This window comes from Miniopterus schreibersii (genome assembly GCF_964146895.1).
Source record: "Miniopterus schreibersii genome assembly, chromosome: 6".
NCBI classification, from domain to species: Eukaryota; Metazoa; Chordata; class Mammalia; order Chiroptera; family Miniopteridae; genus Miniopterus; species Miniopterus schreibersii.
The window spans coordinates 67,478,687-67,539,168 of NC_138107.1; the positions used below are offsets into that span (position 1 = coordinate 67,478,687).

At 36.8% G+C, this 60,482-nt stretch overlaps 1 protein-coding gene across 1 annotated transcript; it reads right to left on the reverse strand.

Annotated features, from left to right (window-relative positions):
• Positions 1-217: 217 nt before the first annotated feature.
• Positions 218-38,033, reverse strand: LOC308559143 (protein LEG1 homolog; the record flags this gene model as incomplete). The annotated part of the gene is made up of 7 exons (XM_081141429.1): positions 218-318; positions 3,605-3,843; positions 6,844-6,944; positions 7,885-8,069; positions 8,904-8,990; positions 11,614-11,853; positions 37,916-38,033. The coding sequence occupies 7 exons, from the start codon at positions 38,031-38,033 to the stop codon at positions 218-220; spliced, it is 1,071 nt and encodes a 356-aa protein (XP_080997555.1).
• Positions 38,034-60,482: the final 22,449 nt, after the last annotated feature.

Below are 60,482 nucleotides of genomic sequence, written 5' to 3' on the forward strand. Positions count from 1 at the left end.
TATTCAGCTATTCAGACAAATCTGCATTTAACAGTAAACAGTTTACTACCAATGCTAATGCAGTAATTATTAATAAAGCAAATTAACAGCAATATTAATTCAAATTTTAAAAACAAGACAAAATTATGCAAATATGCAAGGATTAATCTTTAAGAACACTTTTCCTCAAGGAATTATCATTGTAGATTTTTATTTTATTATAGGTTTCCAAAAGTACTTAATCAAAAACGTGAAGGATGAATTCCAAAATCTCTAGAAACAGTTTTCTTGCAACTTTGAACTTCATTAAATTTTCCCATACAATGAAAGACAGTGTTCCTAAAAAAAGAGTAAAGATATAAAATTTTAATTTTTATTCCAAATGTTGAAATTATTTTAAACTTTCTATTTAATTACTATGAAATAAGCATGTTTTCTATATACATTAATAAAACATACAATGTTTTGCTCTTTAAAATTATGTTATATCTTCATATTAAAACTTATGATACATAGTAACTAAAGAGATTAATGGACACAAAAATGATTAAAGAATGAAAACTCATGAAAAAGTGAAGTGCCACTTTTTATATGTCACATGGTTGCAAATTAAAAAGTTTGCTGATAGTCATTTTTGGTGTCTATGCAGAGACATGAACTTTAATAAACAATTTGTATCATTTTGTTTTTGTTTTTATTTTGCAAGAATATAATCTATGACACACCTCATAATTGCCATTTAGTACTACCTGATCCATAAATTCGTTCCATGTCATTTAATTTGTCACAATTCCAACAAATTATGTTACTTAAAGTCCACATTGAATGTCATTTTTAAATTGCCTAAAACTGGGGAGAATATTAATCCATTTTGTGAAAAGTTGTGTATTATTTTTAGAGAATGATGTGTATAACTATTTATTGACTTGATAATATCTCAGATATACATGCTTAGTGAAAATGTGTATCAAGAGCAGTGCCATACATATAATCTCATTTATGCAAGCAACAATTTTATCAAATAATTTATTCCTTTATTTATATCAACTAACCTATCAATTTTCTTGTAGGAATGAGCTCAAAAGTTTAAAAAAAAAATCAAGCAAGGAATCAAGGTATGAATGTTAAGAGATGATGATGAAGAGTGTAAGTTTTATTTGCATTTAATAATTTGCATTTCTGTAGCATTTTAATTTTTCATACAAAACATATTGAATGCATTTAAAAAAACAAATATAGGGGGACCACTTTATAAAGTATACGATTGTATAACTACTACGCTGTACACCTGAAAGTAATACACAATAATATTGAATGTAAACTGTAATTGAAAAAAAATACATATAGCTATAAAAATAAAATTCTATTAAGAAGTGGAAGAAGTATTTAGTAATAAAGTAAATTTTGAGTAGAACAAATATGTCAGAATGGATTAATTCGTCAGAATGGATGGATCAGTCAAGGAGCAAGAACAAAAAATACAGTAGTCTTGAGTGCGGAACTAAAGTTTTTTTTATCTCTTTTGACCCATGTTAGGAAAAATCATGTTTATTTCCCATTGATTTATTTCTCAAGCAGCTATTTCCGTTATCATCAGAGACCCTTGGCACACCTTTAATTCCTCTCCATGGAAATCCCTGATTGGTGGTTGACAATTAGTTGTAGCTTATAAATCAAAAGTCTCAAAAGTCAGGAGTCAATTTTCCCCCCACATTACTCCACACTGTCAGTGAGACAGAGCAGCCATACAAGTAAGTGGTCTACTCTGCAGACTAAAATTTCCCCTGCATGGCTTTTCCCAAGTCTGGTTGAAATAAATAAATGTTTTTAAAAATGTCAAATAATGGAGATTTAAAGCCTCAAAATACTAAGGCTAATGTACAAGAAATTCATTCCAGTTTGCAGTGTAAAACAAAATTTAAAAATTTTCTGATTTCAAAAATGTAACTGAATCTTATGTTAAAAAGTTTGTTCAATACATGTTATTGACTATAAACCAGATGCTCAATTGTAAAAAATATATTTATTACTGGTATTCTACTCAATTTTTTCTGTACTTGAATTAATTGAAAAGACCTGCACAGTTTCTGAATTGTGAACAACAGGAGGATGCAATTGCTAGAGAAAGCTAGAAAGCAAGATACCTAGTTTAACTGCACTCCAATTTGTTGGGGTTTTCCCTTCTTTTTTTTATTGTAGCCTATAGAAAAAATTCAAAACTTAAGTCCAAAGCTAATTTTTGTAAAACTGGAGCTTAAAATAAACTAGAAATCTGTTATATACAATGATGAAATACAATCAATTCTACCCATCCCTTCAATTCTCACCCTTTATATACTAGGAAGTTAGAGTCTGTTCATATCATCTGAGCCTAGACTGTACTTTCTATACCTGACAATGTGGCAGAGATGACTGGCAAATCCACAAACTCTGTAATTCTTCTATCAGTGAGGCTCGGACAAGATGTAACTTTCCCAAGTCCCTCCTATCTCCCATCTAGTGGAGCTGTATGACTGTTCTTGCCAAAGGCATGTGATTCAGGGTTATGTGTCACATCTAGTCCTAGGGCTTTACAAGAGGGGCTCCCTTAAGATCTCTGGCTCCGCTGACTTTATAGGAAGTATGCATGGCGAAGCTGGGAAGATTGATGGAGCCGGAGGTGGGGGGACCCAGGTCCCTGGGTTATCATGGAGGGGAGCCTCCTGTCAATTGAGTGAATACAGTGGTGCCTTGGTTTTCGAATGTACTCCGTTCTGGAAGACCGTTCCAGTTCTGAAACCGAGGTGCCACTGTATCCTAAATCACTATGTGAGCCAGAAATAGAATCCTATTGTTTTACCATTATAATTGGAAGGTTTATCTATTAAGGCAAGTGTTACCCTAAGTAATGTATGTACAATTTTTAAAATTTAATATACAACATACATCTTTTAAAATTTTTTATTCATTTCTGAATTTTGTTTTAAGAAAGAGAAATCACACACACGTATACACACAACACAGGGTACGTGTTCCCTGGGAAGTTGAATAATATAGTGATTCTCAAATATACCATTTATGTAATTTCTTCTTTTCTACTCTTAGTAACCTAAGATTTGAAAATTTTAGAGAAATATACCTCCTCCAAAACCGGAATTTGGGGAGGTCAGATTTTTTTCTTTATTCTATAATCTGAAGAACTGGATAGGAAAGGTATATATAACAATTTATTTCATGCTTCTGTTAGTCATGGCAAGTAATTGTTATGTTTATTATGTTTTCCATTTAAAAACAAAACAAAATGAAATAGTAAATCTTATCCAAGACAGAAATAGATATTTCCATGATCTCCTCATCAAACTAACGTGGGCTGATGTTGACCAGCTGTCTTTGTGCAAGGACCCTAGAGGAGAGGACATGCTAAGTAAGAGAGGGTCTACAATACATGCCAACGAAACAAAACCTTCCATAAGCCCACAAGGATAACTGTTAGAACTTCGAAACAGATATCTATTGGAAGTCAACATTTCTTCCTATAGACATCCTGTTGTAATGATTTATAACAATGATTCTAATGATATTCCATTACCTATGAAATCAGCATATGTAGAATTTCCAAAAAGTAAAGTCTCTCTGTGTCTTTTACCTGTATACACATGCACTTTGTGCAAAAGATTTAGAGCAAGCAGGACACTCTTCTGAAAGGCAGTAAAGTCACTGATGAAGGGGACTCGATCCCTACTAAGAAGCACTCGTGTCGGCAGACCTTTCAGGAAGTTGTGGGTTCTAATCAAAGTTGAAGGAAAGAGTGGTGGAGCTAAGTAATCCACAAACAAAGCCCAATTTCTTTCAAAATGTGCTTCTTGTTTAGAATAATACTTTAACCTACAAAGCAAGTGCGGGAAAAGTATGCATTTAGAATTAGTCAACTCAGAATATTGCTAACTGAATTTTCAAAACAATTTTTTCAAAATGACATTATTTTACTTTTCAGAATATAGACTGCAAAAAGTCAGTGTTATTTTAGCCTTTAGATTTGAAAATTTGAAGAGGTTTTATTACAATTTTAAATTTGGAAATTACCATCCCAGAAAATACACTTTTGGTTGAATGTTTTGCCCTTTTCATAAAGATTTCTCCACTTGCATAAATGCTGAAATGTACCAAGTCTCATTATTTTAAAATGTAAAGATAAAAATAAAAGAAGATTAGCAAAATTTCTGCTGAATATCGATATTTCTTAAGGAACACCTGATTTTCATTTCAGGTAACCACTAAACAATGAAATAGTTTACAGGGAATTCTTCTTGCTTTTTAGGTAGTTTGGTACTTTTTTCTTATAATGTGTACAGTAGTCCCCCCCTGATCTGGAGTTTTACTATCTGCAGTTTTTGTTACCTGCGATCCAAAAATATTAAGTGGAAAACTCCAGAAATTAAAAAAAAATTGTTAAGTTTTAAATTGTGTGTCCTGAGTAGCGTGGTGAAATCTCTCCCTGTTCCACTCCAGCTTTCCAGGGACATGGATCATTCTTTTGTGCAGCATGTCTATGCTGTTTACCTCCCTGCAGGTTAGTCACTTCACAGCCCCTGGGTTATTAGAGCGACTGCTGCGGTATCTCAGTGCTTGAATTCCTGTATAAATCCCACCTGGTCATGGTTTAGAATCCTTTTTATATGTAGCTGAATCCTGTTTACCAATATTGTGTTGAGGATTTCTGTGTATGCACCTTTGAACATCAGTTTGCAGGATACATAGTTTTATAAACAGAAGAGCTATAAGGGTAAAAGCATAGTCTTTGGAGTGAGACAACCCTTGACACAAATCTTCTTTCTTCCTGACACTACCAATCAGTGTAACTTCAGAAGAGTTACTATCTATAAAAATTTATTGTTAAAAGAATTGAGTGAGAGATGATAATAAAATCCGTAGCACTTACACAGCTATTAAAAATATTTATATAGGTATAGGTACAGGTTAACACCTATGTAGACAGCCATATAAAAAAGAAGTTCAGAAAATAAAGTAAATGTGTTAGTAGCAAAAATAAATAAGTTTTGTCCTTATGTTTCTACTAAGAAGAGCAAAGGAGGTGTGTGTTTTATTTTATTTTTTGGTGGTGAGTGAAAAAACAGGCACCTACACATTTAAACTTACTCATCAAACAATTCATATTGATGTCATTTTGTTTCAGGTTATTTATAAATTTGATCTATTGAAAAATTAGTCAAATGTTTCCAAGTTAGTTACATTCAATAGTTTGGAATAAATGCAATGAGCATAAAAAACAAAGCAAGCAAATTATAGAAATTAGATCATAAGCAAAAATCTGCAATATCCTTGAACTTTAACCCTTGAAGTATCCTCACACTTGCAAGATTAAAAATAGGCTCTTTCATCACTAGGAGAAGACAAATGCTCTGCAGACATAGTAACAAGTGTTCATCAAACCATTTTTAGACTTCTTCAATCCATTAACAGAAACTTGCGTTAGGAAACAGGGTTTGGCAGGCCTCTAATCAGTGGCATCCTCTCTCTTCTGAAAGTCAGGCGATTAGGAACTGGTTCCCATTGCACCAACACGCTTCTACTGCAAACTGATAGCTGCCATGCCTGAGAGCTCGCTTACACTGGCCGTTCAACCCACTGACAATCCTTAAAGCCCCGAATCTGCATTTCCTAATAACCCCACCACAAGATGAGAAGAGTGTTTTGCTTGGTGAAATGGGCCTGACAGATGTAGTTCTCCCTTCCTAAGGTTGCAATAAATTCAACTTTGTCGATGTATTGCAGATAGTGAGGGCCGATCTCATCATCCTCTGAGTTGCTATTAAAAAAATGCTGTTTTCTAGAGCAATTTCATTTTGCATGTGATTGGGAAAGTCTGCAAATAAAAACCAGTATTTTATAAACTATTTTCTATAAATTATAATGACCTGACCTCAATTCCAATCTTGATGTTGCAGCTCCCTCTCTACTTGCTTGACTAATAATCTCAAGGCTCCTTGGCAGTCATCAGAAATAGGCCAAGGAGCTGAGTCACAGCAGAAAGATGCGATGACGACTGCGATTCCAGGTCATTTCACGGACATGCCGAGAGGATGGACTCTTCTGTTGACCACTATAAAAATCAGCTTGGCAGCAGTACTGAGAGCTAATATATACAAAACAACATGACTCCTAAATCTGTGATTTATCTTCATTAAATATGTGCTCGATGGGAAAGATAAAATGAGGTGGTTAATAAGGAGTCCTCAGACATGTGTGGCCACGTTTATGTGTGCTTTTTAGACCAGTCACCCACTCTTTCCTTTGTTCTACACCAGGTCTCACTCTGGGTGGCAAATACTACCCCTAATCCAGTGTCATTCACTTCCATACCAAGTTGAGCTGCCTCATTCAACCTCATTTGCTATAAAATGGGGAGACTTTTGACATTATTTTAGCTATCCAGCATCATAACCAAGATGCCTCTTGGATACTTCTCTCCAAAGGTGTTAACCAAGCCATTCTCTCTGATTGAAATGATGCAGAGATCACATCCTTATTTGCCATTACATTATTTGGTTTAAAGACACCAGTTTGTGAAAAACAGCCTTTTGTTTGTCTTCTTGTACTTCTGGTTCATTTTGATTTACCGCTTTTTATTTTGTTATACTTTATGATACAAACTTACTTTTCTTCATATTTTTCTTTCCTATTTATAAAATACTTTTGGACTTTATCCAGGAAAACATTTGCTTGCCAGTTTTCTCTTTATCATAATACTCCCCCATAGCTGACATATTGGTAAATAGGTTAATTTAAAAAGACTTCAATGAAAAAGATAATGTAAAATGGAAAGATTATCATATTAAAACAAAATAACTTTAGATCTTTTCTTACCTGTTGTGAAAATTTTTATGAGCAACCTCCAAGGATGAGACATGTGCAGCCCATAAGTACTTCAGCAGGTCATCAAAACTATTAGAATCTGACTTTAAATGCTGTCCAAGAAGAACAATGTTATACTATTTAAGCAATGATAACAATCTCTCTTCCTGAAAATCAATTATCTTTATAAATATAATTTTTCAACTTTTAAAGGAAGGGAGAAGATAGTATTTTTCTAATATTTAAAGTATGAAAGATTCAATGCTTACCAATATGTAAAAGATTAATATTAGTTATATTCATTTCTAGTGATGATGAATCCATTTGAAAGCAATAAATCACATATTTTAGAATTTTATACTGTTTAGAACCAGAGCTTTAGTATTTTATTATATCTTATTTACTTGTTTTTCTCTGGCCCTACAATGAAGTTTCCACAAAATCTTAAGAATTAGAAATGGGGGAAATGGGAGGAGTAAGAGTATTTTGTCTAATCTATGAAATATGAAGATCAAGTTCTGTAAAGGGAAACTTGATTTTTTTGGTAATTTTCTCTTTCACCCAAGACACTTTACTTTGGATATCAATATTGATTCTGATTGTCAAATGATTATTTCAGTCAACTGATATATGTTTGTAAAGATAGATGAAATAATCTGATCAAATTTACCACAACCTATTTTATAATTATATTTCAATATAGGTTTTTGCTCAGTTGGCCTGAAATTGTGAGAAATGAAAACACTTTATGCTCTATTAAACTATACTTATCACATATTTGTGTATACTTTATTTGGTGTGAGAAATGTGCATAGGGCAGCCTCAGTATTCTATGGGTAATGAGGGTGCTAATGTGATATGATGTCATTCAGTAATCAAATCATATTAATATTGCTGTCATCATAATAAATATTTTAATATTAGAAACTTAATTCCTTAAGAAAATATTGTTCCATGTGTAAAGAAATCCCTACATTAAATATATTATTCAAAAATTATCTGGCCACTTCAGAGTATTAATTAAATTACTCAAAAAACAACAACAAAAAAGACCTGGTAAAATTCATTCCACTTTTTCATTGCTTCTGGAAAGGATGAATGACAGCTAGAAACATTATAACAAAAGCTCATCTGATCCTTGTATGGTGGCAGAAATGTGACATTGTCTGAAGGTATCCCAATTATGCCAGAATCAACTGCAGCAAGAAACGGCATTGCAGAGAGATAAAAATTAACGTCTGTGTAAACAAAAAGTTATGATTAGTATTGTCAGCATACAAAAGAAGTTATTTTTGAAGTAAGAAAATTTATCATAAAGGTGAACCCACACATCTAGAAACGTGGTAAAACTTAAGCAGTAGTTCTGGGCACTTAGGAAACCATCAAAAATTTCCTTTATAGTTGTATGCAACTCGAATATGCTTCTCTTAAAAACCCTACTCTCCTAAGGCAGAATGGATTTATGTTGTAGGTTTATTATTTTAAAACATAAGATGACAATAATGGCATTGGAATTTAAAATACTAATTAAATTCTCAAGCACAATAAGTGAAAAAAAAATAAGTAACTTATCTAGAAGATGCTATACTTTTATAAGTTTTTATTCTAAATTTGAAAATCTGATGTATCTATAAAATATTCTAACATATAACTAAATTTTTTTGTTAACAAAATTTTGTTTTTAATATATAAGAAATTCTTACTTATGTCCTATGTATTTTTTTGGATCATATGATATATAGTTTATTATCCTAATTTAAAAATACATGCAATGTTATATTTAAATATATTTTGAAACATGATTTTTGGATTATTTTTGTCCTATGTATTTAAAGCAAGTTTTGAGGTTACTAGTTTCATCTAATTGGTATTTTCATAATTTGATAAACTTGTACATTTTTAAAATATCTACTTAAAAACCCATTTCAAAACATTCAGATTTGGATTGAACTGATTCGCTTTGTAAAAGCAGTAATTCTGGTTTTGGTGTTTGTTTCTCTAATTGGGATTCAAGGTTTGATTCTTTGTGGAAAGGTCATCAATTTGATGTTTGATGGTTACATTATACTCACCTGCCCACCAACTGTCTACAGAGATGCACAGGTGATCCCCAGACTTAAGGCCACAGTCTGTTCTTTGGGTGGGATCAGCTAATCTGCCTGAAAGAGAGGGAATCCAGAGTTGGGTTTATTGGACCATTTCAAAGATGTAGATTAAAAACAAACAACAAGAAAACTTAACTAGATACATTATGTTTACAGGAATGCACAAAATATTTTTTCTGGAAAAAAAAAAAAGTGTCACCCTTCCCATCACTGCCTTTTCTTCATGACATTTTTTCTTTCCATTTCCTATTTATATTTACCTTTTTTTTTTTTACATTCTTACAAGATCTCTCTCAAAGGCCTTATTTTTTTTAACCTCTGTAGTTTGGGTTCTACCCTTTATCTTCAACATATAAGGAGTCAAAACTAAGCTATAATAAACAAGATCTAGCCTCTGTTTGCCTAAAATAAAATTTATTTCCATTGCTTACTCACAGTTTGACCCTGGATAAATAAATTCTACAAGCCTCACTTTTCTAATCTACAACCTAGAGAGACTAACAATAATTACTTCATAGAAGCCTGGGGGTGTTCAATGAAGAGAACATGAAGTGCTCAGCTCGGTAACGTGTGCTCCACAAATACTAGTCCCTACTCTATTTCTACCCCGTTTCTTTTTTTCATCTTTAACTTATCTCCTGCTTCTCAATCTTTCGTTTCTGGTTCTTTCACACTTGTTTTTTTAAAAATCTGTTGTACCTTCTACATACACTCCCTGCATGAGCCTCCAGCTGCCTCTGACTCTACTTCTGTCTCTTCCCCCTTTCAACCATTTCCATTCCTGGCGTATTCTCTCTATGCCTGCTTTCTCTTTTCTCTAGCTGCCCAGACAGTATTTTGCTCCTCCAGCCTCCCTCCTGTCCACTTCTTACAAGTGATCATTCTCTATGGTGATAGATTCAAGGTTATACACATATATCAAACCTATCAAATAATACATTCTTAAAATGTGTATGTAGTTTATTAGACATTAATAAAGCTATTTTAAAAACTCTATTAAACAATTGAGAAGCAAACATTTAGGGTGTTTAAGTATTGTACAAACATCAGGTCCTTATTACTAAACTAAACCAAACCATATTGCTTAAAGGCCCAACTAAAAACGACTCAGTCTGACTTTAAAGACATCTCTTAAACTGGCCCTAATTCATGTCAAATTTCCATCCACTACTCTTTTCACATTCCAATTCTCCTGTGAATGTGGTAGTCTCGCCCCCAACAGAACCTGCCATCATTGCCATCTTCATTTGTGCTCTAGCTATTTTATTCCAGCAATCCCTCCACCATGCTCTTTGGTCCTACCTTCTTTCCATGCTGATCTCAGCCCATGATGGTTATGCTGTTTTCTGAACTACTCTTGTACTTATGGTCCTTATCTTGAAATACTTTTATGGTTTACTTTCAACATTTTAAATATATTTATTTTTTATAGTTATGCCATATAATTTAACTCAATCAAATACTAAATAAAATCACCCACTAAAAAAGAGAAGAATCCGACTTATTATGCTTTTGAATGAAAATAAAATTGAGACGATATCCATTCCAACATTTGACCTTGCCATTTGCTCATTACTGATCCCAGGGTAGAAAATTTTATGGACCTTATGTTTGGGCTCCTCTTCAAATGTGTCTCAGGAGTTCAGATCTTTTTCTTCTCCATGCTAAGGACTGCCTAGCAATAGGAGTTATACTGGGTGTCAGAAGATCACCCTGACAAAATTGCTTATAATGCCAGCTCAGGATGACATTACCGATCAGACATTGCAGAATCTTGTCTTCTATCTTTCCCACAAAACCACCTATTTTCTCATTGATTCCTTTCCTCCATCCAGTACTATTTTCTGGACACTGATGATGAGGGTCCTTATTTCTCAAATGCCATTGTTAGACAGAAGATAGCTTGGTATTTATGATATTTTTGTTCCAAAATAAATCTTTACTTTCATTCATGAGTGTATACACAATTTTCAGGAAGAGAACATATAAGAGAAAGGTTTTTCTAATCCTTTGTCACTCCAGTCTACATGATGACTTAATCACATTTAGAACTGTAGATAATGCAAATTAACTTTATGTACCCTTGTGTAATTAATGTATATTGCCTTAGCTGTTTTGTTTATCGATGCATCCCCAGGGCTTAAAACTAGACTTGGCACCTAGTAGCACCTCAATTAATAGTTGTTGATATTGAATGAACTAGGTCTAACATGCTGTGTCTCAGTGAATGAGGTAACCACTAGCCATTTGTGACTATTTAAATTAATTGAAATTAAATAAAATTAAGAATTCAGGTCTGTGGAAGCATTAGCCATTTCAAGTGCTCAATAGCCATATACAACAACATGTGAGCACAGTAGGTCTCCTGTTCCCCTACTGGACAGTGCAAATACAAAAATTTTCATTATTGCACACAGTTCTAAAGGGCATTGCTGAGTAGAAACACTGTGCACAGGAGGGCATTCCATAAACGCTTGATAAAGAGAGATTAGGAAAGAATGAGGGGAAACAGAGATGAGGAGGAGTGGGAGGAAGAATAGTTGAAGGACTAGGAAGGGAAAAAAGAAAACAGAATAAATTTTCACAAAAGTGGTGTGACATATACAAGGTAGTCCTTCCTAATTAATTTTGAGTTAAATCAAAGGGTCCTTATAATGAAAAAGAGAGTCATTCTTACCTGTATGATATTGCCATCCATGATCAACAGGTAGTCCCCATAAAATATTTTGTTCATTTTCTGGCGCTAATTTTTCAAAATACTTGGCTGTCTCATTCAATAGGATTTTATACGCCCCTTGTCTCTCAAGGTAATGCCAGAAATTAATTATGTATTTTCCATTTTCTACCTTGTAGTCACTAAGCTGACCAGGACAGTCTTTCCACAGAGGGGGATAGGCATCTGAGAGAGGGGATACTCCTGCCAAATGAAGCAAAATACAGCCAATTACCACACAGAGCAGGGAAATGGAAGTCACAGTATTTCATCTGGAGGTTCAAATTGGAAATGGAGGAGAAAGTCATATGATTTTTTTCACGTTTGCCAACCAATCAAAACTCTGTTATCTTTACTGAAAATGGTGAGTGGAGAGAAATAAAGATAAGGAGGTACCTCCCTTGCTAATTACCTCCCAAGTAAATAATGTTGACTATCTATCAGTCTCCAGACTTTTTCGTAAGGCTGGGTTTCTTCCTAAACTTCCTTCTGCCACTGTCTTCTCTCTGTCTGTCTCTCATATTCACTGTAATAATGAATTGTATGTGCTTCCCAGAGGTATTGTATTTTAAAAGATGGCCATTGATTAAACTAGTCTCTGTTTGGGGACATTTAACAACATAAAATTATAAAGTCAATAATTTTATATAGAATTTGAAAGACACTTTAGTGATTTTTTTTTTACTTCACTAGATCATTTTTACATTTCAGCCAAGTGCAAGCCCAGACTTATATGTCTGACCTGTTAGCCCAAATTCCACATTAGCAGGATCTGAGCCCAAGGCTATATGCAGGTAGTTTATTTGGGGATTACAGAATTTAAAAAAAGGAGGGAGAAAATAAGTAAAGGAGGGTAAGCTAATACAGGAAGAGATAGTTGGCTTGCCTCCACTAAGGGTATGGGTGCTTAATGTTGTCTTGGGACTAATGAAGACCATTATTATAAAAGACGCAGTGGCCTTGAAAGATGAAAGCGGAAAGAATTTTGCCTAACCATCCACTGCTGTAGATGACCCAAAGGATAAGGACTCCCTGTCATTCTGGTTGTGCAAGCCTGAGTACCAAACAGGTTCTCACAGGTGTCCCAGGCAGCAGCAGAGGAGAGCAGACCAGGGCAGCAGGGAAAAGGCACAGGGAGTGACTGAAATACAGCTGCCAGGCGCACTTGCACGAAGCAGGTCAAAGCCTGTGTGGAACTGGTTCTAGAGCCAGGGAGTCCAGCAACCTGAAACTGCCAACAGGGTACATCAGAGTCACAAGAAAAGCCTCTCTCTCTGGCCAAACACTTGGGAATGTTCTCTGACCACAGTGAAATCAAGCTGGAAATCAATAGCAGAAAGGCAATAAGAAAATTACCTACAATGCAAGGTGAGCAAACAAAAAACAATAACATGTTTATATATTAACAAGTAGAAACAGAATTGTTTAAGTGCCATTTACAATCACTCCACACAAAATGAAATATTTAAATCTAAGAAAACATGTAAAGAATCTGCATGATGAAAGAAATCAAAGAAGACCTAAATGCTTATAGAGACACACCACATTTGTGGTTTGGAAAATTTAATACGGTAGAGATGTCAATTCTCCCTAAATTTATATATAGGTTTCATATAATTCTTATCAATATCTCAACAAAGTTTATTTTCCCTAAATAAAAGGCATTTTATTCTAGATTTATATGGAAAGGGAAAGACCCTATAATATCTAAAAACCATTTTGAACTATAGAATAAAGTGGGAGGAACCATTTTTCCTGGCTTAATACATAGCCACAGTAATCAAGACAATGTGGTACTGTTGGGGGAATAAGCACATAGGTAATGAAACAGAATATGGAAACTGGACATAAATCTTCACAAGTATGTGTAATGGATTTTTGACAAAGTTGCAAAAGCAATTTAATAAAGGAGGGATAGATTTTTAAATAAATGATGCTAGATCAATTGGACATTCACAGACAAACAAATAAACTTCAAAGTAATTCACACACCTTATACAAAAATTAACTCAAAGTAGATCAGGAACATAAATTTAAAATATACAACTTCTAGAAAAAACATAAGATAAAAATCTTTGAAACCTAGGATTAGGCAAAGAATTCTTAGACTTAACTCCAAAGCACTTAAAAGTAAAAATTCATAAAAGGAAATTTGATCAGTTGGACTCAGCAAAATTTTAAAAATTTGCTGTCTGAAAAATTATTTTAAGAGGATGAAAAGATAAGTCATAAAAAGAAAACATAAATGGGACTGGGGAAAAAAAACCTTTTAACTTTCCCTCTGTGAAAGATCCTATTGTGAAGATAAAAATATAAGTTGTAGACTGAGCAAACGTATTTGCAAACCACATATCTAAAATAGGACTTGTGTCTAGACTATATAAAGAATTCTCACAACTCAACAAGTAATCAAGTTAGAAAATGGGCAAAAGGCGTGAACAGCCATTTTACCAAAGAAGAGATATGGATGTCAAGTAAGCACATGAAAAATGTTTAACATATTCTGCCCATTGGAGAAATGCAAATTAAAACCACAATAAGATATCACTGCATACCTATCAGAATGGCTAAAATAAAAGATAGTGATAACACAAATGCTAGTAAGGATGTAAGAAACTGTATCATTTGTATGTTGCTGGTGGGAATGTTAAATGGTACCACCACTCTAGAAAACAATTTGGCAGTTTCTTTTAAAACTAAAAACGGACTTACAATATGACCCAGCAATTTAACTCTTAGGCATATATCCCAGGGAAATGATAACTTCTGTTCATGCAGAAAATTGTACACAGATATTAACAGCAGCTCCATTTGTAATAGCCAAAGAGTGTAAGAGCCAAAATTCAATGGCTTCAGGGGATGAGTGGATAAACAAACTATATCTATGCCATGGGATATTACTCAGCAATAAATAGGAACAAACTTCTCATACATTGAGCAACGTGAATGAACCTCAGGGATATTATTCTTAATTTTTTAAAAAGACAGTCCCAAAAGGAAACATACTACATGATTCCACTTATATAATATTTGTGAAATAGCATAGGTATAGAGCGAAGAACAGATTAGTCATTGCCAGGGGTCGGGTGGGGGAAGGGATCGGCTAAGTGTGGATATAAAAAGGTAGAATGAAGAAGTCTTGTGGTGATAGTATAATAAATTATCTTGATTGTGGAATCCTCTGCAAATAATGACTTTCCTTTTGAGAAGCAGTTTCTCCCTCATTACTGGCTCTCACATGCCTGACTGTGATCTAACAAGCTACCATGCAACCTGAGTTGCCCATCATGAAAGGTTGTAATCTGACCACCAGGCCCATCACTAAATTGAAGTAGTATATAAAAAAATGAATTTGCCCCCGGCCGGTGTGGTTCAGTGGTTGAGTGTACGCCCATGAACCTGGAGGTCACGGTTCGATTCCTGTTCAGGGCATGTGCCTGGGTTGCAGGCTTGATCCCCAGTAGGGGGTGTGCAAGAGGCAGCCCAATCCAAATACGTTTCCATCTCTCTATCTCTCAGTTCCTTTCTCTAAAATCAATAAAAACATACTAAAAAAAAAAGATTTTGAGTGGGTCCTGTATGCTGCCCGAGAAAGTGGCTCAGATTCCCATGACCCATAAGCCTTCTGCTTGTTCTATCTCGTGCCTTATTTCTGGCTTCACGGCCAGTTCTATATGACCAGCTGGAGAGAAAAAAATAATTGAGTTTGATTTACAGATGCTTCTGTGTGATATATGGGCACCACTTGAAAGTACAGAGCAGAAACAGTCTCATGCTGTGGATTTCACTGGTGTGACCATGTTCCATCATTCTGAAGTAACTGGAAGGATCTTTGGAGAATCAGTTCCATACTTGTGTGGGTGGGGCAATGTCCTCCAGATTTGATATATGCTGGTAATCAAAGACTAATCCATGGTGCTATCCCTTCTATATCCCTGATTTATGGTTTTCAAAATCAAGGAGTGAAAACAAAAGTGTCAGTCCTCACTATTATCCCTAATGATTCACTAATAAACTTTGGCTTCTTGTGCCTTAGGCTTTGGGCTGTTCTGATCTCATGGTCTTAATTTCAAAGGAAGATATTTTCTCTTGGGGGCACAATAATAGTTTCTTCAAATTGGAAGTTGAGACTATAAGCTGGTCACTTTTAGCTCCTCGGATGAGTGAATGTACAAGAGGAGAGGGAGGAAAAGATGATATGAACCTATTTTGTTTCTCTTTTGTCTTCTTGTTTCAGTTCCTCACTTGCTTTTCTTGACCTGCTTACCCCCAAGTGGACAAGAATGAAGATCTGGGTGGTTTTGTTAATGGATGTAAATTTCTCAAATTCATTATCCTTTTTTAAAAACTGGAATAAAATTCAAATCTGTGTAGAGTTTCTCTCCTGGTTTTTGGCATTGTCTCCTTGGGGGGTTGTTTTGAATCCTGCCTCCAAGACTCTCTCTTCTTTTAAAGGGACTCACTGATTCGACCCAAAAGAAGGCCTTGTGCTGCCAACACCCAGATGCTCTGCCCTGAAGCCTCACAGAGCTCTAGCCAGTTCCATTTTTGTCAAATCCCTACGTAGCTTCTCCATCTGTGATCGCAATTCGCTGCAAACTGGACGTGCCTGAGACTGAACCCCTCACCTGCAACACGTCTTCTTGGAGAACCCTCCTTTTCCTGTTGGGAGAATAGGTATTTTCCCGTTTTACCACTCCTTTAGACATTTTTATCCCCTCTTCCCTCCTTCATAGCCAATTCCAGCATTTGGTCTTTTTTTCTCTTTGAAGAACTTTTGCTTTGCCCCCCTTTACCACCCTTTAATCAGTGCTTGTGCCCCACGCCTGGATTAGTTCTAAAGCTTCCAAACCGGTCATGCTGATCTCATCTTCTTCCTTCAGTCAGTCTGACACTTGCTCCCGGTAATCCTGAACAAAAAGCAGTTTCCATCATCTCTCTTCACAAAACAAAGTAATTCTATCCTTCCTATTGTTCCAAAACAGAAACACCTGGCCTTCTTACCCAACATGCAATTAACTTATCCCGAGTACACTATGCATTTCTGCTCTGGCTGGGCCTTTCTTTCCTCTCTTCCTGTTCTTTGGTGTCACTCACACACACATCACACACACACACACACACATCAGAAATCACACATCACATACACATATCACACACACACATACACACACCTCACACACATCAGAAATCATACATCACATATACATATCACACACCACACACACACACACAACTCACACCACACACAGACATACACCACACACACATTATACATCACAATACCGACAAACTCTGGCTTTACTTAATCTCATTATATTCCTTCCTACGTGGATTACTATTCTTTTATTTCATCCATTTAAATTCTATTCATTTTTTAAGATTTACTCCAGTTCTCATTTCCTTCCATGGTTGTTCCAGCACACAGTATTTTCTCTCTTCTGCAGATATTATCACACTACCACACTGTGTCATATCCTTTGTCCTCATTGTCCAATAGTTGGTTTATTTCTAGTTGTAATTCTCCCATATGTTGTCATTCTTTGAGGGAAGTAGCCAACTGGGCCATTTACATTTAAATTAATTCAATTTAAATAAAATATAAAACTCAGTTCCCTAATCACACTAGCCCCATTTTATGTGCTCGGTAGTTATATACGGCTGGTGTTACAATACCAGAAAGTGCATGCACATAATATTTATCAAGGAAGAGCGTTCTATTGGCCAGTGCTGGATACAAAATCCTGAGCACAGGGGTTATTTCATAAATGTTTGATACAGAAAAATGAGACTCAAAATGAGAGCTGTGGGAGGAAGAGGTAGGAAAAAAACACCAGAGTTGGTGAAGAGAGAGGCATAACCAATTTTTAGAAATCTGATATCCTTATTGGTTTACATTATATTGAAAATTCATTAAAATGAAAAAAAGAGTAATTTCTTACCTGAATGATTATGGCAGCCATGCTGAAGAGGCAATTCCCATAAAAACTTCGTTCATTTTTCTGTGCGAAATTTTCAAAATACCTGGCTGTTTGGTTCACTAGGATTACAGGCCCCCATTCTCTGAAGATACGCCCAGCGACCAGTACATTTTTCATTCTCTACCCTGTAGTCACTGAACTTACCAGGGCACTCTTTCCTCAGAGGGGGATGCATGTCTAAGTTATCAGTCGTTCCAACTAAAGCAGCAGATATGCAACCAACTATTACAGAGGCCCATGAAAGATGGAGAGTCATGGTGACAAAGTTAGAAGTGAAAATTACGGCAAGGCTTTTATTGGGGAATTGAGGTGGAAGTCATAGTATATTTTTATATCTGGCCAATCAAAATCTGCATTCCTTTTCCCAATGATAATAAGGTGGAGATGGAAATGCCTTACCAATGAAACTAGGGTGACTCCCTTGTAATATAAGGTTGCCAGTCTGGGATTTTATTCATATGACTTGAGGTAAATTTATTATTAAATTATTGTAAGGCTATATAAGTAATTATTTTTAAGAACTTTAAAAATATTTTATAGTGTATTAGCTTTTCTGTTTATTCTTAGTGTTCCTTATCTAGAAATATGTGTGTGTATGTGTGTGTGTGTGTGTGTGAGAGAGAGAGAGAGAGAGAGAGAGAGAGAGAGAGAGAGAGAGAGTGAGTTAGTTTTTCTTATTTCTAAAACCCCTACTTACTTGAAGGAAATCTTTCAGAGTGAATTTGTTTACTTCTCCTCAAAAGATTTTGAAAGGATTGGTGGTTTGGACTTCAGTGAAATACAATGAACTTCATTGGAATGGAATGAAGTGCCTTAGAAGGCTGTTACCAATCATTAGCCAGCTTCAAACAAAAGCAATTATCAGTTGAAGCTTATTGCAGAAGGTGTTCAGACATTGACTAAATATTGCACTAAATGTTCATACATATTTGAAATTTTTCCCTGGACTTTATCTTCTACTCTATTTCTTGGTCTGTCGTTTCATAACTCAGATTACTTTAAATAACGAGGTTTTCTATGGACACAAACATTGGTATGGGGAAAGCCTGGGGTTGGGGTGGATGCAGAGGGGATCAATGGGGGGAAAAGAGGAACATCTGTAATACTCTCAACAATAAAGATAAGAAATAAATAAATAAATAAATAAATAAATAAATAAATAAATAAATAAAAAATAAATAGGTTTTGTAATATGTTTTAACACAGCTATAATTTTATTTTATCTTAAGAGTTTTTTCTGACTACTCTTGCTTGTGTTTTTTTCCAGATAAGATATAGTATCTGCTAGAAAATGTAGACTTCTAAAAATCCAATTATATTTTTATCTGTCTGATACTACAGTTCAGATAATCTTGGAATGTTAACACTTTGATGATGATGAGTCTTTCTACGCAAGAGTTTGTTACTCTGTTCAATTCAATCACATATTCTCCCTCTTAGTAGTCCCTAAAAAAATGGAGATAATAACAGTTCAAAATTAAATTGAGATATTTTTTCAGTACAATGAAGATATCACAAAAGTCAAAACTAAAAGCACAACACTGAGAACCTGTGTAGGTAATTACTTAGTGTCATAAAGAAATAAAATAGAACTCTTAAAGAAACCATTGAAAAATAATTTAAAATAATTCAATTTTCATGTGGATCATGATATAGATTTCTGTTTACCTAACATAATGTCCAGCTGGAGGAGCCACACCTCAGCAGAAGTGACCAGTGAGAGCAGTCTCTACAGTAGTATCTCTACCCACCCAGATATTGGCTTTTCTGCCTCCATCTGAGAATATCACCCCTGCATTGCTTGAGGAAATGGTAATGGTCTCTTCTGAGACAGCTGCCATGCAAAACAGTATTGATTCTACTCAGAACTCACCCCCACTACATTTTGGTTTCTGCTTTTGGATCTACTCTAACTAAACTTAAGTCCCAGCAGGCTCCTAATGGTGACGTACAAAGTGACATGTGAAAAAGTATGCTACACTCCAAAAGAACTACTTGAGTTTTCAAATTTATACAAGCAGAATTATACAAAGAAGGATTATAGAATCAGGACTTCTCAGTTTATACTGGAGATAGCCATATATAGATGCATACCCAGGGAATCAAACATTCATGGAACCAAACCATCCCTTAAATCAACTTCAGAATTTTTTATAAAGACTTAAAGAATGAAAGAACAGATTATAAGAGTAACATTACATAGTTTAGTGAAGAAACAATATACAATAACAGAATAGAAAATGTGTTGACATTTTCATGATGACAATCTTACTGATTCTTGGCTTCTTTTGTAGAACGGCTGTTATTCTGTGGAAAAATAACTAGTGAATTCACTTTGACGTCAATCACAAAGAAAGGACACCCATAGACTTATGTTATCATTTCACCACTTTCATTTACTGTATCGAATTATGTTAAATACTAAAAATTATCTGCCAGTCAAATTTCTTTTTGCTCCAGTGAGACAAGGTTCATAAAAACAGAAGAACATATGAGACTCTTAGAACAAAAAGGGAGATGTTTTCCCAAGTTGTGTTCTACTGAGAGAGGGTAGAACAGAGGTAGGAAGAAAAGAGAAATGTCTTCTGGAGATGTAATATGCACTAAAAATAACATTCGTACTGGTTTTAACACCACTCTCCCCAATATACTAAAGTAGACCAGGTGGTCTTGGGAACTGAATATGATGTGTTACAACAACAGGATGTAGCTAGTTAACTCAGGAGGAAACGGAAGAGGGATTCCCTTCCCAGTAACTGGCAGCACTCGGTCACTGGAAAGATAAATTGGCTAATGGACTTCGCAGATTACTAAATGATGTAGCATCACGCTTATAACCAGCTTTGTGCCTGAGTGTGGGCATTAGTTTTCCATTGCTGCTATAATAAATTGCTACAAAAATAGTGGTTCAAATAACACTTATTATATTAGAGTTCCAGAGATCAAAAGTCCAAATATTGGTCTGACTGGGCTAATACAAGGTGTCAAATTGAACTGATTCATTTTAGAGGTTCTGAAAGGAGAATCCATTTCCTTGCCTTTTACAGTTTCTAGAGGCCACCGTCATTTTTTGGTTTGTGATTCCCTCCTCACATCACTCCAACCTGTGCTTCATCATCTCATCTATCACCACTCACTCCAATCCTCCTGCATCCCTCTTATGAGGACCTTGTGATTACAGTGATAATTCAGGATGATTTCCCCATTTCAAGATCTTTCTTAACAATGTACCAAAAGTTGAGTGGCTTAAACAATAAAAAGTTATTTTCTCACAATTGTAGCGGCTACAAGTCCAAGATCAAGGTGCTGGCAGAACTGATTCCTGCTGAAGGCTGTGAGGAAAAATCTGTTCCATGCCTCTTCTCTCTCTCCTGGTGATTTGCTGGCAATCTTTGGCATTCCTTGGCATGTAGAAGCATCGCCTGATCTCTGCTCTCTCTACCTCAGGGCATTCCCCCTGTGTGTATGCCTGTCTCCAAATTTCCCCTTTTTATAAGGACACCAGTCATATGGGATTAGTCTAACCCTATTTCCCCCCACCCTAATGACCTCATTTCAACTTGATTACCTCTGTAAAGACCCTATCTCCAAATAAGGTTGCATCTGAGGTACTGGTGATTTCAACATATGAATTTGGGAAGGAAGGGAGGTACACAATTTGACACATAACAGAAATAAACATATTTTGGAGGCCATTTGTCATTCAGCTTACCACAGCATGTTCCCACATGCCTTAGGGGCTTACTGACATTAGGATTGTAAGACCCAGAGTAGATGGTTACATTTTGGAGAACCTTATGGCTAGCTTAACCTTCATATAATGTCACTGGGAAACATGCTTATAACTGCTGTTACCTCATTTCCAGAGGATCATAATTGAAAAGGAACTTACATACCCTGTGGTACCAAAGTCACACTGTTTTGAGCCTGAATTGGCTTGTGTTGGCCTGAGCAGATGGGTGGGTTTCAGTTGACACATGGCACCTACATTGGCGAAAACTTGTTCCGAACCAACAGCTGGGGGAGGAAAACAAGGTGGAGTCGTAGGTAACAGCTGCCCCGCCGCCTCCCGCTGTATTCATCTTGTCTACCAGGATTCTGGCAACTTCCAGTCCTGGGCTATTCTGGTAGCCTTTCCTGAGAAGCCTACTCCTCAGCCAGGCTTCAGTAGGTACAGGCATAGATCCATGCTTTCTGTTAATGAAATGCATTTTCTGTGTTCCTTTTTGGCAACCAGAGAAGGAACCATTGATATTTTGATTGTTACTCTAGCTGTCAAGGAGCAGCCAAGGTAACTAGTGATATAAAACATATGGGCGAAGATACAAATAATAGACAGGAAATTCAAGAAATGTTCTTTGGTCCTGTAGATGACAAGTTGTTTCCTTACTATTTGAAACGTGGTAGCTAGGTGACCTCTTTCCATGAATTTTCAAAATTGCATGGGTGATTGCCAATGTAAACTTTACCTTGGTCGGTCTGTCTATACTAGTCCTGAAAGAATTACCAAGTATGACCTTTATTGTTTTAATTGTATTTTTAAATTAATTTAAAAATATTTTCATTTTTCAATTGCATTTTGCATTCAATAATGTATTATTTTCAGGTGTACAAGCATAGTGATTAGGCTTTTATATAACTTATATAGTTATATATGAGAGGTATTGCATCCACCTCACATTATATATAGTTATTACAAAATTATTGACTATATTTCCTAAGCTGTACTTTATACCCTATGATTATTTTGTAACTACTTATCTGTACTTTTGAATCCCTTCACCTTTTTCTCTCAGCCTGCCCAAGCTTCATCCCAACCCATCTGGCAACCTTCAGTTTGTTGTCTGTATCTATAAGTTTCTTTTGTTTTGTTTGTTTATTTTGGTTTTTAAAGATTTCACCTATAATTGAAATCATATGGTATTTGTATTTCACTGTCTGACTTATTTCACTTAACATAATACCCTCTAGGTCCATCCATCTTGTTGCAAATGGTAAAAAATTCTTTTTTATGGTTGAGTGAAATTCCATTGTATATAAGTGCCACTTCTTCATCCATCTTTTAAAGTAATTATTGATAGGTATATAGTTATTGCCATTTTATTAATTGTCTTCTGATCCTTTTTGCAGTTCTTATTCTGTTGCTTTCTTCTCTTGTATGTTGATGACTTTCCATAGTGTTGCTTTTGGATTCCTTTTTCTTTATTTCATGTGTATCTCTTGTAGATTTTTGAGTTTGGGTTGCCATGTGCTTCATATATGCCAAGCTATGCTTATAGCAGTCTACTTTATGTTGAAGGTTCCTTAAGTTCAAACATATTCTAAAATCACTAGCATTTTTACACACCCTACTTACGTTTATGTTTTGTCATTATTTTTTACTTCTTTTGCATGTGTGTTTGCGTGCATCCCTTAATTTACTGTTGTAATTACACACGATCTTCCTGCCTTTGTCTTTAACCTTTGTTCTACCTTTAGTGTTCATTGATTCACTGCTTTTATTATGTGCTTGCCTCTGTCAGTGTGGATTTTTTTTTCTTGTGATATTTTCTTAGTCACACCTATGATTATTTTCTTCTTGAAGAAGTTCCTTTAACATTTCTTGTAATACTGGTTTGATGGTAATGAACTCCTTCCATTTTTTCTTGCCTGGGATCAACTTTATTTTTGAAATGTGCATTTACAAGACTCATTTTTTAAAAATTTTGACCCAAGTCAAGTTATATTTTTGAATAAACCATTGAGAAGCAGCAGATATATTAGATGTAGTCTATAATGAAGTTGACCTTTAAGGCCTAAAATAAGCCTTTCAACTGGAAATAAAAAATTATTATCAAATTTTTTTGCAGATTGGGCTTTAGGAAGGCAAAGTAGTACAGTTACTAAGAAAATGGATTTTCTGTCAATATTTTGTTTTATTTATATAATGAATGAATAATGATATAAATATGTAATAATATGGCTTAATGTAAAGTTAATTTTACAAAGAAGGAGACTTGGATTCTTCCTCCAACCTCTCCTACTCTCAGTTACCTGGGAGTAGAAGACCTTTAGCTCCCTTGTTTATGTAAAAAAGACGTCCTATGACTTTTCCAGCTTTAAACATGTATGAGTCTAAGCCTCACTGCTTCTAAAATTTTTACCTGACTAGTGACATTTAGTAAAATTTCAAAAGCATATTGGCAAAAGGGAAGCAAAACTATGCCTAATATCAAATTTACTGGAATGATCGCATTACATAAGCTGCTGTTTCACAGACAATATCAGCCCATAAAAACCAAATGATATGACATAGACACCAGCTCTTCTTTCCCTAGCCCGCATATGACCAAAAAGCTGAGGTCTTCTTCAGCCAAGGGTTCACTTAGAGTCATCCAGGTTTTCTTGAGGAAATTGTGCCAATAATGTTAGAATCTAACATTATTATTTAACTTAAGATAATTTTAAGGAACATGAAAGCACTTAGTAGAGTGCCTTACAACTGCTAATGATCGAATACTTTTAATAATGAAGCAAATAACTGTGATTGCATATGACCGGTCTATAAACAACATATCAGATTTTTATTTTGGGAGGTCATCTTCAAAGTTGGGAAGCCCCAGCATCTCACAAGTGTACAATATATACTTAACTAAAAAATACCAAAAATAAAAATAAAATTTATTATGGTACATCACAGTCAAAATAGAAAAATCCAAATTCATAGCTTGATATTTTAACACTTTTTCTCCTTCCTGGGTAGAATAGATAAACAAAGAAATTAGATGCATAAGGACTATTTGAACAATATCTATCAGTTTGATTTCATTAAAATTGACTGAGCCCTATATCTAATAGTTGCAGAATACATATTTAAAATTTTTTTATGAGAGTTTCTTTGAGCCAAACTGATGACATATACTGGGAAGATCTCAAATGTTCCAGAGAATAACAATTTTGCAGCTTTTTTATGCATTTGAAATTAAGGAGGGAGCATAAAATAAAAAGATTACATGAAGGTGGGAGAAAGCATTGGGCAATGGATTACAGGGTAGTTAACAAAATTATGTACTTTTCTGAGTGTCAATACCCCCTTCAAAGGTTATTACTTCTGGTATTTCAAAAGTATATTCACCTAGATGCACAAGAAAAATGGATAGGACTGGCTTACTAAAGAAGTTATAGGCTCTGTCTTCAAAGCTCACAATCCTAGCTTCTCCTCACACAGCACCAGTCCACTCTGCCCTCCCTCTGCTGGAGCCCAAGGTGAGTGGGTGCACATGAAGCTTTGTGCATTAGCTCTTTGAGAGGGGCCTGTAGTTCCAGCCGTCTCTCCCTGGCAGACAGAAACCCGGATGCTTTTCACAGCCAGATGTTATGTGGGCACCTTTCTCAGTTCTGTACTCTTGGCTGGGAAGCCCAGCCTGGGGTTTAGGCCCCAGAGTCCTCAGTGGGACCCCCCACAGCTGAGATCTCCCTCCAGACCTTCAGCTGCTCCCTGTGGGGGCCCAGCCGGCCCTCTCGCGTCCACACTTCCACCAGTCTCTGTGCGGTTTCCACTTTCCCTCCTTGGTTATGAGGGTGCTCTCCAGCTCTCTTCAGTTGCAGTTGATTATTCAGGCTGTTTTTTCTATATTTCAGTTGTAATTTCAGTTTGGTCCTAGGAGAGTTTCAGTGTAGCTCCCACTCAGTCTGCTGCCATCTTTAATCTCCTGATCCGAGTTTTGCCTTCTGTCTCATTTTTCTGTATTTGGCATCTAGTATAACATTTACATAAGCTATGAAATGAGTACTAGCTGTTATTTTATACATGTTCAGTAATCCTAGATTGGACTACATAGGAAAAAAAACCCGAGTATAACTATTATTATGACTAATATAATTAGCAGACAGGTATAGACAGTTTAAAATGCATTCTGAGTTCAGTATGAATCCATAGGCATTCAGGTCTTGTCAATGTCTTGGCATATCTGTCTACCTCTGATGTCAGCAGCTTCTTGTCTTTGATGTCCCTAGACAGGAGTAGATGTCTATTTGTGGTTAGGCGCCTGGTAGGTACCTTCAGATGAGGTTGGAGAATGTCTTTTATTTGACGTCCTTTCTAATAAGCAAAATCTACCTGTGGCAGTCAACGATTTTTCAAGTCTGTCTCCTGGGAACTAATGTACAAGGAAGTGGTTACCAACTTGGCATTTATTGAAGTTACTCCATCAAACCTTGATAATACTATAATATGTCTCCTTTCAATAATGTCAGCTTGTAAATTCCTTCATCCAAGTTCAGCTTACATGCTCTGTGATGAATAAAGTAATGCAAAAACTAAAAAGTGAGGAGCCAGGAAACAGCGAAGAACCAAGCAGCTTTCTTAAGCTTCCCATAGTCCTGGCTATTTTTTAAATTTATATCCATTGTTTACCCATAAAATGTACCCTAGAAGTTATCATTTATTTTACAATGCTTCTATGCAATTTCAAATTCTTTAAGGTGTTCCAGTGGCCCTCCTGAAACACCATAAAGTTATTCCTACATATATTGAGATTTTAACACTCAAATCTTCAATGTCTGATGAAAACAGTAATCAATGAGCAATACATAATATTTTAAAGTGTGCATGGAACATTCACCAAGATAGCCTATATGCTGAGCCATAATGTATCTCAACAACTGAAAAGAATTAAAATTATATAGGGTTCTTTGACCAAAATGGAATACATTAGAAACCAATTACTGAGAATATACGGTGCTACCGTCTGAGTGTTATTATGGTGGGCCTTTGGGAGGTGATTAAGTTCAACTTTAGGTAATCTATAAAGATATTAAGGATCTGCATCTCAAATAAAAAAATGTGTGTGTACACACACACACATACACATAAACACATATGGATGTTCTGCAGGTAAAGACATAAAATACATATTTAAAAAATGTTTTTATGACATGCTGCTCTTGATGAACATTTAATAATGCTATTTCCACTTTTTGACACCACAACGTTGTAATAAATATTTTCTTTCATGTAGCTTTATCAATGGGAGCTTCAGAATACGTTTTACTTTCAGACCCTAGATTCCTATTTTTAGGCATGGAAATATACTCATAAATGATAAAGTTAGCCATATGTATCTATAGTAAAAAATATTCTGAAACACTAGTGAAAATCAATAGAAACATAATATCTAACTAACTTCCAAATAATGGATGTTTTAAATTGGGTTTTCTTTAAATTGATATTTTAAAAATTAAAATTTTGTGAATATCAAGCTCAGTTATTCACAGATCTATGACAGTAATTGATACAAGAAATTCTTTTATTTTAGGACATAAAACATAAAGAAACTGTTCTACCATGTTGACCAATTAAATTTAACTAAACAAAACACCAATTTTTTATTAAGTCAATGAATAATTTTTTAAAATTTCAGAGAACTATCAGAGTTTATAAAATTAGCATGTAATTACAATTAGTTGACAATTTAATTCCTTTTAACTTAATGCTTTCCAGAGTTGAATCGATAGTTAATCTATCAATATTGATCACATTTAAAATTATAGCTACCTGTTCAATTTTGCTTTAAGATAGAAGGGTTAGTAATAGAAGTATGGTAAAATCATGTAAACGATCCTTGGGAGAGTTCTGATTTCCTATTGGTAATCACTGTTCCTGCATAAGCTTTCCTATAAATATCTGGATGTAGGTTTTTTCTAAATGATTTATTACTTCAAAAATCATCAGTTTTACATAGAAAAGTTTAAACTGTAACAATAGGTGTCACTGTTCTTACAACTGTGAGTTCTTACTTATCTCAATTACCCTTTCTTGATGCAGTTGATCCTGACACAATAAGATATTTTTAGACCAACTGACAATTTTGGTCATGGGATCAGATAAATTTTAGCATGTATAACAAAACAAAATTATATATGTACATATATAAATACATATAAAACAATACTATAACTAAAATTAACTGCCATCCATTCTTCCCCAAAGCAATAAAAAATCAAAATGCATTTAAACTGTTTTGGGGTTGGGAAAGACAATTGCTTGTATTTTAAAATAGATAAGATATTTAGTATATGGTACTTCACATTTTCCTAAGAACTGAGATTCCTATAATGTCAGTGTAAATTAATATTGTAGTAATAATATACTATGATGTATCATTATTAATTCTCTTCAGCAAAGTGTTGACCATATTCATCCATTTCTTTCTTCACAAACTAAACATGTAGCCAAAAAAACTTAAATGATGAAGAAGGATGTGTTTAGGTTAATTGAAAATTTAAATCTATCAAGGTTAACTCTTAGTACAGGTATGATTTTGGAACTGGTTTTTGCAGAGTTGATGAGAAACAATTTGGGGGGATTTAAAACTAACTATTTGCTGGCCAAAATTAAGGCTTTTGAATCATAGAAAATACACAGAATCTAAGTTTGATTATCAAAAATAGGTTTATTACACTTTTATATAACCATTTAATTTTGGGATGTTATTATATTTAATGCTGTATTTTTTCTCCGTTCGCATAAATGTTATTGTTCTAGCAGAAAAGAACACCACATAAGCAGATACTCAAAATCTGGTTCCAGCTATTATGAATACTTATGCTCTTTGAAAGCATTTCAGCTCATTCTTCTGGGTGCATATCTAAAGTGCTTTTCTGTGTTTTGAGGATAAAAGGCTTTACATATATAATTACCATAAATGGTGTCTTTCCTTCATTTTTAACATTACAAAACTACATATGTAAATAAAATTGTTTAGGGTGAGAGGGATTTTACTTTTGTCCAAATAGCAATAAGATTCTCCCCTTGGTTTAGCATTCACAGGTATCTTCTAATAATTTTAATGAGCTATGGAAGTACAAATGAACTGCATATGGCTTGTCCTTGGAAGTTGCTGGGAAAGTTTTAATGATGAGCAATATTAGATCTTTATATTACTTTAAATCATCCTTTCTACTTGACGTAAAAACCCACTTTCAGTCATATAGGTTTCTCCTGAAATATCATTAAATTTTCCAATTTAATAATATAAATTTGTCGAGGAGGCAAAACCCAGAAAATACTGTGCTCAAAAGTCAAAATAAGCAGAAAATAATGTGTGGAAAAACAATAATGCACCCTTCCTCCAAAAGCAAAAAATAACAAGGACATTTTTTGAAGTCCATTTATCACCAATTTCTGCCTATAACACTTGAAGATGTAATGAAAAGTAAATTCTGCATATATAAATATTTTTTATGATCACAAATATATTATGATCACAACACTCTTGACTACAAACAAGTACCATCACAGTATGACAGACAAGGGAGTGCCCAAGGGCCAAAGAAAGTTACTTAAAAGAATATTCCCTAAATACAACATATAAATACAATACAAAACTGTTTGTTAACATATAACACTGTAAGCGTGCATACTATCAAAATTGGGAATTGATGTGACATAATCTAGAGCTAGTGACATAATTCCGGCTTGCCTGATAAGAAGTTTACCTGGCAGACTTACTGACAGGACCCCTTGAGCCCCTAAAGTATCCAGATTTGGATTAGAAATCATGTCATTCTAACCTGGATGGAATCAGAAGAAACAAAGAAGCGAGGTGTTACTGCTCGCATGACTGCAGACCCAGGCATGTGTGTTTGAGGAATATTGGTACGTGGTGCCTCTCCTGCTGACCTCTTGATTCCATTGCTTCGCTCCCTCTATCCTCTGATAATCTTTCATGACTGAGCCTAAGGCTGTGTAGGGAAGGCTCTTGGCTGCTGTGGTTTCTGAGTTACACTAGGACTGCATGGGTTTCTGAGTTACACCAGGACTGCATGGGTTTCTGAGTTACACCAGGACTGCATGGGTTTCTGAGTTACACCAGGACTGCATGGGTTTCTGAGTTACACCAGGACTGCATGGGTTTCTGAGTTACACCAGGACTGCATGGGTTTCTGAGTTACACCAGGACTGCATGGGTTTCTGAGTTACACCAGGACTGCATGGGTTTCTGAGTTACACCAGGACTGCATGGGTTTCTGAGTTACACCAGGACTGCATGGGTTTCTGAGTTACACCAGGACTGCATGGGTTTCTGAGTTACACTAGGACTGCATGGGTTTCTGAGTTACACTAGGACTGCATGGGTTTCTGAGTTACACTAGGACTGCATGGGTTTCTGAGTTACACTAGGACTGCATCGGTTTCTGAGTTACACTAGGACTGCAACGTCTTCAACGGCTCTTCCTGCTTCTGACAACTGGTCACCTGAGCAAGGTGCTTCTGTGAGTTGTGTGTTCTCCCCTGTTGTAGTAGAGCATTGACTGCTGTTGGCACGTCATCAGGTGGAACTGACCCTCAGGCTGACTGGCCGGGACCTCAGCAGACAAGCTGTTATGAGGGGCTTACACCAAGAGCAGGATTTGCGTCGGTCAGAGGGGCTCAGGGCCTTACTGAGTCCACCCTTTGGGGTTGTCGCTTGTGGCGCTAATTGGGTGGTGCTCTGGTGTGGTCTGAAGCAGGCCCTTTGTAGCATGCCCTTTGATTGACCCAGAGGTAGTATGAAGCCTTTCTATTCCCTTCCCAGGCTCAGTGCTTTTGCTTCCTCCATTGCCCTTGAGCAGAGAAAAAGTTAAACACAGAAACCTGCCTGATTAATGGAAGCAAAAATGAAAACTGCCATTCCAGAGTTTTGCCTCTCGTTCTGTAGGCTTCAGGCATAAGCAAAATTTCGTTCCCCAAATCTTAGTGTTCTGCTCCAGCCCTTCCCCAACTCCCAAGTTACATAGCAAAGGAAGAAACAGAAAAGTAAAAGTTTAAAAGTTACTCATTAGACTAGTTCTAGAACAAATGTGCACCGTTGGACCAAGTCACAACATAACTGAGTTATTTGTAGTCCTTACAAAATTTCTGAATTAGTATGGGTATGAAAGGAGTCATGCTATACACTAAAAAATTATATTAAATAACTTTCTAGATATCATAACTGAATTCCAGATTTGAACGGTATAAACTATCTCTTACTTTTAGGATATAAAGAAAAGAGATTGAGCGGAGAGTTAGAAGCATTAAAAAAAAACTTGGATGTTGAAAATTTTAGCTTTTTATAAGCTCCAATTTTGCTGAAAATTAGCACTAGATTAGGTATGGTGTTTGAAAAACATTGTCGAATAAAGGGAAAGAGCAAGCTTTGGAGTAATACAGCTACTTAGATTTATCAACTAGGCAACTAGCAACATCTAGTGGTCATTCTCATGACCAACCTGTCTATTTCTTTTTTCTTTTTCTACAAGGGAGGCTGGAAAATATAATCCTTTTTTCCTAGATGGCTGTGTGCCCAGTTAAAAAAATTTTTTTCTAGGCCTGGCTGGGTAGCTCAGTTGGTTAGAGCATTGTCCTGATACACCCAGGTTGAGGGTTCAATCCTTGGTCAGGGCACTTACAGGAATCAACCAGTGAATGCATAAATAAGTGGAACAACAAATCAAAGTTTCTCTCTTTCTAAAAATCAATCAATAAAAAATTCTATTTCTATACCATATACTCTTGGGCTTATGTTCTTAAAATTTATTAGCTTCTATCATTTTTAACTTGAGAAATTTGAAACTCCTCTTGAGATTTCCAAATAACAATATGAGCTGGTGTTAAATCACTATTTAAAGAACTCTGTGTCAATAAACTGTTTAGATTCTTCATTAATTAATTGAAGCCTAAGTTTCTTTGTCTTTCTCCTGTGAATTCCTCACAAATTTATGGATTATTATCTAAAAAGTATACAAGCTGCCTGCTTTGGTCATTTGAAGAGGTCCCATACCTATGAAACCTCTGTACATATGTATGAGATTAAATTTGATTTTTCTCCTGTTAATCTGTTTCATATCAATTTAATTCTTAGTGCAACCAATAAGAAATAAGAAGGGTAGGCTGGACAACAGGATGGCAGCTGAGCCCCCCACCTCCCACAACCGCATCAGAATTACAACTAAAATACAGAACCACCAGCACTCAGAGCCTCCTGAGACCTGGCTGCACAGAAGCCCCACAACCAGGGAGCTGAAGCAGCACCGAGACCGGGAGGAGGGGCGGAGACGCGGGCGGATCGGGGCTGAATCACAGAGACTCCGCGGCGGGCCCACACCCGGTGCCGCGGGGTAAACCCAGGAGGGAATCTCGGCGGTGGGGGTTTCCCGGAGGAGGGAGGGGTCCCAGCCCCACGGCAGGCCCCCAGCCCAGGGCTCCAGGGCCAGGAAGAAACGTCCCCACAACTCCGGGCTGTGAAACCAGCGGGGACTGTCCCTGAGGGTCTCGGAGGCTGCGGGAGCCCCAGCAGCTCCTCTAAAGGGCCGCGCACGGACTCACTCGGACGCTCCCTCCGAGCCCAGCGCCGGGCAGCAGCCGGAAAGGACCCGGGACACTCGGGGGGAACTAACCTGCCTGAGATCCGGGCGAGAGGCGGAGGGGCGGCTTCCTCCCGGGCAGAAGGGCTGGCGGAGGCCATGGCTCCTGTGGCGAGTCCTCCCCGCACACAGCCCGCAGGCAGGCGCCATGTTTGAGTCGCCAGCACCTGACTCTCACCTTTGGCCCCGCCCCGTGATTCCCAGAGGCCCCGCCCCTCCCCACCTGCAGCTCATCCAGGCCATTTCCAGGGGCTTTTCTGTGCCAGTGGCCCCTCGAGCCTCATGCTTAGGACTTTCCTAAAATCTCTCAAACAAGCAGCAGCGGGCCCCATGCGGCTTGATAAGCGTCCCCAGGCCTGGCACTAGCGGCAGCTGCATTGGCTCATAGCTGGGCCTCTCCTGGGCACCTCCAAGCCCAGTACAAGTAGCAGCCAACTACGGTTTGCTGTGTAGCTCATGCTGGGGGGCCCTGGGCAAGGCACTGGCAGAGGCTGACTGTGCACCTCCCTGGAGGCCCCAGAGACAGTGCACCTGGTGGTGAGACTCGACCACGCTGGATTACAACCCTACCACATCCACGAGTGACACACTCAAGGGGTGCACTTGGTGAACACCAAAGCTCCACTGAAGTAAATCCTGCTCCATAGGGGTGTCTCCAGCACAGCAGCTCTCTGGCTGTAGTTGCAGCTGGTCCTCACAGCTGATTGGTCTGGGGGTCAATTCCTCCCAAGGACGCCAACAGCAACCAAGGCTCAACTACAACAGGACAGTGCACACAGCCCACACAGGGGAGCACCTAGAAGGCCCAGCTCAGGTGACTGGGGAGGCTGAGCCACTGGACCCTACAGAACACCTACTACACAAAGCCACTCTACAAATTCCAGGACACATAGCAGCTCTACCTAATACATAGAAACAAACACCTGGAAGCAGCCAAAATGCGGAGGCAAAGAAACATCACAAAAGAAAGAAGAAATCTCTAGAAGAGGAACTAAATGAAATAGATCCAAGCAAGCTAACAGATACAGAGTTCAGAATTTTGGTTATAAGGATGCTCAAGGATATTAGTAAGACTATTACAAAAACAAGTGAGACCATCGATGACCTAATAGAGTACCAATTTGAAATGAAAGCTACAGGGACTGAAATGAAGAATAATTTACAGGGAGTCAACAGTAGAGTAGAGGACGCTGAGAATCAAATCAGCAATTTGGAACATCAGGAAACAAAAAACACCCAACCAGAAGAGCAAAAAGAAAAAAGAATCCAGAAATATGAAGATAGTATAAGGAGCCTCTGGAACAACTTCAAGGGACCCAACATTCATATTATTGGGGTGCCAGAAGGGAAAGAAAGAGCAAGAAATTGAAAACCTATTTGAAAAATAATTACAGAAAACTTCCCCTACCTGGGGAAAGAAATAGACTTACAAGTCCAGGAAGCACAGAAGGTCCCAAACAAGAGCAACCCAAAGAGGCCCACAGCAAGACACATCATAATTAAAATGCCAAAGGTTAAAGACAAAGAGAGAATCTTAAAAGCAGCAAGAGAAAAGCAGTTAGTTCCCTACAACGGAGCACCCATACGACTGTCTGCTGATTTCTCAACAGAAACCTTGCAGGCCAGAAGAAAGTGGCAAGAAATATTCAAAGTGATGAAAAACATGGAACTACAACCAAGATTGCTCTACCCAGCAAAGCTATCATTTAGAACTGAAGGTCAGATAAAGAGCTTCACAGATGAGAAAAAGCTAAAGGAGCTCATCACCACCAGACCAGCACTACAGGAAATGTTGAAGGGTCTTCCTTAAGAAGAAGCTAATGAACAGAAGAATCTGACAAACTAAATGGATACAGAGACACTGACACATGCAACAGGCAATCGTATTTCAGAGGAAAGAGGAAAAGGGGGTGGAGGGTGGGAGGAGATTAACCAAAGAAGTTATATACATATATGCATAACCCATGGACTCGGACAATGGCAGGGTGAAGGCCTGGGGAGGAGGTGAGAATGAGGTGAAGGGGGTCAATTGGGGGTGAAAAATGGGACACCTGTAGTGCATTCAACAATAAAGATAAATTTAAATAAATAAATAAATAAATAAATAAATAAATAAATAAGAAATAAGGGTGGGGGGAAATTCCCTGCCCTCTCACCTTTAATTTTTTAAAAAATTTATTGATTTTATTTTATTTTTAAAATTTATCAACAATATTTATTGTTGAAAGCATTTCGGATCTCCCCTTTTTCCCCCTATTGACCTCCTCGCCCCCCTCCCGCCCCTCCTCCCTCTCTTCATTTCCATTGATGCTTAGAATTCAGTCACATGCCAAGAGTGTTGGCTGGTATTTTGAATTAAGCAAGAAAAAGTAAAATAAAACAAAATCAGGTAACAATATACATTGAAATATAAGCATAAATTCTAATGCATATATAATATAAACCATACAATATGTGTACTGTGATTTATGACTATTTGTTTGGTTTATGAGCAACAGAATTAAATTCACTGAGTAGTAAAGAGTGATCGACTGCTTTATCATAAAAAGGGTTGCAACTTGGCCACACACAGGAAGGGACAAGACTTAATTTTATCAACTTTAACCCCAAAAGTTAAATTAAGATTTTAAGACTCCTGCTACAGATAATGCTACATTATTTTATCTGATAGAGTCGTCAAGGACTTTGAACAATTATCTAACTCAAGAACAGCAGGTTTTGATCCTTGAATACACATAATCTAGCAATGAGGACTTATACACATATTAAGAAATAATAACAACTAACAATTACTTGGAGGCAAAAGAAAGTTTGCCTGGGGTTTTTATATGTTTAGTCAACCTATAAATAAATAACCCAAGACTTGAATATAGATTAAAATGTCAGAAAAAGGATGGTTTCTACTAACATGATTCAAATGCACTAAAACATTATTTACTTTAAATATTGATAATATAATATTGATTTAATACTGAAAATAGAAACGTGATTGCAATCTAAAAACAGAGAGGGAAATGGTGGGGAGACACTAATGTTTGTGATGCACAATTCAAGTGCCTGACACCAAATGGTGCTTCATCTGCATCTGTCATTGTACCTCATCTCCATGACAATTCTGGAAACAGATGTCATTTGCCACACACCCTCCTGCACCCCATTTTATAAAGAAATAGAGTCTTACTCCTGTGACCACACACCTGGTAAGTGACAAAGATGGATCTGAATTCAGTTCAATCTGACTCCAAAATTAATGCTCTCGGTGCTTATCAACATCATAATATACATACGCTAAGTTTATACTTTGGGCGAAAAGTTTCAAATACGTCATCAGCATTTTTTTCTTTTTAGTCACTTAGTTTTGCAAGCCTTGTAGCTCCAGGGTCATGCATTATCTTGAAAGATACCCCACTGGTCAAGGCTGACTTTTGTTCATCAATGAACAGTCTTTCCTTTCACATGTTTATTCAAATATTATCTTAGGCACTCATGCAACTAGAGAAAACTTAAGATACAAATCTAAGCTAAAGGCAGCACAGTAAATTAAATTTATATAACATGAGAGATTTACTCATTTAAAAATCATGTATTATGTGTGTATGAATTGTCATGGATGATACAAAGACACATGGCACAAATAGCCTGAATACCAGAAACTCAGTGAAAATATATGCACACAAGTATTCACAACACTGAAGATACATTATTGCACATGTACTATAGTCATGAAAGAGAGGTGGGAATGATGGTGGTATCTGCTTGACTGAATCTTGCAGAATTCACAGAAGAGAGATTTGAATTGTGTGGTTCACTAACCCGATTGAAGTGGGATGAAAGATTATGCCAGTTATAAAGAGGGGCCCATATAAAGGCAAGAGAAAGACAGAGAGAAGTAGAGGGTTTTAAGCATATTTAGAAAGCAAAAATACTTCAAGGGTAAAGACTCCTCCTGGCCTTTGAATAATGGGAAATATCTATCACCACTAGGATGCACAAGAATCTGGTGCAATGATAAAAAGTGTTGACTTTGCAAATTAATTGGTCTAATGGGACATGATCAGTTAGTGACTGTTTGGAAATAGTGCTGGGGAAGAGGAACAGGTGAGGTTAGGCTAGTTAATGTGAAAGGTTTGTAGTTTGTGTACTTAGTGAATATACTGTAAAACTGAAATTTGAACTGTGTTGTTGGGGGGCTGGTATTATTTAACAAAACCATGGTAACTGAAAATTGTGCATATTAGAACCGTGCAAGGCAAGGCCTGCCTGTACACACACACACACACACACACACACACACACACACGCACACGCACACACACACGCGCACAGCATTTACCACACTAAGGGTGTAGAACAACTGAAAATGTCATACACAGCTGATTGAAATGAAAAATAGGACAATTTGTGTAAACATTTTGGTAGTTTCTTAAAAAGTCAAACATATATCTACTTCATGACCTAAGTATTTCACTTTTTTATTTACCCAAGAGAAACAAAAGCATATATCCATAGAATGACTTGTATACAGTTGTTCATAACAGCTTTATTTGTAACAGCCCCAAACTAAGAATCATCCAAATATCCATCAATAGACAAATGGATACACAGCTTGTGGTATATTTATACAATGAAGCTCTACTCAGCAAAATTATGAAGGAAAAAAGAATATATGCAAGACCATGTATGACTGTCAAAATAATTACACTAAGTAAAGACAGGCACAGAAGTATGCACTCCATGATTCCATTTATAAAAACTAGAAAAAGCTAACTAATATATAGTGATAGAAAGATGGAAAGTATTGCCTAGGGACAGGGAGGAGGGACAAAGGAAAGAAGGAACGAATACAAAGGGACAGGAAGGAATTTTCTGGCATCAGGGATATGTTATGTTGATTGAGGTGACGGCTTGTGGGCATAAATACACATTCAAATTTATCAAAATTTTCAGTGTATATATATATATATATATATGCAAACATATATATGTATACAGTTCATTGTATGTCAACTATATCTCAGTAAATCTATTATAAATATAAATATAAAAATATATTTATTCCATTTTTCTTTATCTTTTATACTGCCATTAACTTTGCATTTACTTAAGAATTATATTGCTTTATATTTGTTCATTGGCAACATAAATTAATTAAAATAAAGTTGATTAAACTTTTAAAAAATTGTTCTGACTTTTCATATCATAAGACAAGAATTTTGATTAAGTATTGACACAGTATGTTTTTAAGTTCTGTCATTTTTATTGTCTGGCAGATTTCTAAAGATTGTTAGACTTTTACCTTAATTATGTGGCTAATATATATCAGTGTAATTTTACTAACATAGCTGCCAACTGTTAGAATATGGAGCTAATGAGTCACAGAAACATTTGAAAATAAAAATCGAGCATTTTCCCTCCAAAGGGGAAATTTTTTCAATTAGTTAAAAAAAAGTTAGAATAATTCAAAATATTAATTACAATTCTGGGGTTATTTATTAATGTAAAACTATATTTTTAAATATTTTACTGAAATTCCCATTTAAGAGTGGCTTAAATATATTCTGTAGAAATGACAACAAATGGCTGGTATCCTAAAAACAATTTATTGAGCAAGACATTTGAAACCATATTAAAAAACAATTATCAGTAACTTCTATATGTGCAGAAATTAGGGGAACCATAGGCCTTTTCTTCCGTCTTCGTAACTTACGGTTAAACTTATGTTTGGACATAACTGAGTGGAACTTTCACGTGGCTGTTGTTGATGGTGAGCTATTCTTGAAAATGAAGCTAAAACGAGAAGTTGACACGTATAGTTTACTTTATACAAAATGATGGGTGATGTTCCAAAAGATATCAAGTTTCAGAAGCAAGTCAGCCTGAGGAGTTTCGCCAGGGCGCTGCGGGGCCCTGCTGCTAACCTTGGAGACGGGACGGGTCCCGTCCTGAGGCCGCGGCTGGCACACGCCCGCTAGGCTTCTGCCCTAGGCTGCAGCTCCGTGGAACTCCCGAGGGGCAATGCAAAGAGCAGCTCGGCATGTTGCACACTCGGACGTGAAATCAGAAACCGATCTAAAATCGAATACAGCCCAAGCAATATCAATTTCAACGGCAAAACCTAAGCCAGGACAAGGAGAGAAAATATATTCATTGTTAAAAATGGAACTGCATCTACATGAAACATGTACCCTAACAACCAATCTTAAAAACACAACGTTTTCTATGTCTGGAATATTTGTCTCAAAACAAACATCAAGATTATGGATTAGGACAGTTACTTCTTCGTGTGCTGTAAGATTAAAAATAACTTTTAAATAATAAAAATATTGTGTAATTTCATTTTTAAGGGGTTTTTATTTGATACTTATATTGTTAATATTCCCTTCTCTAAGTATTTTCTAATATCAAATTATTTCAGGTAGACATCATTTTAATATTGCCATATATATTATCTCTTAAGAATAATAAACCATGCATTTATTATCATATGGTTGTTTTTTTTAAACTGGAAACCTCTGAAACCAAAACTATCACACAAAACCATTCGCTTTTTATTACTATGGGCACTCTATTTTAAAACAAATAAATAACATTATTTTAAAATATAGGAAAATCTATGATTTGCAGATTCCCCAGATTCTCAGGAATTATAATCCCAAATCCCCAGTGTTAATATCCATGGGGAATTTAAAAACACCATTAGCAGTTTTCTTTATTCCTCACTATAACAGTTTCTGATTTATAGATTTCTTTAAAATCTACTTTCACCTGTAACTTCCATGGCTAAGGGTATCAAAGAAAGTTTAGATTGGACCTGTCCATCAAGTTGTTCTAGGATTTTGTAAACCCATGGCCAAAATTTCACTTTCCCATGACCGTTGTGAGAAAGAGCTATAACTGTATTTTGAGTACATCTCTCTAGACACATACGAAAATGAAATAAACTTGCTCAAAACACAAACCACAATGACAAAAATTACCAAACGTAATATAAAACAAAATATATGGTCTAATTTCCACTCTCATAAGGAAATTCTTTATGTAACTATGGTAAAGTGAATTTATATTTCAGACTTTCAGAATCTAAATGAGAGATACATATGGATACCTTTTAACCTTTTTATACTGTTAATATATACATCAGTAATCCAGATGAAGTTATTATTAGGCCATTATTTCCATGTAAGAAGAAGAGAGAAATGATAGAGCGCTTTTCCTCCAATAACATACTACTAGTCTAATTAAGGATATGAGCATTTATAAATATTTTTGCTACTATTTCATTAGATTAATCTCTAACTTAGAAATAAGAACTCTTCATGTATCTTTCCATGCATTGGAAATATGCAACTCAAGCTTGAAATTTCCTCACAGTGCACAAAAGGAAAAAAATGTCAGGGTTATGTCTAAAAGAGTATAAATATTACATGCATTAAGTACTTTGATAATACTTACCAAAGAGTTTAGCTTTTATTTTTGAATACTGCAAAAGATAGAAATTTGCCATACAATGTAGGAAGCATTTATTTTCAACAAAAGATTTTAGGGCATTAAAGAAACATGCTGGAGAAAACATATGTCTTATTTATTTATTTATATTTATTGTTTGTTCAAAATATTACAGATGTCCCTTTTTCTCCCCAATGACCCGTTCCACCCCATCCCTTCCCCCTCCCCAGTCCCTCTCCCCACCATTGTCGGGGTCCTTGGGTTGTGCATATATGCATATAACTTCTTTGGTTACTCTCTCCCCCACCCACCCGCCCTCCTCCATCCCTCTGACATTCATCAGTCTCATCTATGCTTCCATGTCACTGAATCACTTCTGTTCATCAGTTTATTAAGTTCTTTAGATTCCACATATAAGTGAGATCATGTGATGTTTTTCTTTCTCTGCCTGGCTTATTTCACTTAGCATAATATTCTCCAGGTCCATCCATACTGTCCCAAAGGGTGCGAGATCCTTCTTCTTTACAGCTGCGTAGTATTCCATGGGGTAAATGCCCCACAGCCTTTTTATCCACTCATCTACTGATGGGCACTTGGGCTGTCTCCAGATCTTAGCTATTGTAAATTGTGCTGCTATGAACATAGGGGTGTGTATATTCTTCCTGATTAGTGTTTCAGGTTTCTTAGGGTATATTCCTAGAAGTGAGATCACTGGGTCAAAAGGCAGCTCCATTTTTAATCTTTTGAGGACCCTCCATACTGTTTTCCATAGTGGCTGCACCAGTCTGCATTCCCACCAGCAGTGTACCAGGGGTCCCTTCTCCACACCCTCGCCAGCACTTGTTGTTTGTTGATTTGTTGATGGAGCCATTCTGACAGGTGTGAAGTGATACCTCATTGTGGTTTTAATTTGTATTTCTCTGATGATTATCGACGTTGAGCATTTTCTCATGTGTCTCTTGGCCATCTGTATGTCCTCTTTGGAGATGTGTCTATTCAGGTCCTTTGCCCATTTTTAAATTGGGCTGTTTGTCTTCCTCTTGCTGAGTACTATGAGCTCTTTGTACACTTTGGAAATTAGCCCCTTATCAGATACATCCTTGGCAAATATGTTTTCCCAGACCGTGGGGTTCCTTTGTATTTTGAGGCTGTTTTCTTTTGCTGTGCAGAAGCTCTTTAGTTTGATGGAGTCCCATATGTTTATTTTTTCTTTGTTTCTCTTGCCCTAGGAGATGTGTCAGTGAAAATTCCACTACGTGAGATATCTGTAACTTTACTGCCTATGTTTTCTTCCAGGATTTTTATAGTTTTGTGACTTACATTTAAGTCTTTTATCCATTTTGAGTTTATTTTTGTGTATGGTGAAAGTTGGTGGTCTAGTTTCATTTTTTTGCATGTACCTGTCCAATTTTCCCAGCACCACTTATTGAAGAGACTGTCTTTACTCCATTGGATTCTCTTGCCTCCTTTGTCAAATATTAACTGACCATAATGGCTTGGGTCTATTTCTGGGGTCTCTGTTCTGTTCCATTGGTCTATATGTCTGGTGTTGTACCAATACCAGGCTGTTTTGATTACAATGGCTTTGTAGTACAGTTTGATATCCACTTTCACCACTCTTATTCAACATAGTACTGGAAGTCCTCGCCACAGCCATCAGACAGGAAGAAAATATAAAAGGTATCCAAATTGGAGGAAGTGAAACTGTCATTATTTGCAGATGACATGATATTGAAGATGACGTGATATATTCTATAAATATAGAAAACCCTAAAGACTCCATCAAAGTACTACTAGATTTGATAAACAAATTCGGCAAGGTAGCTGGATACAAAATCAACATCCGGAAATTGGTGGCATTCTTATACACCAATAATGAACTTTCAGAAAGAGAAACTAAAAAACAATCCCATTTACCATCGCAACTAAAAAAATAAGATACCTAGGAATAAACTTAACCAAGAATGTAAAAGACCTGTACTCAGAAAACTACAGGACACTGAAAAAGAAAATAGAGGAAGATATAAACAAATGGAAGAATATACCATACTCATGGATTGGAAGAATTAACATCATTAAAATGTCCATACTGCCCAAAGCAATTTATAGATTCAATGCAACTCCTATTAAAATACCAACAGCATATTTCACAGACCTAGAACAAACATTTCGAAAATTTATATGGAATCAAAAAAGACCCCGAATAGCTGCAGCCATCTTGAGAGAAAAAAAACAGAGTGGGAGGGATCACATTACCCGATGTCTTATCTTTTATTAGTATGTGAGACAAATATAAGAAAATATTTGCCCGGCCAGGCGTGGCTCAGCCGTTGAGCATCGACCTGGGATCCAGGCAATCGGGGTTTGATTCCCGGTCAGGGCACATGCCTGGGTTGTGGGCTTGATCAATGACTCTCTCATCATTGATGTTTCTATCTCTCTCTCCCTCCCTTTCCTCTCTCTGAAATCAATAAAGATATATTAAAAAAAAAAAAAAATCATTTCTAAAAAAAATATATATATATATTTCTGAGATTATATAAATGGAAAAATGCATTCTACCAAGATAGCAGAGATAAAACATATGCTTAATAATAGTACATTTGATAAAGTTCATCCAGGGAATTACAATGTGTATTTTGAGGGAGGTTCACTGAATATCTACCTCTTGTCAAAATCAAATAGTAGTGTTTTCCTTAAGTCATTCTATCTTTTATTTATTATGAATGAACTATTTCAATATACAAATGTGTGTGTGTGTGTGTGTATGTGATATAAAGAAAAAACATCTACATGCCTACCTACAAGCATAAGAAATAAACATTACTAATATACCTGACCGCCCTTGGGCTCTCATCCCAATCTCTCCACAACCTTGACCCTAGGAGTCAGTACTATTCTGAAACTTGTGCCTATCATTTCCTTGCTTTATCGTATATATATGAACAGCACAATTCTTAAACGTAAAGCTTGATGGTTTTATATCTATGTGTATATCCATATAATCAGATTAAGATATCAACTTTGCCAGCACTCCAGAGAGCTTTATTGTACCCCATCCCATCATTACCAACTCAAATAGTTTACTTTCTTCTATTAACATAAAGCAGTGGTTTGTTCTTAAAATTAATATAAATGAAACCATATAGCATACTAATTTTGTGTCTGACTTCTATCTTTCAAAATTTTGAAATATATTCACGTTGCGGCATGTATCATCGCCCTCATGTTGCTATATTGTTCTCCACAATTTGTCTATTCTACAGCTCGTGGCATGGATTGCTTCCAGTTTAGAGCTACTATGGATAAGGCTACTACAGACATCTTTGTATATGTGTGTCTTACTGGTAGGCAAATGCACTCAATTTTGTTGGACTTACACCTAAGAGTGGAGATTCTGGGTCATAGGGTAGGTATATGTTTAGCTTTAGTAGATATTGCATTTTCTGAAACTAGATATATTTAAACTCCCACCAGCAATATGTGTGAGTTCTGACTGCTCCACACTTTCAAAACTTGTTCTTTCATTTAAAAAAGTTTTTATAGCCATCTGGTAGATTTGAAATGGTATGTCACTGTGGCTTTAATTTGCATTTTCCTTAAGACTGCCGTGATTTTGAGCACATTCACACATGCTCATTACCCATTTGACTGTCCTTGTTTATGAAATGCCTGCTTAAGTCCTTTATCCTTTCTTAAAATTAGGTTGTATTTTATTTAATGATTTTTAGGACTTATTTATATATTCTAGATACAATTCTTTTTTGGGGTATTTATATGGCAAATATCTTCATCCATTCTGTGAATTCTCTTTGACCATTTCTTCTTGATTCACAGATCCTTATTTCTGGATTTAATTTCTTTCATAGAATGGATCCTTTATGTAGTCTTGTAGTGAGAATTCAGCTGATTGTACATCGCCTTTGTTTTCTAATTATTTAATTTGGTTTACAGTTCTTGAGAGTTTTACCCCCTAGCATCCTGGCTTCCAGCATCTGGTTTGGCCTTGGTGGTCTACTGTTTGCCATTTGTCAGCCTTATCTTCATATCCATCTTCTCGAATTTCAGTATATGTTGGAAAATTACTTTTTAAAAAATTTTTTCTTGAAGTATGCTGTATTTTCTGAGAATTGATATCATTTATCAATTCTAGAAAGTTCTTAGATAACATTTTTGAATATTGCCTCACCTCAGCCTTGCACCACTCTTAATTTTTCCTGCTCCAATTCTAATTAAAAGAATATTATTCCTTCTTAAACTCATCTCAGTAGCTTTTAACATCTTTTATATTTGTAATTATCTTGTCTTTCTTTGCTGCATTCTGGGTGATGACTTAAAATCTACCATCTCATTTACTTTCTCTTCTGTTGTGCTTAACATGTATTTTTTTTCATTATTATCTTTTTTGCTTATAATATTTTTTATGTGTTGTTGTTGTTGTTGTTGTATTCTGGCAAGGACAAGACCACAACAGTGAGTTCCAGTTTCAGATTGTCAATCAAATATACAGGGCACAATAGGCTTACCCAGCACCAAGTTTACTTAGCTTTAATAAGAAAACAGTTAGTAAGCACTATGCAGAGCAAGAAATTCCTGGAGCCTTCAAACACCCAGGTGCAGTGTCTCATGTACCCAGTCATTGCACTGGTCTCAAGTAATGACAAGATATTAAGAGTGTGAGTTACACCAGCACAGGGAAGCCACAGGGGTTAGGGCCTCTCAGCTTAAGTATCTTGCTTGTTACCTAAAGGGGTGTGTACCTCACTCTCATTTTTTAGTACAGCTTCAATACACTGATGATAGAATATAAAATAAACAATCATGACAGTGATCACATAATGCTTAGACTAACCCTTTTACAAATAATGCAACTCCTCTTAGGATAGATCAACTGTAAGTAGAATCTTCTGGGGCAAGTCCATCTCCGACTGAGTCCACTGGTTCCACAGACCTTACCAGTGGTTATTTCCTCCTTTCTAAAGTTATAATCAAAACTGACATATGCAGTGTCTCTTGGAACCATAGAAATGATTCCTTGGTCTGTGGAGAAAGAGCTATTAGAGTAGAAATGGCTGAGTTGAAGCTACCTTTACTTACATCTGGCCCATGTAGTAAACAAAACAATATCACATCCCAGGTGTATTGGCAGAAATTAGTATCACCTTAAAAAATTTAAAGAAAATATATAATATGTTACATAGAATCAATTATTAGGGAGTAAAAATAAAATGGGGGAAAGAGAAAGGGAAAACCAGGTGGGGCTGAGGTTATAGTCTGAGGTAGTGTGGCCAGGGCAGGTATTCATATAAAACCTGAGTTATTGAGGGAGAGACCCGCTGGATACATGAGCAAAAAGCATATCTGGGTCCAGAGAAAGCAAACATCCTGGCATGTTTGATAAACAGCGGGAAGGCCAGCAGAACTTGTGCATAGTGAGTGAGAGGAGAAGAGGCCAGAGAGATGACAGGAATAAATTACATGTGTTTTATAGATCATTTTAGGAATTTTGGCTTTTACTCTAAGTGAGGTAGGAAGCAACTGTGGCGTTAAATAATGCAATATGTTTTAATGAGATCATTCTGGCAGTAAGAATAGATTGATTGGTGGCAAATGAAGGAATGGGGAGAACAAGTTATAGGGTGACTACAATAATCCAAGAAGAGATGATTGAAGCTCGGCTCACAGTGGGGAAAGTGGAAGCAGTAAGATGTAGTAAAATGGTGGAAATATTTTGAAGGTAAAATAAAAAGAATACTTTAATTCTATTAGATTCCGTTTTTGTATTGCAGCCTGTTGAGAATGTCTGGATCCTAATTCTGACTCTTGCTTGCCACAGTTCTCACAGCCTCCTCCTTTTAGAAGCAATTTGTGTTTTAATCCTTTGGATAAACATCTAGAAATCTCATTAATGTTGACCTTGATCTTAAAACACTTTTTAAAAAAGATTTAAAAAAAAAAAAGTTTTTGAGACAGAGAGGAAGGGAGAGGGAAAGAGAGGAACATTGATGTGAGAGTGAAACATCAATAGGCTGTCTTTTTTTTTTTTTAAATATATCTTTATGGATTTCAGAGAGAGGAAAGGAGAGGGAGAGAGCGAGATAGAAACATCAGTGATGAGAGAGTCATTGATCGAATCCGCAACCCGGGCATGTGCCCTGACCGGGAATCGAACCCTGATCGCCTGGATCCCAGGTCGACGCTCAAACGCTGAGCCGCGCCCGGCCGGGCAATAGGCTGTCTCTTGCATGCCCCTCACTGAGGATCTAGCCCAAAATCTGGGCATATGCCCTGGCCAGGGATTGAACTGGCAACCCCTTGGTGCATGTGTCACTGCCCAACCAACTGAGCCACACCGGCCAGGGCACAAAACAGGCACTTTTTATTACAGTCCTGGTTATAAGAACAACACATCTCAAGAAGGTTTTCCTTTTTCCATTTCCCACTCCACTCCCACCCCCTTCCCTTGACTGCGGACTGGCACAGCATGAATAGCTAGCAGCCTTCGCAGATGTCCATGCAGCCTGACCATGCTGTGAAATTCGTTTAACACTATAGGTCCCTGCTTTGGGGGTGGGTGGGGGCAAAGAGGATCTCTCTCCTCCTGACTTAAACTTTAACACTGGCAGCCTCCTCCTTAGTACTGAAGGATTGATTTTACTTTTAGTTAAAGAATATTTTAACTTAGTTGTTATAAGAAGATAGTTATTTCACAGCTAAGCATGACAGAGAGCACACAAATGAAAATTAGAAAATTTATTTTCGACCTCCTCAAATCTTCCACAGATGAGCATAATGTTTATAACACTTTTCAATATCAAGCACATACACAGAAGGAATTATATTAAATTAGAAATGATATATATAATTGCCACTAGAAAGCCCTCGATGATTTACAACTACACTAAGAGGTAGGTGTATTCTCTTGATTTTTCTAATTAAAGAATTGTACTTACTAAGTGTACAAATTTAATTTTTCTCATATACCAAAAAAAATCCCAACTAAGTATCCATTATTATTTGAAAAGTAACATGAGTTTGCCAAGGTCATTGGGTTGAGAAAGGATTCTCTGTGTACTTCAATAATCAAATGTGGAATCATAAACTGACAAGCTTTTATTCTCAGAGGCCTAAACAAGAAAAATAAAAAACAGTGAAACCATCCCAGAGATTTTCTGTAACTATAGATAACTAATGACATTACCACATCAAATTGCTGAACCATCTTTAGGATATTATAAATAAGGATTCATTTTCATTTCAAAAGAAAACACAAGATAAGAGAAAGTAAGATGAATCAGAACAGTCGTGCATCACTTAATGGGGATACACCGTGAGAAATGTATCATTAGGAAATTTCATCACTGTGTAAACACCACAGAGTGCACTGACACAAACCTCGACGGAACAGCCTGCTACACACCCAGGCTATACGGGACCGCCTACATGTTGCTGTACTGAATCCTGTAGGCAACTGTGACACAACAGTATCTGCATATTTAAACATCTCTTTAACATAGAAAAATGCAGTATTAAGAGATAAAAAATGGTACATCTGTACAGCGCATTTACCATGAATGGAGCTTACAGGACTAAAAGTTGCTCTGGGTGGGCCAGGGAGTGAGTGGTGAGTGATTGTGAAGGCCTAGGACAGTACTATACACTATTGTGGAAACACTGTATACTTGGTCGTCACTACATTTATAAAAAATATTTTTCTTTCTTCAATAATGAATTAATCTTAGCTTACTGTAACCTTTTTACTTTTATACACTTTTTAATTTTTGAAACTCTTCAATTCTTTTGTAATAACACAGCTTAAAACACAAGCATATTGTACTGCTGTACAAAAATATTTTCTTTCTTTATATTCTATAAACTTTTTTCTATTTTAAAAATTTTAATTTTACTTTTTAAACCTTTTTGTTAAAAACTAAGGCACAAACACATTACCCAGGCCTGCACAGGGTCAGGATCATCAATATCACTCTCTTCCATCTCCACATGTTGTCCCACTAGAAGCTGTTCAGGGCAATATCGCACATGGAGCTATAATCTCTAATGATCACAGTGTCGTCCTCTGGAGCACCTCCTGAAGGGCCTGCTTGAGGCTCTTCTTGAGGGGGTCCCACTCTTTTCAGAAATATGTCCGTGATGGTTTGTTTCTCTTTTTTTCATCCTAGATTTGCTTGTAAATAGATAATGTACCATGAATACCTTTGGGGGTTGGGGTCCATGCTTTCACACTTTTTCAGAAGTTTTTTGAGGTCTGAAAAAGCTTCTGCTAAATCCTTCACTGAATTTCCTCGGGGGTTCTTTCTCGTGTCCTGCATTTTCCTTTTCCCTGGCCTAATCCTCAGCTACGCGCTCCTGTACTAGCTGCAGCCGCTTCCCATTAATCAGCTGTTGAGGAAAGAACCGCTCCTAGGAGCTTCTCCAAGTCATCCTCACCCACACTCAGGCGAAGGTTGTTTGCCATCTTGTCCAGACTTGTTGATTTTCGCAACTTTTGTGCTACGATGTTATGATGGCTATGATGTCAACAGGAAATAGGAATTTTTCAGCTCCATTATAATCTTATGGAACCACCATTGTATATGTGGTTCATCATTGTCCAAAACATTGTTAAGGGGTGCAGGACTATATAAACATTATGTAAAAGATCTGTAACTGTAATTTTCTTTTCTGTTGAAAAGTTGTCTAGTGATATTTTGTCATCAGAAATTCTTTGGTACTAAATCAATGAATTATTTCTATACATAAAATAATTATGAGATAGGAGATTAATAACTTTTGTAAAGAGTATGACCTATAAATAAAGCTAAAGCTTGCCATTAAATTCCTGTATAACTCCAATGAGAGAACTTTTCTGTCTCCCCATTTTGTTAGATGCAAAATAATATTGTCCCTATATACTTAACACATTATAATACATAAATAAAATGGTTTTCCTACGATCCTAATAAACATTCACCTAAAGGATTATCTAACATATAATACATAAAATAATAAGGCATATTACCAGAACTTTGGTGATATTACAGACATGAATTCTGGTTGCTAGGAAACAGGGAAGAAAGATACAGCAAAATCCCTGTGACTCATGATGACTTGGGCTGTTAAGCCTCCAACACACTTATTTACAGGGTACTTCCACAACAAACTAAAAATGTGAGTAAAATTGATCTTCATAGCTCCAAGTAAATCAGATAAAAAAACCTCGGTATTTTAAATCACTCTCAGAAATGATTTTTTAAAAGTTATTTTTAACAAGAATGGTATTTCCAGAAAAATGGCCAAACCACTTGTGAAAAGTAAATATTTGGTGGGTTGTCCTCTCATTTTGTACTGGTTTTACTCAGAAACTGAAATATAAAATTATTTTTCAATTGCTTAATAGTTGTTAGTGAAAATAAGAACTACAAAAAATGTGCACATTAAATAAATATGTCCTGCTAACAATGAAGCAATACATAAAGATTTTGGCACAACAGAGTACACTATGTGAATTCTATATGTAGGTGTCTTCTTTGTTTTATCTGTTAAAACTTTTAAAATTGCTTTCTTCTTTGCACTGGCCAGTCAAGTTTTTTGTGGGCACCTCTGGGAAATCGATGTTTTTCAGCTAGAAGTCTCGGCTTACTTTTCCATTGCAGCATTTATGTTCAACAGCCAAGTGGCTTCAGTCACATCTTGTTATTTTTGGTGTTTTTCATTTTTGAAGATTTCTATAAGTAAGGGAAAAATAAGAAGGGTCTATCAGAAATATGTATTGGAAATAGCCAGGAAGAAAACCATTTGCTTTCAAATACTGTTCATAGGACACTCTCATGCATATATACTTTTAAAGAAATAATTGAGGTAAAAATAAGAAGAGTAAAAAAATAAAAGTAAGAAATGTAAACTCTTCAGATACAAGGTAAGTATTTTTATCACCTAGAAGATAATACCTCAAATTTGTAAAGTGTTTTTCAGTTTACAAAGTGCTTTCTTTTGCATTTTTAGTTTATACGCATAAAAACTCTATTATATAGGTAATGTAAGGTAAAAAACAGAATTCACAGTGGAGCTGAGAGACTCGCAGCAATCACACAGCTTCCCAAAGAGCCTGAAGCGGACTGTGCTCTCAAGTGAGGAGCTGACTGCAGACCCACCGCTCTGGCTGTGGCACGAGGCCTGCGGAGTAGAGCCCAAGCCGAGCGGAGCTCTGACGGCTGCAGAGGAGGAAAAGGTTACCTATCAGTGTTACGCCGAAGGAAAGGCAACGCGTCTCAGGCATAAGCTGTATGATCTCAGCTTCTGATTAACATGTGCACAGATTTGACTTCAACACAACACCATATCCATACTCGAGTGACCAACGCTACATTGCGAAGAGGAAGTCTGTGTACATTGCAAAGAGGAAGTCTGTGTACATTGCAAAGAGGAAGTCTGTGTACATTGCAAAGATGTGTACATTGCAGACAGGAAGTCTGTGTACATTGCAAAGATGTGTACATTGCAGACAGGAAGTCTGTGTACATTGCAAAGATGTGTACACTGCAGAGAGGAAGTCTGTGTGCGCTCTGAAAAGGCACTGCATCCTTCTGCAGTCTGGCAGGATGGGCGTGGGGGTGAAAACCCCAACAGCAGGCACCAGCACGATAGTAGAGAGGTGAAAAAAACCAGTCATCTCTGGTTCTCCCTACCCACTGAGTGATCTGGTAAACGCTGGCCACACATCCAGAGGAAGCCTCTGGGCTCTTGCCTGAGCGCTCATCAGCCCACGCCCTCCTCCCTCCTGCCTTCCCCCTTCTTCCCCCCTCCCTTCCTTCCTTTCCTTCCCCTTCATATCTTGCTTCCTTTCTTTCCTCCTTCCCTCCCTCTCTCTTCTTCCCTTTGTTTGTTTCTATTTTTTTTTTTTTTTACAACATTGGGCCCTTGATTTATTTAATTTTTGATTAAATTTATTGAGGTGACATTGGTTAACAGGATCATACAGGTTTCAAGTGTGCATTTCTATGACACATGATCTGCATATTGCACTGTGTGTCCACCACCCAAAGTCAAGTCATCGTCTGTCACCATATATTTGGCCCCTTTGTTTCTTCTTTCTCTTCTTTCCTTCCTCCCTCCCTCCCTCCCTCCCTCCCTCCCTCCCTTTCTCCTTCCTTCCTTCCTTCCTTCCTTCCTTCCTTCCTTCCTTCCTTCCTTCCTTCCTTCCTTCCTTCCTTCCTTCCTTCCTTCCTCCCTCCCTCCCTCCCCTCCCCTTCCCCCTTCCCCCTTCCCCCCCTTCCCTTCCCCCTTCCCTCCCCCTTCCCCCTTCCCCCTTCCCTCCCCCTTCCCCCTTCCCTCCCCCTTCCCCCTTCCCCCTTCCCCCTTCCCCTTCCCTTCCCTTCCCTTCCCTTCCCTTCCCTTCCCTTCCCTTCCCTTCCCTCCCCTCCCCTCCCCTCCCCTCCCCTCCCCTCCCCTCCTTCCTTCTTTCCTTCTTTCCCTCTTTTTCTGCTAGATATTATCTTAATAACCTTAAGGGAGTTATCTAATCTTTATGTGTCTCATTTCCTTATCTTTAATAAAAAGGGGGAGGTATAACAGTGCCTATTGGATATGATGCTTATGTGCCTACTGTGACAAAGATTAAATGAGTTAATAGATGTAAAGAGTTTTATATTTTAGAGTGAGGACTTTTATTGTCTCACCAACTGCTAATTATTTTTACATGTGTGAAATAAAAAAGCAAAATATACAGTTTTGTGACCTCTGAGGAGCTCACAGCCTAATTGGGGAAGTTTTAAGAAAGGAGATGTCAAAGCAGAAAGAACTGGAATTTCTCCACACATCATGCTAATTTCCTTAGCAGCCTGGATTTATTTTCTTCTGTCATATTTCCTCTCAGTGTTGACTTGGGCTAGGAGCTGAGAGCTGGGGCAGAGCAGGGGTAGTCAGTGGCCTGATGAGAGAAGCTGCCTGGATTCCATGCTCTCCTTGATTTCATTCCCTCTCCTCATCATCCACTATCCCCAACTGCTGCCTGGAGATATTTTGGTCTTCCTTACATAACAAGCAGCAATAAATCTACACACTGTAGTATATACATTATAGCTGAAAGAACACTGGGTTTTTAGGCAGTATGCCTAGATTTTATTCCCACTTCTATCGCCTATTATTTTTGTGATTTCATTTGTAAGAAGGGATAACAACAGTATTTCTCCCTCATAGTGCTGCTTTTCTTGGGGGGAATGGAGGTTGAGGGCAAATGAAACGGATATACTGTGGTATAGAAAACAGAACCAGAAGCCCTAGGTATGATTCCGTACTCTAAAACTTACTGGCTGTGTGTCTTGAGGAATCTCTAAATTCCATTACTTTATCAATGAATGAATTTTGATAGTAATAAATGAATCATAGAGTTGAAGAAATAACAAATGAAATAATAGACCTGCAAGTGCTATGTAAAATGTAAAGTGCTACAGAAATATTACTTGCTATTACCTTCTCATATTCACATAAAACTATTATAAGCCCATAGTTTGAAAGTTCAATCTGTCATCTTGACAGTTATTAGTCTCACTCTCCCTTGTTAATAAACTGATTTAAGATAGTACATAGTTAAGCAGAAAAATGAGAGGTGAGGGAATTAGGACAATTAGGTTATCTCAATATAAAATAATAGGATTTAAACAATCTTGGTTTTGGAGGGGCCCTTCTCCGCCTGAACTAGCCCAATCTTCCACCCAGTGTAGGAATGCTCCAAGTTACATCTGTGCTCTGACCACCAGCTCAGGTTGACAGAGCAGATGTCACATTGAATCAAAACTCTGTTCTTTATTGCATTAACTTCCAAGAAATCTCAAAATGTGCAGAAACTGATTTTTCTGACAATTATTTAGGTTATAAAATTCAAATAGATTTAAAACCCTCAGTTCTTTTCTCATTCATCAACCATTCCTTTCAAAAATGTCACAAACAATATGGAGGTGATATTTCTTACATTGAATTGAATAGTCACTGATTACTTTTGAATATTCACAGTTACTTAAATGATTAAATTAAGTGAGGGATGTGGAATCATATACACTCAGTTCCTTGGAAATCAAGCCAAACACTTCATCCACCGAGGAACAGATAAAGAATGGAGTTTGTCTTGTTCTTCCCTCTAAAAGCTAGTCTTCAATATTCAAAAGTGTCCTGTGATAGTCAAAATCTACATCTATGTACAAATAACCTGCTGTTCAACCAACAAAACGAAGCTTTACAGTATAAAATCAGATGACTGATTTTTTTGATGGAGAGGATTAAAGTGAAAAAATTTTTATTTTCTTTTATTTTAAAGGAATCAAGTTCAAGTATATATAAAAGTGCTCTACATTCTTTTATAAAAGTGATGTTTCCTCAAGACATAATTTGAATCAAGGTGAGTCACACTCTACTTACTTCCCCTTTGGGAATGTTGAGTGCCAGCCTCCTCAAATTACTCAACTTGATGGTGAACAGTAAAATTTGTAGTAAGCACCTTTAAGAGGCAGCTTGATTGTGAAATGTGGTTCTTCTGAAAGTTTTCAAGTGGATTTTCACCCATGAACCATTTTCATGTCTGTACTCATCGTCTATTTTCTTAGCATGTTTTATAATTAAGTTGTTGGTTAAGACTGAACCAGCTGCTTTATTCTTCTCATCTTAGTGGTTACATGGATATTGCATCATTTTTCAGAACTGGGTCATACATTTATACTCCAGGCAACTGTTTTTGCATTGTTTGATAGGCATCATACATTACATTTCAACCACAGAATGGGAATCTGGGGTTCATTTCTTTACTCAAGAAATATTTATTGAGGGCCTACAATGAGCCATGTACTTTTCGAGAGCCTAGGGATACAGAAGACTGATAAAAAGTCTCTGCCATCATAATCCCTCACATAGGAAAGGTGACTCACAATCAAAATAAAGAAGTGTTAAATGGCATAAGGGAGATAGCAGTTCCAGTTAGGAAGATTACAAATTCAAATAAGGTGGTTACAGGAGGTATCATAAAGAAGGTAATGGCTATGGAAAGACCTAAAAGAGGCAAAGCTGAAAGTTATGTAGATTTCTGGAGAGAAGATTATGACAGAGAAACAGCCTGTGTTAGCCTTGAGGATGGAGCACCCCTAGAACTTCTAAGGAACAGTTAGGAGGCTAACGTAGCTACAGTCATGAGGAAGAAGATGAAGTAGAGTGACCACTGGAGGATTGTGAGGAAAAGAGTTCCATGATCTGACTAAGGTTTTAACACAATTACTGTGGCTGTTGTGTTGAGAATGGAGAGTATGAGGAAAGGGCAGGAGCAGATAGACTAGTTAGGAAGCCAATTCAAAAAACCAGATGAGAAACGATGACACTTGCACTAGGTTGATTACAGTGATCGTGCTAAAAAAATGCTTCTATTCTAGATATTGTTTGAAAATAAAGTAAATAGGACTTGTTGAAGTAGTGGGTGTGATGAATGAGAAGAAAAGAAAGGTTGTTCACACGTCTTCTGCATTATTTTTAAAAGTGTGGTCCGGAGACCCCTGCACCATAATCGCCCAAGAAACATGTTGCAATAGATTCTTGTTCCTCCCTGACAACTTCCAAATCAGACTCCCTAGAACAGAGGTTAGCAAACTTTTACTCTAAAGGGCCAAGTAGTAAATATTTTAGGCTTTGCATCTGGCCTCCGTCAAAGCTACTGAACTCTGCTGATAGAGCATGGGCATGAAACAGCCACAGACAATATGTAAATGATGAGTATGGCTGTGTTCCAATAAAACTTCATACAGACATTTGAATTACATGTGGTTTTCACATATCAAAAATATGCATAACCCATGGACACAGACAATAGTGAGGCAAAGGCCTGGGGAGAGGGCAGGAGTGGGGAGGAGGGGGTCAATGGCAGAAAAAAAGGGGACAGCTGTAATACTTTCAACAATAAAGATAAATTAAAAATACCTAACACTGGCTAACAATTTTATTAGAAAAAATATTTTTTTATTTTTTTCTAACCATTAAATATATTTTTTAAAATTCTTATTTTGTGGGCTGTACAAAAGCAGGCAATTGGACAGATTGGACCAACTGCCAGAGTTTGCTAACCTCGTTCTAGAGAGCAGATCCCAAGAATAAGTACTTTTAACATGTTCATAAGTGACTTTTTTTATGTTCAAGAACTTCGAAAAACATTAAAGTAAAATTTGAAAGTTACTGTCATCTGTTTTCCTTAGTTCATGGATCAGAATAAAGATGATCTTCTTGAATAAAATAAAAACCAGATTTGGTTTGGAAAAGTAAATAAAGATTTTTGCATAATACTCAAAAAATGGTGAGAAGAAAGGAGAAAGAAAATTAAAAATAATAAGATTAAATATTATTCATTAGGAAAATAAAGGTTCCAGGGGAGGCTCAAAAACTTATTATTTAGTAGTAACTTTCATACTTTAAAAAATGCATTTATCATTAAAAAGGATCAATTCAATGATTTGTACTTGACTCCATAAAAGTCAAAAACAGAGGTCATCATACATATCCAGTCCACTGTTCTACCCAAGTTGAGATACTGTCACTGATCTTATGAAAAATATTTTTTCATATGAAAGAATGCTGCCCATCCGTAAGCTGCAGATCACACACAGCTCATCTCTGCTTGTAGCAGCCTCCATTAGGTCTCAGCTGTTACGGGTTTGCACCATGACATCTCTTTTTAATTTTATTTTATCATCCAATGCTTCAGTTATTCTTTTTTTCTAGTGATACCCTCAAATCATAAAATAACATGGGGAAAATAAGTAGAAAGTTAATTCACTTAAATGAACTACTTATTAACCACAGTCATGTTACTGAAACAGTGGATCTTTCTGGCTTTAGGGTAATTGATTTTGTTTCTTTATCTAGTATTTTTCAACCTTATCTCTACTTTACTGTCATGCTATTGCTTTTCTTTGTATCAAGATTTAATTCACAAAAGTTTTATTTCTGAGACTAAATCAATGAAAAACTGACCATTTTTATTTTAGAGAAAATAATTTTAAAGAATAAACTCAAAGGCAGTTTCAAGTTCTAATAGATCTAAAACTATTAGCAAAGAGTTTTGGGATTTTAAAAAACAATTTAGTCTTGAAAAAAATAATATGTTCCTTAGCAAGCATTATGAAAGCTGTAAAAGTGGTGATGAGAAGAGCAAGAAGATGAAGACAAGGTTTCAAACAGTCTATCTAAGTAATCTGTCTTAGTCTAACACTCCCAACTCCTAAGAGCTGAAAGACACATTTCTTCAAGTCTCTAACAGGTTCCTTCATAAACTAACATGATACACAGCTAATATTATGCCACAGCAATTAATATGCAGTAAGTGCTAAATAAAGGTGGTTGATTGAGCTGTGTCATAATGGTTAATTTTTTAGTGTCTACTCTGTGCCAGTCTTATTATACACTTTCATGTGAGGCAAATATTTCTATCATTTTACAGATCAGGAAGTGAAATCACAAGGAAATGTGACAGTTCAGTCTTGGGTCTGCCTGGCTGCAAAGCTGCACATTTCCTCTACTCCCCACCATCTACAGATTGCTTCCCCAATGGTTAATGTCCTGCCCAGCCCGGCACTGAGGAGAGAAGGCAGTGAGAGCAGACAGAACAGACAAGACAAAAGAAGACAAAGTTTGCTTTGCCTGGAGGACTGTTTTTTCCCTTTCAATATGCTATATGGTTTTGCTTTTATAATTAACATTCTGCTGATCAGAACTCCCATTGGTGAAGGCTGAGGAGTCAGATTTTCCATGAAGAGCAAGCACTGCAGGAAATAAATTAATCTCTAGGGGAGACGAGGGGCAAGGCTGTCAGTACTCACACAGCTGCCTAATAGGAAATGATATGTCAGGATTGTTCAAAGAATGAAATGACTGAGGGTTCTCCTTCCAACATGTTCTCAAACATTTAAACCTTCTGAGAAGAGGGAAATAGGTTGCTATAAAATGAAGAGCAATCTTATAACATTTTATTTCAGGCTGTCAGTAGTTCCAAACCGAGATAGTATTCCCTGGAAATGTAAGGGGAATTCTACTGGTGCCATTATTTTGTTTATATTGTGAAAACACTGCACTGATGTTAAATGGAAGGGTAAAAAATACACGAGATTTTTGCATTAGCAGTTTGAAATGATCCAGTATTTTAAATAACAGGTTTCCTGGCCTTTAGAGTAAAAGTAATTATTGTGCTTAAAATTACACACTACTCAGAATGACACTAATTGCTGAAGTGTTTCTTTATTAAAATTGAGAGACAAGACTATATATTCTATGATATCTAAAGTGCCTACCTCTTTATAGCCTACATTCAGACACTCAGTCGAAGTCTTTAATACAGAACCCTCAGTTTGTCTAATTCTCAAAATAACCCTGATACAGAACTGCCTTATGTTTTGTTTCCCATCATAGAAGTGAAATCTGAAGTTTAATATTAAGATTAACTTAAAACTCAATATGAAGACTTCTTTATTTTACTAGAGATCCATTCTTTATTTCTAGCTCCCACTTTGACCTGGGTAAGGAGTTTTTCCATGGAGCTTCTTTCCTCTCATCTGTTTAATTTACCACAATAAGTGTGGGGATCATTTCCATGTGAGTCTTACTTAGAGATGAGCTACAGTTGCATCACCCTGTGATATCAGAAGAGGCCATAGAATCAACACTTTTATTTTCTCACTACTTGACAAGTCTAACTTATGGAGGATGAGTCCTGGGTTTAGCTCAAAGAGGTAGGAACAATTAGAAGAACATACTTGAAGCTTCAAAAGAAAGGAAATTTCATTAGAGAATGTAGATTAGGAGACTATAAAATGTGTTCAGTAGAGAACATTTATGTAAGGCAAAACCAAACTGGTATATTTTAAGAGATTATCCTTTCTGGCAAAGATGGCAATTTCTAGAGAGACACACAAGGAGGGGGTTGGAGGAAACAGCCTCCTGTTTAGCCAGTCAGATCACCAGAAGCAAGCCCCGCAATTAGTGAGTGACCTACATAATCATCACAATCCTCATCACAGCTAGACTGTCCTCTGATACCAGATGACTGCCCTGGGCGAAGGAAGCCACCTTGCTCACCACCATGCCCCTTTCTCCTTGATATCTGCACCCAATGACTGGCTGATGCAGGGGCTATGAAAGCCTGGCCCCTTCACCCCAACACAGCACAACTCTGAAGAGCCATGCCAGCTCCAGAGTTCCCAGTGGGACCACTGAGGTCTCTATTGTGACTTCACTATATTGTAACTCCTCCCTCTGCCCAGACCTGCTTTTGTTCCTCTGCCTTATGTGTTGTTCCTGAGAGCCCTTCCCAATAAACTTTCACAGGCCAAGTTTACCCTGGGAACTGGCATGCAACAAATTGCTTAAAACAAACATTTGCATTTAACACAAGTCACCTACTAAGAATAGCACGAGTGAAGCCCTGTGCTCTCCCTGCTGCAGAGGTAAAGTGGGAAAAGGGTCGTTAGGGAGTTTCAGGGCTTCCTTGTATCTGCACAATTACAGTGTTTCTTGGACACAGAAGAATCAGTGACTCATCTCCAAAAGAAGATTTCTAATCACCTCCCATGTCCATAGGATTCAGAGAGGCTATAAAATTTCCAAGAAAATACAGTTCTCAAAGGAGAAAAAGTACAGACAGAAACTCAAAGACTTAAAGAGCCACGTGAAGTGGTCAACATACCATCAGGAAGCAAAGTTTTCCTTAGCAATCAACTCATAAAGATGCTGAAGTTAATTATAAAATCTATGATTCAATTGGAGTTTATTACATACTATACCAACTTTAACCTATTTTCTCTAATGTAGTTTTTGAAAGAGCCTAAAGTGTAGCACTATTATTAACCCAATTTTACAAATAAAGAGATAGAGACATTAACAAATTGCTCGTGGTACACAGCTAGCGACTGGGACATACAAGATTTAATCCCAGCAGTCTGAGTTCAGACTCCAAAGGTTAACCACTTAATCATCCTACTTTCGGAGAACTGTTCTCTTAGTAATTTATGAACAAAACCACCTGCAGACTTAATAACAGTGTTCCTAAAATAAAACGTGGGCATCACCAAGCAACCAGAGTGAGTGAAGGACCCACAGAAGGTCATCCATGAGATCTGGTGAGTCATTTCCACCCGTGTCCTAGTGACAGGGAGACAGGGCTGACCGAGGTATGTATAGTTACTGTACTCCTGGCTGCAACAGTGTAAACTCTCGTTAACAACTGTGCATTCACAGTGAAACTTCCAGGTGTTCATATTCAACTCCAAAAAAAAGAATTCCCTTTAGTGTAATTATTATGTGCACAAAGTGGTTTCACTTCATCTAACTGAGCGAATAAGACCTGGGTGTCCAGATGGAGCAAAACCACAGAAGCAGCAACCATGTCTTAATAAGGCGGGTTTTTTGTCACATGTACAAAGACTCTAAAACTGCCAATCTCACCCAAAGAGAGTTTAGAAAATGACTGACTTATGTCTAAGTATTAAAAAGAGGGGAGGAAAGCTCAGAATGGGTATCATTTGCCCATCTGAACTCCAAGGTGGTGACTGAAAATTCAGAGATGAGCTACCTATTCAGAGTCTGGTAAATGTTCAGTAGAGAGCCAATGAGTCCATCTATTTTAAATAAAGAAACAAATACTCTATTACATGAGATAAATGAAATTTGAAGAATTATATTTCTGCTTTACTTAACTTTTGCGTTTGTACATATGGAATTGTCATACAACTCTAGTTCACAATGGAGACAGACTCTGTAATTTATTGTAATTACAAATGGGAAAGCAAATGAAGCTACTGTGCAGGTGAGCATACTAAATAATTTCTGGGGGGGGAAAGCATGTTCAAATTACCTAACCTAAGTAAGATTTCATTTTGCTCTCTTGAATGAAGTTAGGAAGTCCTGCCTAGAACCTGTGCTTCAATTCAAGGACCTCTTTTTCCTTAAGCCATCACCTACAGGCAGTACGTTCGAGGCCGGTGCCGCCCTGGTCTGCGACATGCTCCGCACTGTTCAGTCGGGGTGCGAAGCTGGGGCTGCCACCCACCAGTCCCGGGAGATGCACGCCCAGCGACGGGTCGGATAACAAGTTTTCCTACAACTGAAACAAAAGCTTTGATCTCAGGAATTGTGTTATCTGGTTCCTTTTTAGGATCCATAATCTTAGGAAAAAATAGTTTCCAATAAGTTAATAATGACTTGAGACTCAACGTACTGCAGCAATTTTCACTGCAGCATCTGTTTCTTTTATAGTCACACTTGGTTCATATTTGAAACTTGGAGGAATTGCAATATGCATGGTTTTCAAAGCCCTTTACAGAATTTCATTTTTATCACTCGAAGAGAGTCAATGAAAAGGTAATAAGAAAAGCTCTATGGGATATTTTTATAGGAGTGTCAGAAGCCAGCAAGCTCACCACATGAAAGAACACGGATTGTACAGACAGTGTTTCAGCAGAAGCACTTCAGAGACTTCATATCTAATATTTTGACTTTTACATGCCCTTGGAGGAAGAAAGAGTGCTCGCTATAAAACCAGATAAGGAGGGGGAAGAAACAAACCATATGCTTAAGAATAATTACAGTTTCATTTTTCTTACAAACTGAAATGGAAAGTTTCAAAGATGAAGTGTAATAGATACTGAGCTGCTTTGGTGTGTCTAAAGTAATTCCCTTGCTAACTCATCTCAGATTTCCACAATATGGAAGTTAGTCTGGGTGGCTTAATTGAATGCTATCAACTTTTCCACAAGTCCATTTGCTCCTGTTTTGCTTTCAGTAGAGATGAAAAATATCAGAGCACCTTCTCTGTAAACTAAGCTATCATAATTCAAGTCTGCATTAGATTACTTATCTGGCACTTCTTTAAACTGAAACATCTCAATTCTGTTAACCTCTTCTCAAGCCATTAATCCTTCTTGTTAATTCTAGCAAAAGAATTAAAAATATCATTGTCATAATAATATAAGCTGTCTTAAAATAAAGTACTGCCTTGGCCATGAAAACCACAAGTGAGAAAAATCT